This window comes from Geotrypetes seraphini, unplaced genomic scaffold, assembly GCF_902459505.1.
Source record: "Geotrypetes seraphini unplaced genomic scaffold, aGeoSer1.1, whole genome shotgun sequence".
In the NCBI taxonomy this organism is placed as follows: Eukaryota; Metazoa; Chordata; class Amphibia; order Gymnophiona; family Dermophiidae; genus Geotrypetes; species Geotrypetes seraphini.
The window spans coordinates 1-58,659 of NW_022985856.1; the positions used below are offsets into that span (position 1 = coordinate 1).

Sequence of the window (58,659 nt, forward strand, 5' to 3'; positions counted from 1 at the left end):
GGAAGGGGCAAGCCCGCTATTCCGAGGATGGCAGGCCTGCCGGAAGGCAAGAGGACCCGTCAAGCCGGCTAACTTTAAGGTTATTGGGGGGGGGGCGGAGTGAGGGGGGCATTCATGGGTTTGGGGGGGTTCACGCGGGGTGGGGTGCGCCTTCACTAGGAAGGCTTGGGATCCCTCCTGCTGGTATTCGAGGGGGGGGGGGGTGCGTGCCTTTGGCAGGAGGGCCTGGGCTTCCTCTTGCCAGTATTCGCAGGAGTGGGAGTGCCAGCATGAGAGATTGGGCATCTCTCTTGCCGGTTCATGGCAGTTCGGGGTTGGGATCGCTATCGCGGCAGGAGAGATTCGACATCTCTCCTGCTGTGATCGTTGTGGGGGGGGGGGAGGCAGGTTGCCTGGGCTAGAACTCATACCTGTTATAAGTTCCGTCTGGCAACCTGTCAACCCTTTTTGGTTATGGCTGCCAGATGACTAAGTCTAGGTCGGCTCACCTCCTGCCCACCTCCCACCCGTTCTCCTCCTCCAAAAATGCCTCTTTTCACTCTAGGCATTCAGATGCAGGATAAAGGCCTAAGCTGGTTTTAGATACATCTTTTTGATCGTCCAAGTACTGACTTAGCCCACTTTTTGAACTTTTAAAAAATTTTATTATGAGCCCCATAGTTATAATTAATAAAGTAACTATTAACTACCTAGTTAATTTTTATAGTAACTAGTAAAACAACTATTTACATTTAGCAAAGAGTAACTGAAATCAGTAACTAGTTACTTTTTATCCCATGTAACTAATAACAGTAACTAATTACTTTTTTTACAGCAACTATTACAAATACTTCTTGGTACTCAAACCTACTCACCAGATAGGCGAGGGACATGACATTGCCATCCAGACCTCAGGGAAGGAGGTTCATCAGGGGCTGGGGCTGGGGGGCAGAACAGAGCAGGGCCAGGTGTCCTCTTTTTTAAAGAGGAAATCTGGTCGTCCATAATTCTGCATTCAGGCTATTCCGTCATGCACAGGAGGGATCTCCCTCATAGCAATGGGTCAAAAGAGGGAGATGGAACCCATATCAAATTTGGTGGGCACGTAGGGGGCTTATAACATTTAGTGGGGGGGCTATTATTCATACCAGGTCCTTCCACCTATTACCACAAACCCTCCTCTTGTCCCTTTCTGACAAATGTAGGAAACAGCATGTTCATGGAGAAACTACAGAAGAACAGGCTCAAAGCTGTCTATTTGCTCAGTGATAGGGATCTAGATAAACTTACTGCTACAAAACACAGACAACCTTTTCCTATCGGTTGGCAAGACTATATAGGCCATCAATGGCATCACTAACTTTGAAGGAGCTGTGCACAGCATGGAGAATTCAGACAGCATAAATGGCTGGAATTCTCATGATATTTCATACAGAAGTCAGCCCGTTTGCTAAAGAACCAACTTAGCAATGGCTAAACAGACACAGAATTGAAATACTCTTATGTCTTAGAAGGTCTGAAGCACAGTTGTGCTTTTTCTTTTGTCAGATGTACACTTCATATACAGGCATCATGGATCACTTGCCAGGACCTCACAACAAGATATTTCAGTGTTTCCATGGACTGGTAGACTTTGTTACAGAAAAAATGAAGCAGAACCAAGAGACACTGGATCCGGACAATCCACGTGACTTCATTGACTGTTTCCTCATCAAAATGCAGCAGGTATTTATTACCCTTAGATGCTAGTAGAGATAAAAACTTCCCTGCTAACCTATGGTCAGAAAGACATTGTCTATGTGAGGCTTAATAGGGACACTTTTCAAATTTCTTGGGAATGTGCAAGCTATTTTTTATTTTTTATAAATCTTTATTAATTTTCATAACTAATACAAAGTGCCATGAATTATACAATCATTAATAAACAACATAAGCACTTAAATTCCATTAATAACATTACAGAAGAAAAATATCCCTCCCCTTCCTTTCAGGAATTCAACCAAGAAATAAACCAAAAAGATATTCCCCCACCCACCCACCCCATCCTAGATATATATAAAAATAAACAGAAAATTAAATAAAGACAATTATGTTGAATTAACAAAGGATGTCAACGGGCCCCACACCAATTTAAATACTTTGCTATGCCCCAAAATATCAGCATTCATCTTTTCGTATTTATAACCTAAACATAAACTGGCTGACCAAAATGAAAAAATAAATTTCCCACAAAGTGTCTGTTTGAAAAGTGGGGGCTAGCAGAAGTCGCAGGTATTTCTTTTATTTCCTAGGACTTTGCACCTGTCATCCTCCAACTGACCTCAATCCTTTTCAACTGCAAGTCAAAAGGTGGACTTGGAGAAAAGTGTCCCTATTTTTGACTACTGAAGGCAGAGAAATATTCAGTTCAGTGAATGAACCTGGCTAACTGATACGTTATGTGGAAAATGTCCTTTGAAAATTGTCCTCGGATTGTTTAAGAAAATTAGGAGACTCTCCTGGGAACTGGCATGCCCTACATAGACTTGTGAGCTGTGCTGTGTGTTTGTAGCTTCTTAACTACTTGCATTTTTTGTGACTTTTATGTTTTTATATTTAAGACAGCCAAGGACCCTATAAGACCCCTGAGGAAGATATTTTTATTTTGCCGAAACATGGCCCATATATTGTATACGTTATTTGGTTTCTATCCTGTGGGTCACTTGTGACTGTTTATATTTTTTGTGGATTTTTTTTAAGATTGCTTTTAAGTTATTTGGATGCTTTATTAAACTACAAACTGGTAGTTCCACAATCTTTTTTTTTGTTTTGTCATTACATGGAGTGCTCATTTTAATGTTAATGAGCTCCTTGTAATGCATTTGCATAGGATTCTCGGCTGCTACCATGGTCGGTAAAAGGTCCCTACCCCCCCCCCCCCCCCAAAGAACACTTTTGTGCATTGGAGGATGAGCTACCTTGAAAGTAAGATTGGTTACAACCAGTCTTACTTGCATGGCAAGCTTTTGAGCATTGGGCCCTTGATGTCTCAGCTGAATCTCTTCTAAATTAGCCAAGTGACCCTTCCAGAGCTAAATTTCCCTACCTTATACAGAATATAGGATCTTCCCTCTGGTGCGCCCCAGAGCAGCCTCCGGTGCACCTGTCTTAATTTTCAATGAAGCCCAATTTAAAATTGTGGTACAATCGCTAATATTAAGTCAGCCTGATCACTATAATATTGCCTATATGGGATAAACAAAACAATTGCGTAAAAAATTACAGACCATACAAAATACAAATTACAGAAAATGCAAAATTCTTTTGATATTTTCTCTAAAACAATATGATACTGTTTCCCCATTCTATGATAGATTACATTGGCTCCCTATGGAGGCAAGAATTTTGTTTAAGGCATCATGTTTCCTCTATAAAGTGCTTTATGATTTGGTACAGACTTACTTTCATGAACATTTTAAGTTAATAAAAAGGTGTTAAGAATTGTAGGAAAATGCACTGTAATATTTTCAGTTTCCTTTCCCCTACAGGCAAAAAAAGATTAAAACTATTTGAATACTCACCTGCCTTTCAAGCCACAAAATTAGGGAAGGAAATTTCTGTTATGTTTAGATCTTCCAACTCATATCAAAATTTTCAGCAACATATTAAAACACATATTTTCAGTTAAATATATGATAACTTCATAACATTATTTGGTTTTAAAAATTATGGATCCAATACTCAAATGGCGAGAATTAGGCAAGCTGATTCCTGTGGTCATCGCTGAGCCCAGATATTCAATGCGGGGCCATTTCCGGTGACCGCCATTGAATATAAGAACATAAGAATAGCCTTATTGGGTCAGACCAATGGTCCATCAAGCCCAGTAGCCTGTTCTCACAGTGGCCAATCCAGGTCCCTAGTACCTGGCCAAAACCCAAGGAGTAGCTACATTCCACGCTACCGATCCAGGGCAAGCAGTGGATTCCCCAATGTGTTTCTCAATAAGATATGGACTTTTCCTCCAGGAAAGTATCCAAACCTTTCTTAAAACCAGCTACGCAATCCGCTCTTACCACAACCTCTGGCAATGCGTTTCAAAGCTTAACTATTCTCTGAGTGAAAAAAAAATTTCCTCCTATTAGTTTTAAAAGTATTTCCCGGTAACTTCATCTAGTGTCTCCTAGTGTTTGTAATTTTTGACGGAGTGAAAAATCGATCCACTTGTACCTGTTCTACTCCACTCAGGATTTTATAGACTTCAATCATATCTCCCCTCAGCCATCTCTTTTCCAAGCTGAAGAGCCCTAACCTTTTTAGTCTTTCCTCATACAAGAAGAGTTCCATCCCCTTTATCATCTTGGTTGCTCTTCTTTGAACCTTTTCTAGCACCGCTATATCTTTCTTGAGATAAGGAGACCAGAATTGAATGCAATTCTCCAGATGAGGTCACACCATGGAGCGATACAGTGGCATTATAACATTCTTAGTCTTGTTAACCATCCCTTTTGAATAATTCCTAGCATCCTGTTTGCTTTCTTGGATGCTGCCACACATTGAGCAGAAGGTTTCATCGTATTGTCTACAATGACACCCATATCCTTTTCTTGGACGCTAACCCCCAAGGTAGACCCTAGCATTCAGTAATTGTGATTCCGTTTATTCTTCCCAATGTCCATCACTTTGTATTTGTCCACATTAAATTTCATCTGCCATTTGGACGCCCAATCTTCCAATTTTCTAGGTCCGCCTGCAATTTTTCACAATCCACATGTGTTTTAACAACTTTGAACAGTTAGTGTCATCTGCAAATTTAATCACCTCACTCGTTGTCCTAATTTCCAGATCATTTATAAATAAGTTAAATAGCACCGGTCCCAATACCGGTCCCAATCCCTGCAGAACTCCACTTTTTACTCTCTTCCACTGTCATGGTGCAGCAAGACTGTTTTGGACAACAATCCTCTTTTGCTGCAAATTGTAGGTTTAAGTTCATTTTGCAGCAATGCACAGAAATTTTCACTGTTAACTGTTTGCCCATGCGCTTGGAAATATGCCAGAATAAGCCTCTTCATGTCCCAAAAGGTTAACATGATTTTCTTGGAGGATGGCTGACGTTTGAATTTCTTCTTCAGTGGAGAAGATGGATGTCTCCACTCCATGCTTTATCTTTTGCTCTCCGGGTTGTAGTGATGCACCCATGTCTCGTCGCCGGTGACAGTTCTGTCCAGAATACTCGGATCTTCTTCATACCATCTCAGGAACGGGGTCACAACCTCCACACGCTATTGATTGTGCAGATCAGTAAGCTGTTTGGGAACCTATCGTGCACAAACTTTCCTGTATCCCAAGTCATCATGCATTATAGCAAATGCAGAGCCATAGCTCATATCCATATTTACAGCCAACTGACAGACCGTTATACATTGGTCTTCTCTAATCAAATCATCTGCCCTTTCAATGTGCTCTTGTATGCTCAATGTTGATGGGCGACCAGAACGATCTTTGTTGGTTACTTCTTCCCGCTTTAAACCTTTTTAACCATTCATAAACCTTTTGTTGATTCATGGTGCTATGTCCATACTGAGTCAATATTAGAGAATGACACGGTGGTGGTTTACCCGCGGCTACTGCGTTTAGCCGCGGGTAACCCACCAAAAACGGGGAATGAAAATTAGCAGCCTCTGCGGGGACGGGGACAAGGCCATCACTGCCCCGTGGAGTGGTGAATGGTCTTGTCACCGCAGTGAGGCATAAAGGATCGTGCGTTTCCCGCAGCCCCCACCCGTCCACCCGCACGCCGGCTCGATCGTTTAACCAGCTTCCTCTCTCCACCTCACCTTAGTTTGCCGGCTTTCTTTTTCGGCGACCGGAACGCTTTCAAAAGAGCCGCGCATGCGCGGCTGCTCAGTATTCAATCTTCTGCTCTGACCCAACCGGAAACAGAAAGTTGCAGCAGAGCAGAAGATTGAACTTTGAGCAGCCGCGCATGCGCGGCTCTTTGAAAGCGTGCCGGTTGCCGAAAAAGAAAACAGGCAAACTAAGGAGAGCTGGAGAGCAGTAGCGTACCAAGGGGGTGGGGCGGGGGGGGCGAAAAAGGTAATGGCGCCAGGCCTTGGAGCACCGAGGCAGACTGCTTCTCCCCCCTCCCAGCCGAACCCTCGCTGACCCTCCTATCTCTCCCCCCTCAAGTGAACCTTTCTGACCCTCCCAGCGAAAGCAGCAAACCTCCCTCCAGTAGCGTCGGCTTTCTCCTCCCTCTGCCGCATCAGTGACGTGGCAGAGGGAGGAGAAAGCCGCGAAGGAGGTTTGCTGCTCTCGCTGGGAGGGTCGGAAAGGTTCATGGAGGGGGGAGATAGGAGGGTCAGCGGGGGTTCGGCTGGGAGGGGGGAGAAGCGGTCTGCCTCGTGCTCCATTACCTTCTTCGGGCAGCAGCAGCAGCGTTTACAATTCGCTGCTGTTGCCGGCTTCAGGCCTTGTTCTCTGCCGGGTCCTGCCTACTTCCTGTTTTCATGAAGACAGGACCCGACAGAGAAGAAGGCCTGAAGCGGGCAACAGCAGTGAATTGTGAATGCTGCTGCTGCCCGATGAAGTTCAGGACATCAAGACATCGGGGAAGGAGCAGGGAGAAATCGGCTGCTGGCTTGGGGGTGAGGGTAGGGAAAGAATCGTGGAAGTGGAGAAATTTGCACGATGGCTTTGTGGGGGCTAGGGGGAGAGAGAAAGAAAGGAAAAATAAAGAGGGGGCCAGGGGGAGAGAGAAAGAAAGGCAGAAATAAAGAGGGGTCAGGGGGAGAGAGAAAGAAAGGCAGAAATAAAGAGGGGGTCAAGAGGGAGAGAAAGAAAGGCAGAAAGAAAGAGGAGGGCCATGGGGAGAGAGAAAGAAAGGCAGAAATAAAGAGGGGAGCCAGGGGGAGAGAGAATGAAAGAGGGGGGGGGGGGGCAGGAGAAGAAAGAAGGACCAGAGACTCATGAAATCACCAGACAAAAAGGTAGGAAAAATGATTTTATTTTCAACTTAGTGATCAAAATGTGTCCGTTTTGAGAATTTATATCTGCTGTCTATATTTTGCACTATGGCCCCCTTTTACTAAAATGCAATAGCGGTTTTTAGCGCAGGGAGCCTATGAGCGTCGAGAGCAGCATGGGGCATTCAGCGCAGCTCCCTGTGCTAAAAACCGCTATCGCAGTTTAGTAAAAAGGGAGGGGGAATATTTGTCTATTTTTGTATAGTTGTTACTGAGGTGACATTGCATAAAGTCATCTGCCTTGACCTCTTTGAAAACCCAAGGAATATAAATGATAATTAACATTTTCTCTGCGTACAGCGTGCTTTGTGTTTTTAAAATTTTATTGTTGGTAGATCATTTTGACTTGGCCACAAAGGTAAGGGGGAGGGAGGGAAGGGAGCTGCTGAAAGACATCTAGTAATCCTTGCAGGCTTGACTGTGCAGGGAATTATTTTTGTAAAATCATGTTTTGTTATGTGACTGGCATTATCTAGACTTTAATTTCTATGAATGAATAGAATGAAAATGATATAAAATTACTTGCTTGCGGGGACCGCGTGTTCCGGCTCACACAAGGAAGGAGGGGGTGAAAGGGAAAAAGTTTCTCTTCCTTGGAAATAGATTCTGAAGTGACCTCATCAAAGAAGACCAGCACCAAATGTACAAGAAATCCCTTAAACAATGTCAAAAGAGCCCAAAATAGAAAACTGCTACTGCCTTGAGACTCCATTATTGAAGGAATCTACTTGAAATCACAGAAGAGACAGGAAAAGGTTAAATGCCTCATGGAATCCTCAGGTACAAAACAAATTGTGAATGAAATCAGAGCAGACAGTAAGAATTATAAAATTGATGTCATTATCCATCTGGAAAAAAAGGCGTACTAGAAATAATACCTCAGCAATACAATTTTCAGAAGTTCTATTTGCTCATGGTAAGGGAGAAGAGAGACTGCTAGTGATGGTGGGGGGACTGATAGAAGATATGAAAGAAGGGTGGTAGAAAGGAACAGATGGTAAAGGAGGGAGGGAAGGGTGGTGGTGGAAAGGAATAGAACAGACATTGAAAGAGGGTAGAGAGGAATAGACCCTGAAAGGAAATGTGGAAGGCAGAGTGGGGAGAAGACGCTGGAAGGGAAGAAGACAGATGCCAGACTATGGGGGAGCGGAGGGAAGAAGATGGGTGCTAGACGGGGACGGTGACGGGGCGGTGAATGGGATGGCAGTGGCGGTGAAAGGGATGGCGGTGACGGTGACGGGGCGGTGAAGGGAATGGCGGTGACGGGGCGGTGCAGAGGATGGTGGGCCGGGGACGGTGCAGTGACGGGGACAGATTTTTTTCCCCGTGTCATTCTCTAGTCAATATACAATGGTGAATTTCCACAGGTTTCCCTCCCTCTGCCCAAATGTTCTTCGATGTTGCAATCTTGCAATGGAGCTTCCAGGTTTTGACTTCGTGGCTGCCACACAATTAAAGGCCGAGCACTGCACTGTGTGTGGACGAGCTATCCAACAGGCAATGTACTCATACATTGCATTTCACTAGGAAGTGTCGAGCAGGGGGAGTGGCAGTGTTCTATACTCCTTCACAGTGCCTATAACCAACACACCTAAGACCATTATGAGAGAAACCTTCTCTGACCTATTAGTCAATCTAGGCACATGGGGGTGCTAAAGAGAGAGAAAGGCATTATCAGTCTCCTCTCTGTTTCCCTGCTGCTTGAATCTGCCAAGGGATTTTGTTTATGTAGCACAACTTTAAGCTTATATCATGCAAAGACTTTCACACATATCTTAGATGACAGCCAAAGTTGTTGAGACTCAGACACGGTGAAACTCAGATCCGGAAGTGTTTGAAAAGTGGATTACTGTCTACTGCTGTACTTCAAGTTAGTCACTATTTGATGTGTGTTCATTAACTAAAAGCTATTATTATTTCATTATTATTATTATTATCATTATTTCTTTAGCAAAGATATCAACCATTTTTATTTTGTGTCCTCTTATTTGTCACTGCAAATAATAGCAGCATAGCGAAAGGGGGGGGGATAGGGAGGGTGGACTGCCCTAGGTGCCATCTTGGTGGAGACTCAGATCCCTCTCCTCTTCGCACATCTACCTCTTCAATATCTTTGGACCAAGAAGTGACATCAGAGGGAGAGCTCAGGCTGGCACGAGCAGCAGCCGAAGATTTTGAAGAGATACACGAGGGGGGTGCAATGGGGGAAAAAGTACACGGGAGAGCACGTGCGATGAGAGTGCACGGGTGCACGATGCTGGGTGCCACCACCCCAGATGTCTCCTTCCCTTGCTACACCACTGTGGTAACCTTTTGTGACACCTCTTCTGGAGCCCCTCTTTTTAAAATCCTAGATCTACTCTTTTATGTCATATAGTTTAATAATGGGTGGCTAGATTGAAAAAAGAAGAAAAATGCGCAGCACAGTACAGTCTTGTCTCTGGAAAAATAGTCTTCTATGAAGCAGGACACCTGGCCATCTTGAATTTTGGCCATCTTGAAGGCCAGGAGTAGCAGAGATGATCCTCAAAGGCAGTGGCGTAGCGAGGGTGAGAGGCACCTGGGGCTGTGGCGCCCCCCCCCCCGCCCAAGTGTCCACCTCCCCGATCCCCCCTTGCCGCACGCGCCCCCCTTCCCTTCCCCCGTACCTCTAGTTGGTCACTGCCGTGAGCAGCAAGAACTTCAACGTGTTCCTCGCGACCCCGTCGTCTCTCCCGCTGATGTCACTTCCCATGCGCGGCACCCGGAAGTGACATCAGCGGGAGAGATGACGCGGTCACGAGGAACACGTTAAGGTTGTTGCTCGTGGCAGTGAACGACTAGAGGTATGGGGGAAAGGAAAGTGGGTGCACGCATGTGGCGAGGTAAGGAGTGGGAGGAGGAAAGGGCAGAGTGGAGGAGGGGTGCCCCCATGCCCCCCCTTTCTATGCTACTGGCAGCAGGGATGGAAAACAGATGCATGCGGAAACGTATTTAATCAGGTATTTCCATACTGTAGTTGAGGCTATGGTTTTGTCAAGACTCGATTACTGCAATGCCCTGTACCTTGGAATAACAAAAGCAAGATGCTGAGCATTACAGGTTATACAAAACGCAGCAACAAGATTGATAATGGGATTGTCTAAATATGATGACATATCTCCAAAAATTGCATTGGCTACCACTCGCCTTCAGAGGACAGTATAAAACAGTAATGATTTGTCATCAATTCTTGTATGGAAACATTCCAGAATTGTTTAAAAATAATATACTTAGCTATACGTACACCCAAAAGATCATTGTGCTCTGAGAATCTAGCTTTACTGAAAACAGCTGTGAATCCAAGGCTTGTTGAGACAGGTAAAATAATTTTTTGCTGTGCAGGAGTTAAGATATGGAACTCCTTGGTGGGTCAGATACGAAATTGCCATGAAAAGGGCATGTTTAGAAAATGACTTAAGACACAATTATTTGTAGATGCCTTTTTCTAGCCAATAATTTTCCTCTCTGGCAGAGTTGATGAATTATTCATGATCTTTACTATACAAGCTAAGGTATTATTTTGTAGACATGATTTCTGAGGATTGTTTGTGTGTGTGTTTTTTTTATCATGTTTTTGTTTTAAAATTATGTATGTAAATTATGTAAACATTTTAATTTTAAACGGTATGGAAATTTTTAAAATAAATAAATAATTTCTTTTTTTGGTAGTCTGACTTTTATTTTATTTAACTCCCTTCTTTTTTTTCTCCCAAGGAAAAACAAAATCCTGTTTCAGAATTTCACACATTAAACTTGGTTTTCACTGCACTCAGCCTGTTTTTTGGTGGAACAGAGACTACCAGCACGACTCTGAGATATGGCTTCCTGATTTTTTTAAAGTACCCAAAAATCACAGGTAATAATATACAACAATTAGCTTAGGTTTGCTTTCCTTTTAGATTAACATAAGTAGAATAATTTAACATTCAAGTTTAAAGCAGAGAAACACAAGGAGATGCACTGAGTGATCTTGTGGCTGATGCAGGCAGCACTGATTCTCAGCTACCTAAAGAGTGCCTCCTCTCGTGATAACAGAATTCTCTTGATTTCTTAATAGAAAAAATACAGAAAGAGATTGATTTTGTGATTGGCCAAGACCGTGGCCCATGCATGGAGGACCGGAGCAAGATGCCGTACACTGATGCTGCTATCCATGAGATTCAGCGGTTCTCCAACCTTTTTCCAATGGGAGTGCCACACTCAGTGGCACGAGATACTCAGTTCAGAGGATATATCATCCCCAAGGTATCATTCCTGGTATTTTTAGATAGGAACTGATTTCTTTGCACATCTGGACTCACTAATTAGGATTATCTAACAGTAAGAGCCAATGTTACTGACTACAGTGATTTCTGTTTCAAGGGGCTGCTATAGGTTTTTACTTTGAGATTCACATGCCAATTATCCACTGTGGTATGGAAGCTTGGAACCTGGCCAGTGGTGTAGCGAGGGAAGTTTGAGCCCTGGGCAGAGGTGCCTGTTATCACCACACTGTGCACCCCTCCCAGCAGTGGCAGGGTCCCTTAGATATACTCGTCCCTCTCCTTCCCTGGTGACATTTCAAATAAAGGTCCCATTTGGAAAAGCATCTTGTCCCTTTCCCACTTTTTTTTACTGTGCTGTTAGCCTTCGTGGGAATTTTGTGCTGCTTTTTGAGTTTGGAAGCCACTGCATGCCATGGGATTGGTAGCATGGAATCTTGCTACTCTTTGGGATTCCAGAATGTTGCTACTCTTTGGGTTTCTGCCAGGTACTTGTGACCTGGACTGGCCACTGTGGAAACAGGATACTGGGCTAGATGGGCCATTGGTCTGACATAATATGGCTATTCTTATATTTATAGAATCGTGCTTAGTGCCGCACTAGTCAGTGCCGATTTTTCAGGCAGCTTGATTCTATATAGGGTAACCAAAGTTGTACACACATCTAAAGGCTAGATTCACTTTGCAAACCGATCGTGTACCGATTGGTTTGCGAGCCCTTTGCAACCCGATTTCCCTCCGACCCGATTCACTAACCTCTGTCCCGATCATCCTCCGATCCTTGCATGCAAATGAGGGGGAACAGCATTCAAATGTAGGCAGGAAGTGATTCACTAAAATAAAAAAGCAACACCGACTGGGCTGGCCGATCCAAAATAAGCGAGTGCTGAGGACCAGTCGCTGAGGTCCTTTCCGATTGCCCTGCCTTCTGCCACCCTACTCTCTGCCCCGATCTCCTGCCTGCCCCAACCTCCTTCTATCTCCTGCCTGCCCCCATCTCATGCTCTCACCCCGAATCTCTCCTGCCACCCCGACTCTCTTGCCCTTCCCTGCAGTGCAAGCCCATGGTTTTAACCCGTGGGCTTAAACTGGGTTAAAACTAGGGGCTTGCATAAAAAAGTTAAAACCAGTCAAAAAAAAAAAGAAAAATTAGCTCTGCCGGGCTTGGAGGGCCAGCGCATGCACAGACCATCTACAGATGGGGATAAAAATATTCAGTTATGCTGATGACTTTACGATCATCATCCCATTTGCTAACTCTCTCTCGGAAGTTACTCCCAAAGCATCAGAAGCACTAAACTTGATGGAGCAATGGATGTCTGAATTCAAACTGAAACTTAATTCAGAAAAAACAAAACTTTTTGTAGCCTCGCCACATCCGTCTGACAACAAAACACCACTATGCATCAACAAAATTAGCTATCCTATTCAGACAACTATGAAGATATTGGGTGTTCCCTGATCCGTCGCGGAAACACGAGTGCGCATGCGCGTGTTTTACGTCACCACCTGCTCTCCACCACGCGCCGCTGCTTTCCACCTCGCGCCACTGTTCCTCCTGCACCATGGCACGCCAGGCATGTCCGTCGCCGGCCTCGAGCTCCTGGGGGCCGGCGGCGCGAGCCGCCCGGCCGGTGCTGAGGCCCCGCCTCCCGCTTCCGCCCTACACGGCGCCGCCAGACCCGGCCCTCCAAAACGCAGAGGCCCCGTCTTCCGAAGAAGCCACGGTCCGGCCCAGCCCGTTGAGAGGGAGAGCGGCGCTGGCACCAGGGAGGGGGGGGGGGGGACACACACGAGGGCTCTGTCGCTCACTCAGCTCGGCCGCTCCATCTCTGCCGGGGCTAACAGCAGCAGCCCCCGAAGCTCCTCACCAGCGTGTCCCGCCCCCTCAAGAAGGGTTTAAAAGCTGGCCTCGCGCACTCTGAAATCAACTGCCGCTCGCCTACCCGTGCCAGGGTGATGCGCAGGCGCGGGGGCTCCCGCAGTGTCCAGAAGCGGCGATGGCGGTGCTGCTGCTGGTGACGCTGCTCCCGCTGCTGTGCGCGAGCGATGCACCGGAGCTGGACCCAGCCTGTCGGCAGTGGCTCGATAGTAAGAATTGCTAGATAATCCAGAAGATCTATCCTATGAGCTTTGAATAGGAGCGAGAGTAACTTAAATCCTAAGCACTGATCAATAGGGAGCCAGTTGTAGTAGTGGAGAGACATGATCCTATGTAGGGGTGCGATTTAGCAATCTAAAGGCTGTTTTGGAGTTTGCGAAGCTTCTTGAAGTATGTATGGGAGCAGTCTAAGTACACGATGTTGCAATAATCTAATCTGGCTATTAACGGTGAAAGAACAAGAGAATGAAACGTGTCATGGTCAAAGTACCGTCCATTTGAATACAGCTCATGAAGAATCATAAACAGGCCTTGCTTACATTTGATATCTGAGGTACAAAGGTAAGGGCAGCGGCTGACAGGAAGAGACAGAGGGGAGATGCTTGATTGATGGGAGATAGAGAGAAGGGATATGTTGGACTGTTGGGGGGGATAGAGAAAGGGGAGATTCTGGTCTGGTGGGGGGGAGGAAGGGAGGCCTACTGCTGGACAGGGGGAGCAAGAAGAGGTGCTGATGAACTGGGGGGGAAAAAAAGGAAGGGAGGCCTACTGATGGACAGGGGGAGCAGGAAGAGGTGCTGATGGACATGGGGGGAAAGGAAGGCAGGCCTATTGCTGGACAGGGGGAGCAGGAAGAGGTGCTGATGGACAGGGGGGAAAAAAGGAAGGGAGGCCTACTGCTGGACAGGGGGAGCAGGAAGAGGTGCTGATGGACAGGGGAGAGGTAAAACAAAAGGAGAAGGACTGCTGCTGGATAAGGGGAGCAGTGAAGGAGTGACTGGGGAGCAGGGAAGAAGTGCTGCTGGACAGGGGGAGCAGGGAAGAGGAACAGGGGGAGCAGGTAAGGAGTGCTGCTGGACAGGGGGAGGTAAAAGGAAGGGAGAACGCCTACGGCTGGACAGGTGGAACAGGCAAGGGGTGATGGTTGACAGCCGAGGAAAGAGAGAGACAGAAAGCGACCAAGGGGAGAGAGAGAGAAAGAAAGAATGAAAGACAGACATACATATATTCTAGCACCCGTTAATGTAACGGGCTTAAAGACTAGTTAGAGCATATTTTGACATGTCAGCATTCAGAATTCTAGTACAATCCCTTGTACTGAGTCAACTTGATTACTGTAACATCGCCTATTTAGCAATCTCCCAAAATAATATGCGACAATTACAATTAATACAGAATGTAGCAGTCAAACTTATTTTTGGACTGAGGAAGTTTGACCACGTAGCACCTTACTACCGACAGTTACATTGGCTACCGATCGAGGCATACGTGAAGTTTAAGTTCGCCTGTTTCTGCTTTAAAGTACTATATGGCCTAGCCCCCAATTACATAACTGACCTTTTTTCCTTCTCAGCCAACAGACACAAGAGAAGCACACACCTGACCTTCGTTTCCCCCCGTTAGAGGATGTAAGCTCAAAAGACACCACCAATACCTTCTCTCCAACCAGTCAGCACTATGGGGTAAAGATCTAGAACAATTGCTCACGCCTTCCACTTATGGGGAATTTAGGACACTCCTGAAAACACATCTGTTCCTGACGTATCTAAACAACTGATCCGTACAGTTCTTTCTCTTCAATATCGGTTACCTTGATCTGTTAACTCGATCTCTCACCTCTGCTAAGTTCATTCAACCGGTACCATCTTTTAATCTTTGTACCATCTTTTAATCTTTGTAAACCGCATAGAACTTCACGGTCCTTCGGTATATAAGCTGTTATTATTATTATTATAGAGCGATCCAGACAGACAGTTGGGGGCATGATTCCAATCGCCCTCATTTGCATGAGGGCAATTTGTGAATCAGCCTCCCGGACATGGATCAGATCAGATCCCTCATGGATCGGATCCGTGCCCTTAGTGAATCTAGCCCTATGTGCGCAACTTAATTGTTTGACAAGCTAATCAGTGTCAATAATTGTCCATTAACACCTAATTATTTGGCACGAATTGGCACTAATTAGAAGTTACAAGTACAACTTTCTAAGCACATTCTATAAGTGATGCATGTAAATTCAAGTGTGTGAATCGCAAAAAGATGTGTGGTCAGGGGAGGAGCATGGACAGATTGTAGACATTCCTAAAAGTTAGGTGCACTGTTATAGAATATGCCTGATCTGTGCAAAAATTAGGCGCAGGTATTAAGGCCTGGTTTTCACTGATCTAAATGGGTGCCCCTATGTGTTTGTCACACACACAGTCACTAAGGGGGGGGGGGGTGAATTCTCTAAACGTTGCTGATTTTTAGGATCTGGTAGGCGCCCATATTCAGTAAAAAAAATGCCATTGAAACATTTTTAACTGAGTTTCAAGGCACCAACCAGCGCCTAAAAAAAATCGATGCTGGAATCGCGCCTCTGTAGGCACTTTAGGCCGCTTAATGCCACTAACACCAGAACCGTCGCTAGGTGGCCTAAAATGCCTAAGGAGGCATAATTCATATCATAGGTAGGTGCCGAAAATGTAGGCCTTCAGCAAAGGTAGGCAACAAAAATGTAGGCTAGAGTTTCCTGGCCTACATTTCCGGCACCTACCTATGATGTGAATTATGCCTCCTTAGGCATTTTAGGCCACCTAACGAAACCCTTGCCTACATTTCTGGTGCCTACCTTTGCTGAAGGCATGATTCTGTACCCGGTGCTGTCGCGTGATCGACACATGATCGGCAGTGGCTTTTGAGGCAGCAGCCAGCGGCACTGGTTACAAAATCCAGGCCTGAGCGTAATTCTATAAAATGCGCATAACTTCAGAGGTGTTTTATAGGACCATGCTAAGCGCCATCCTTTTTTGCCACCAATTTTTTAGGCATCATATATGGAATATGACCCTCAATGTCAAGCTGGGCATGTAAGTTTATAGAACAAGCGGGATGGAGTATCTTCCATTTCAGACCTGAGGAAAAGCATAATGCAAAGGCAGAGTGGAGCCTGGTTATGTTTCTAGGGATTCAAACCCCACTTTAGTCCTTACAGAGTGTAAATGACAGATGAAATCTTAAAATACCACCCAATGAATCTGTCAAGTTCTTAATTTTACCATTCCCTTCCACCCAAATCTCACTCTTTCTCTCAGAATACAGATGTATACATCATATTGACTTCAATATTAAAAGATCCAAAACATTTTAAAGACCCGGAGACCTTCAACCCAGAACACTTCCTGGATGAGAATGGAGCCTTTAAGAAAAATGAAGCATTCATGCCATTTTCCACAGGTATCTATCATCACAGAAAAAAGAGCTTCTTTTCATGCTGTAAAACTGAGGCCTTTCACCCATCCTTCTTTTTCCTTGTACCTAAACCACTAGTGTCTGGAGTGATATGCAAATACTAGGAGGGTCGATATTCCAACTGTGGGAGTTAGCCGGGCTGACACCTGCAATAAGCACCGACCCCGGATTTTCAATGCTGGGCCATTTCTGGGACCGGCATTGAATATCTGGTCTATTTTTGGCAACTAGAAATGTAGCCAGTCAAGTCATTGGCACTGGCCAGCGAAGATTATAACGACCAAAGATAGACCACTTATTTAAGCAGCCCGATTTGGCTGCCAAACTTAGCTGGCTAGTGGTCTGAATTTTTCAGGTAGACGACCAAGTCATGCAACTTAGCTGGCCCTCTTTTGCTGAATATTAGGGTTAAGCAGGCTTAGCATTATTTAACCAGCCAGGATCTATCCTGTCTGGGTAAATAGTGCTGAATATATTTATTTATTTATTCATTTTTATAGCCCGTCCTTCCCAGGAGCCCAGAACAGGTTACAAGGAAACATACACAAAGTTTTCAGGAACAGAGTTACGTACATTAAAGAGTAATATAGTAAGTGAATGCAGTTTACAGAATTATATGGCGCAGGACCTGCTTACATTGGAAAGTTGGTCCTCAACCTGGCAGCTAGGCTTCAATGCTAAGAAATGTAAGGTCATGCACCTCGGAAGCGGAAATCCATGCAGGACGTACTTCTTGAACGGAGAAACTTTAACTAGGACTTCAGCAGAACGAGATTTAGGAGTAATCATCAGTGCAGACATGAAAACTGCCAATCAAGTGGAGAAGGCTTCATCTAAGGCAAGGCAGATATTGGGTTGAATCAATAGAAGTTTCGTCAGCCGAAAGCCTGAAGTCATAATGCCGTTGTACAGGGCCATGGTGAGACCTCATCTGGAGTACTGTGTGCAATTTTGGAGGCCACATTACAGTAAAGATGTGCGCAGAATTGAATCGGTTCAACGGACGGCCACCAGGATGATCTCGGGGCTCAAGGGTCTCTCGTACGAAGAGAGACTGAACAAATTGCAGCTCTACACTCTTGAGGAACGTAGGGAGAGGGGAGACATGATCGAAACATTTAAGTACCTCATGGGACGTGTCGAACTGGAAGATGATATTTTCTTTCTCAAGGGACCCTCGGCCACAAGAGGGCACCCGCTCAAACTCAGGGGCGGAAAATTTCATGGCGACACCAGAAAGTATTTCTTCACAGAGAGAGTGGTTGATCATTGGAACAAGCTTCCAGTGCAGGTGATCGAGGCAGACAGCGTGCCAGTCTTTAAGAATAAATGGAATACCCATGTGGGATCCCTACGAGGGTCAAGATAAGGAAATTGGGTCATTAGGGCATAGACAGGGGGTGGGTAAGCAGAGTGGGCAGACTTGATGGGCTGTAGCCCTTTTCTGCCATCATCTTCTATGTTTCTATGTTTCTATGTAATAACATGCTACAGGATCAAAACACAAAGCTATAGAATTAATAACTTACAACTTATAGAGAATGTGACTAAGAACACATGCTTTGCAGAATCTAAGAAAATGAAACCATAAAGTCACGAATTGGTATTAACATATCTGCAGTGAATGCTAGAAGAGCAGGTTAGCAGGCACAGGTGTTCTGAGGTAAGGTACGTTGAAGCAAGGTCTGTCAAAGTTTGAGACCAGCATTGATCTGGTCCATGAAAAGAAGCGTCTTTACTGTTTTCTAGAAGGTCAGTAGGTTATCAATTGCCCTAATGGCCCTCAAGAGTGCAGGGTCGCATATTCCACATCACCAAGAACAGGCTGAGACAGTTGAGGGTTGTTCATTTATATCAATTATATAAAGTGTGCCTAAAGTTAGAAGCCAAAATGCTGGGCAAAGCATGACTTCTATAACAGGATCTGGGCACCCACATTCCATGACAGAATATTAACATAGTTGGCATTTGAATGCCAACATTTAGGTTGGCTCAATTAATTCATGGCTAAGGCAGGTGTGAATGCATGTGTCTACATGCTGCATTTTGGCATGGAATTGACACTGTTCTAGAACATGTGACCAGTGGTGTAGTAAGGGTGGTATGAAGGGGTGAGCAGTCTGCCCCAGACAAGGACTTCTTATGGGCGCTGGCAGCCCTACTCCTGTCCACCCCCCTTCCCACTCCTCCCCCTCCTCCTGCCATGGGCATGCCCCTTCCCTTCACCCAAACCTTTTTATCTTGGGGCAAGTAGTCATGAACTTGCTGCCCATATTGACTTCGGCGCACTCTCTGACGTCACTTCCGGAACCCATGCCTACCATTTTTTCCCGAAAATAAGACACTGTCTTATCAATTTGGGGCCCAAAAAAGGCACTAGGTATTATTTTTGGGTAGGTCTTATTTTCTTTTCATATACAATGATCGTCTCTCCCTTCCTCTCCTCCATCCCAATTCTTCAAGTTTTTCAAGTTTCAAGTTTTATTAAAAGTTTGGTGAATCGCTAAATCGTAATGCAAAGCGATGTACAAGTTTAAAAACATATAAAAACATTTTGCAATTCAGGGGGGCAACCTGATTGATATACACTGAACAATAAACATGAACAGACCCAGAGGGGAAAATGGGGAAAGAAATACAATATGTGATAGGAAAGAAAGATGAAAAAGGAAAGAACGATAAGAAGGGTAATGCCAACACTAACAGTCTAACTCAGCGTTCTCAAACACGCGGCCCACGGGCCGCATGTGGCTCTCCAGATTTTATTTGCGGCCCGTGGTCTGGATTGGATCATTATTTTCCTTTTGGAGCAGCAGCGTGTCTGACCGGCTTGTTCCGTTCAAAGCCGCGGGTTGGCGGCTCCTTGCGCTATCCACGGAAGAGCCGGCCAGACACGCTGCTGCTCCAGTGGCATACCAAGGGGGGGGAGGTCCACTGTTCTCCCTAGAGTGCGGCTCGTCTAGAGCAGTGGTGCCCAACCTGCTTCCCTTCCCTTCTCAGGCCAGCACCGTGTTATTTGATCTCCCTGCTTCTCTTCGGGGCCGACCAACTCTCCCTGCCCGACGTCAATTCTGACGTCGATAGGACGTTCTGGCTAGCCAATCGCTGCCTGACTGCCCGGAACGTCCTTTCCGACGTTAGAATTGACGTCGGGCGGCGAGAGTTGGTCGGCCCTGTGGAGAAGAGAAAGAGGGAGATCTCGGCCTGTTCCCTATGGCGGCAGCGGCAGCAGCCTATTCCACAGCCGCGTGGGAGAGGGCAGAAAGGAAGGAAGAAAGAAAGAAAGAAGGGGGGACAGGGAGCCAGAAACAAAGAAAAAAATGGGACACGGAATCAAAGAAAGACAAACATAGAGAAAGAAAGAAAAAGTTGGGGGAGGGAAAGAGGTCTGGAGGAGAGGAAGCATACAGGAGGCTGAAAGAAGAAAATAAATATTGGATGCATAGTCAGAGACTGATGAAATTACCAAACAAAGGTAGGAAAATGATTTTATTTTCAATTTAGTGATTGAAATGTGCCAGTTTTGAGAAAGAAAAGATATTAAACTTTAAATGTGAGGGCTGCAGAAAAAATAGAGCACTTGGAGGGCCACAAAAAAAATAGTTAATGTCTTATTAAAGAAATGACAATTTTGCATGAGGTAAAACTCTTTATAGTTTATATATCTTTCCTTTTAACTGTTAAAGGAAAGTTTTATAAACTATAAAGAGTTTAACCTCATGCAAAATTGTCATTTCTTTAATGTCATTTCTTTAATAGTTTTTCTGCGGCCCTCCAAGTACCTACAAATCTAAAATGTGGCCTCGCAAAGGGTTTGAGTTTCAGACCACTGGTCTAGCTGATATTAACAAGATACCAATGTCCTTTCTCTCCCCCACATGTGCAGCATCTTTCCACTCCTCTCACCCATCCCCTTGTGCAGTATCTTTCTATCCCTCCCTCCCTCCCATCCCCCTGTGCAGCATCTTTCTATCCCTCCCATTTCCCCTCTGCTGCAGCCGGCAACTAGGGCTTATTTTCGTGGGTAGGGCTTATATTAAGACTTACCCTGAAAATCATGCTAGGGCTTATTTTTGGGGTAGGTCTTATTTTTGGGGAAACACAGCAGGAAATGACTTCAGAGAGAGCACCAAAGCCGACACAGGCAGCAAATTCATGGCTGCATGCACCAAAGTTAAAAAGGCAAGGGGAAGGGGCATGTGCGCAAGGCAGGGGGGGGAGGGGAAGAGGGCAGGAGAGGGGTGCCACCGCTCCAAATACCACTCACTCTCGTTATGCCACTGCATGTGGCCCCCTTGAATTTGCACACTATGCAGCATAGCTTAGGCCCGGATTCTCTAAACGGTGCTGTTTTTTAGACACCAGTAAGCGCCCAAGCTCAGTAAAAAAAAAAAAAAAGCTGTTTAAATTATGGTTTTAACTGCGTTTCAGTGCACCTACCGGGGCCTAAAATATTGGCATTGGAATTGTGCCTCCAAAGGCACTTTAAGCCACTTAATGTCACCTTGGGTGTGGCTAATGCTGGAAGTGGGCTTAGGCGGCCTAAAATGCCTATGGAGGCATGAGTCACATCAAAAGTAGGCGCCAGAAATGTTGGCCTGAAAAACCCTGGCCTACATTTCCGGTGCCTACCTTTGCCGGAGGCACGATTCTATAACCGGCGTCATCACATGATTTACCCGCGATCGGCAGCCGCTTTTAAGGCGGCGGCTGACAACAGCGCCGGTTAGAAAATCTGGGCCGTAATGTCCAACTAGCACTTATGTGCAAATGCATGATTGTGGGGACCTGTGACCAGGTTTGGAATTCTCAGAAATACAGTCAAACACAAGGGTTGCAAGTAAAACAATAACATAGTAACATAGTAGATGACGGTAGATAAAGACCTGAATGGTCCATCCAATCTGTCCAACCTGATTCAATCTAAAAATTTGTTGGGGTTTTTTTTTTCCTTCTTCTTCTTAGCTATTTCTGGGCAAGAATCCAAAGCTTTACCCAGTACTGTTTTAGGTTCCAGCTACTGAAGTTTCTGTCAAAGCTCACTCCAGTCCATCTACACCCCCCCCCCCAGCCATTGAAGCCCTTCCCAGCCCATCCTCCCCCAAACAGCCATATACAGACACAGACCGTGCAAGTCTGCCCAGTACTGGCCTTAGTTCTTCACTATTTACTATTATTTTCTGATTCTAGATCCTCTGTGTTCATCCCACGCTTTTTTGAACTCCACTTTATTAAAGTTCAAAATAAGGATTTTCTAAGTCTTTTCTCTCAACAAGTTTGATACTATAGAATCTGGCCCTAAGTGTTATTCTATAAAGAGCACTCAACTTGGAGCACCATTATAGAATAACACTCTGTGCTAATTTTGTACAGCACTTGAATTTGGGAGCCGTTTAATGAATCCTATCCTAGCCGATTAGTTGAACCAGGCCCATTCTCTACCACTGATATGCCTTCTGTGGTTACAAAAAAAAAAATAAAAACAGAGAAGTTTCTCTTTTATATACCACATTGAATCTTGTGGATCAGCTGTCTGTTGTTTTTTTTTTTTACCTGGTATGCCTTCTTTAAACCCCCTCCCCCAAAAAAGAAAAGAAAAAGACATAGCACACACTTACCTCTAATTCTATAAAAAGCAATGAAAACTGCGTGTGCAAATTTGGGCATATACCCGATTTGCATGTATGATTTAATTGAATAACAAGCTAATTAGCACAAATAACTGGCATTTTAACAAGTAATTCGTGGTGCTGGTTAATCAATTAGAAGTTATGTGCATAAATTTAGATGCAGGATCCTACACCTTGAGGGGCATAATAATAAAAAACGTCTAAGTCCCCTTTTGGCCTAAGTCCTTAAACGTTCAAAGCAGAAGCAGGGAAAGTGTCCATAACCAAAACAAATGTCCTTGTTTTGATTATGGCCTGCCTCTACTAAACGCCCAGATCACCACTACGTCTAAAAGTACACCCCCACGATGTCTACACATTTTGCCCATAATGAACCAAAAAAACACCTAAGCCCCAAACGTCCAACAGAAGGGCTTTTAGGCGAAGGAGGAGCCAGTCCTTCGCCTAAAAGCTGGATTCTGTAACCGGTGTGAGTCCAACTTTTTCTTCTCTCCCTGCCCTCTCCCTTTCTTTCTTTCTGTCTCCCTGCCCCTTTCTTTCTTTCTTTCTCTCTCTATCTTTCTTTCTGTCTCCCTGCCCCCCTTTCTTTCCTTCTGCCTCCCTGTCTTTTCTGTCTCCCTGTTCTGCATCCCTGTCTTTTCTGTCTCCCTTCGAGATCTACCGGTCGATCGAGATCGACATATTGGGCACCCCTGGTCTAGACACTTTCAGCTGAAACTGAAAACTAAAGTTTGGTTATGTGAATGCAAACCAATTAGGCCCATTGTGGATGGTTAGAGCTTGCAGTCAGCAACCCTCTGAAAAACCCATAGGAGATTACTCATCTCCCTTCATATTCGTGGGTTTGGAGCTCTCAACCAGCTATTTGCAGGTTTCATTTGGCTGACTCACTCCTGCTTCCCTCCCGCCTACTGGATCTCTCCACTATACTTACTTTTTAAAACCTGGTGGGCTAGTGGTAAAGCAGGGTAGGAGCTATTTTCCTACACTCCTGCCCCATGCATAACTGGGAACAAAAATGGCTGCCATATATTTTTATGTTGGTCTGCTGGGGGGGTTTATGAGGTAGATTCTTACTAAAATAAAGTAAGAGTCCAGCCACTGGTCTACATTGCAGACATTATATCAGCCTGGTAAACAATCCGGAATAAAACAGCAAATTGATGTTATTGAATGCAAGGACTACTTGCTCTGAAAAATTACAATCAAGAGCAATACATTTCTCAGATTATTTTCTAATAATGCCCTCTCGGGGCAGAACAGGGCGTGACTCAGGTAGAACGGGGTGGGCCTGGGGGCAGGGCCATTGGTCCGGATTTTCGTTACAGAAAATCTGGTAATCCTAATCATACCTAATGGAGCCTGGAAATTCTTTACAATTACCCAAATAATATCCAAGCCAAAATGTGTATAATAAATTAAATAATGAAAGCCCATATTTTACGTTCAAGCAAAATACGATCCTCTGCACACATGGACCTCAGCTAATGAAAACTGAAACTAAAAGCTGTAGTGCTTTTACAGTGCCTGACTTTGTGCTATATTTGGAGTGACAACAACTGTCATATCGCCACAGAGAGGCTAATTCCTGAGGAGCTTATCATCCCAAATTTACAGATTTAAATTACTGCTAAACTTTTGTTTCAAAAGCATTTATTTAGAGCAGTGTTCTTCAACTGCCGGTCCGTGGACCAGTGCGGGTCCACAGAAATTTTCTGCCGGTACACAGGCCAGTGGGCAGAAGACAGTGTTCTTCAGCCGCCGGTCCATGATGCGATCAATGCGGCATCTTCAGGCCGGCTCCCTGAGTGCTGCAGTGTATAAAGCCGTGGGAAAAGGTTCCTACATGCTTCCTGCACCTGAATCGGAAACCTTCTCTCTGACGTCGCAACGTCAGAGGGAAGGCTTCGAGATGAGAGGTGGGACGTGCGCGAAGAGCCGCTGCCCACAGCTTTGTGCAATGCAGCACTCAGGGAGCCAGCCCGAAGAAGCCGCGTTGATCGCACGGTGGACCAGCCCAAAGATAACACTGGGGGCAGGCCAGAAGGCAAGGTACAGCATGGAGGAAGAGAGACAACAACGGTAGGGGGGAATGCTTTTATTTTTTTAATGTAGTGATTGATTTACATCTGCTGTCTGTTCAGGAAGAAATGCATTTGTTTCTTTACCTCTGGGGTTGTACTGCTTGAAGAGTCTTGCATCTTAGGGTTTGTTTGTAAATATTAGTACTTTTAGTTTTTGGTCCTGCATTTGCATGGGGTTATCTGTTTTCTGGTAGGAATGAATGTTGTAAAGCATACATTACATTACATTACATTAGGGATTTCTATTCCGCCTGTGCCTTGCGGTTCTAGGCGGATTACAATATAGAAGATGTCTGGGCAATTCCAGTAGAATTACATTACAGGATAAGAGTAGATTACAGGAACAGTAGAATTATGATACAACAATTTAACAGAATGGTACATAACACAGAGGATAATACATGTCACAGAAGATAATACATATCACAGGAGATAATATATATCGATTGAATCAAGTTAAATCAGGTGTAGTGTAGAAGGGTTACAGTACCTTCTAAATCACAGACAAGGAGATACTATAGGTGGGTGTTTCTGAAGGTGTTGATTGGGAACTCGTTGGGAGGAGGTTAGAGTGATGGGAGATATTTTTTGAACAATAGTGTTTTTATTTCTTTACGGAAATCTTTTATGTCTGTTGTTTTGATCAGTAATTCTAAGATGTCAGAGTCGATTTTAGCTGCCTGTGTCCCTAGAAGGTTGTCGTAAAGTTTCTTACGACGAGTTCCGTTGAGAGGTGGGAAGGTGAAGATGTTCTGCGTTCTCCTTCTTCTGGGTGAGAGGTAGTAGTGGAAGCGGTTGTTTAGGTAACTAGGTGCCGTGCCGTGGGTTACTTTGAAAATGAGACAGTAGAGTTTGAATTGTATTCTTGCTCTTATTGGTAGCCAGTGAGATTCTAAGTATGCATTAGTAATGTGGTCATGTTTGCTGAGTGAGTATATGAGTCTGAGGGCTGTGTTCTGGATGGTCTGCAGCTTTTTTATTGTGTTGATAGGGCAAGGTAAGTAAAGGCTGTTGCAGTAGTCTACAATGCTCAGCACAAGAGATTGGACAATGATCCGGAATTGGTCTTTATTAAAAAATTTTCTGATTTTTCTTAGATTTCGCATTGTGAAGAATGCTTTTTGGGTGATTTTATGAATTTGTGTTTGCATTGTGCAGCATCTGTCTAGATGTATACCCAGGATTTTGAGGGAGCTTTGTATTGGGTACTTGATTGAGTTTACTTCCAGTTCTGTTAGGGATGGTTTTTTGTCCTTCTCTAGCATTAGGAATTTAGTTTTGTCTGGGTTCAGCTTCAACTTATGATTTGTCATCCATTTTTCTACTGTTTCTAGTGTTGTTTTCAGGCGTCCTGTGGAGGTTGGATTGTGGATGTCGAAAGGAAGGAGGATGGTTATGTCGTCCGCATAGCTGAAGGAAGTAATATTTAGGGTGTCCAGGGTGGTGCCTAGGGAAGCTATGAATAGGTTGAAGAGTGTGGGAGAGAGGGGAGAGCCTTGTGGCACTCCGCATGGATTGGTCCATGGTTCTGATAGAATGTCTTTTGATTTGACTCTATATGTTCTAGTTTTAAGGAAGCCTTGGAACCAATTGTGAACTTTTCCTGAAATTCCAATTGCGTCTAGTATCTGGAGAAGTGTGGAATGGTCCACCAGATCGAATGCAGCCGAGAGATCAAATTGGATGATTAGCAGTCTGTGTCCTTGGCTGAGGTGTCTTCGAGCTATGTCTAGTAAAGATACCAGAAGAGTTTCTGTACTGTGGTTGGTTCTGAATCCGGATTGGGATGGATGTAGGATGTTGTGGGCATCTAGGTACATGGACAGTTGTTGTGCTACTAGCCCTTCTATTATTTTGACGTATGTTGGAATTGAAGCGATTGGTCTGTAGTTCGATGGGCTGTCTATTAGACCTTTGGGGTCTTTCAGTATAGGCGTAACTATGATTTCACCAAGGTCAGGTGGGAACTGGCCTTCCCTGAGTGTGGTTTGCAGCCATAATATGTAGCTAGCTCTGAAGTTGGTGGAAGCTGTTGCTAGTAGGTATGGTGGGCAGTTGTTCAGATCACATGAGGATTTGCAGTATTTTCTGTATAGCCTGTCCAGATCAGACCACTGGATTGTGGGGAAGTCGGTCCAGGATCTGTCTGCTGATATGGACTCATCTGTTATGGGTTTTATTAGAATCTCGTCTATGTTGTTTTGTGAGTTATTGAATGTTGTTCTGATTGAGATGATTTTATTTTTGAAGTGGTCTGCTAGTTGGGAGGCTGTAGGTGTTAGGTTTCCCTGGGTGGCTAGACATGGTTTGGTGTCGGTAAGGGTTTTTACTAGGTTGAAAAGTTTTTTTGTGTCTGGATTGTCGGTGCCTATGAGGTTGGAGTAATAGTCTTTACGTTTTTCCTTCAGTTTGATTTTGTATTGCTTGATTTGGATTTTCCATTCTGTTTTAGTGTTATCTTGTTTCTGTTTTAACCATGCCCTTTCTAGTTGTCTACATTTCCTTTTTAGTTGTAGGAGTTCGATGTCAAACCATTTGTCTGATTGTCTACATATTTTATTTTTTGCTTTTAGTGGTGCTAGTTTATTCAAGGTCGATTCGCTGAGAGACCGCCAGGTGTTTATGTGTGCTTTGTGCATTTTAATTGTGTGGTTAACCATTATGTATTGTTAATATGATTATATTGTGTGTGTATATATATATGAAAAATGAATGGAAAAAATAGTGTTACAATTAGTACTATTATGGGGTGTCTGGGGTGAAGATTTGGCGGAGATCGGCAGGGTCTAGCCCACGACTTAGCCCAGTGTTCTTCAACTGTCGGTTCGCAAAATAATTATTTTATTTCCGCCAGTCCATAGGTGTCAAAAGGTTGAAGAACACTGATTTAGAGCACTCTGTTTTCCATACAAACTATAATATAAGAACACACATGCAAAGAATAGCTCCCTCTCCCCCCTCCCTCCCACAAGGAATAGCTCCCTCTCTCAGACTACAATCTCTTGTGGTCTAGTAAAATAGTCAAAACAGGAATGATCCCCATTCCATGTTAGCGCTACTCTCAAATTGGCTGCCGTGACCTCTTGTGACAGTCTTGCAAGATTAATACTAGAGGTCGTAGCAACCATTTTGAGAGCAGAGCCAGCATGGGCAGGAGTGATTGGGGATCATTCTGCCCTGACTACACCACTAGATCATCAAGAATTGTAAGATAGGTCCGAGGAGGGCACTTATAGGTGGTCAGAGTGGGAAACAAACAGGAAAAAGCACAAATTTTCAGTGTCTACCGAAAACACATAGTGAGTTTATGCCGAAACTGAAACCATGGCCATAGTCTTTTGGCTGAAACTGAAACCAGACAGAAAAAGGATTTGGGGCTAGTTTTGGCAGCATAACAAAACCAAAATTTGGCCAGTCTCTACTTTAAACTGAATTTTCAGTGGTTGCACATTGAGAAATATGTAACTTTAAATGGATTCTTCTTAGCTATACAGCTGCTATTAACCTTATTAAATTCATGTGAATGTTCCTTCCTCCTCCCCCCAGGGAAACGGACCTGCTTGGGAGAGAGTCTGGCCCGCACTGAGCTCTTCCTATTCTTCACTACCATCTTACAGAACTTCACTCTCAAGCCTACCAAAGAAGCAAAGAACATCGACATCAGCCCTCTATTTGGTGCCTTAGGATACTTTCCTAGATCTTATGATCTCTGCCTTGTCCCTCGTTCAAGAGGATTATAAATCTCCAAGGTCCATGCTGAACTTACCACATATAATCAAGCACCAAAAGGAGACATAAGTCTCCTATGAAAAAATAGAAAAGAAAATACCAGTAGGGGAGGACCAACAACAAAGTGAGAAAAAGAAATCTTGGGGTCATAGAATGACAAATGCCAAGTTTATTGTTTGAACTTACTATAGCTTCTATATACAGTACTCCCCCAAAATTCATGGGGGTTCCATTCCAGGAACACCCGCAAATTTTGAAAAACTGTGAATATGGTTTTTAGGCAGGGGAGACAGGAGAGGGCAGCTGGAGAGGCAGGATAGGGTAGCCAGAGTGCTGGCAAGTGAAAGAAATCACTCGCTGTATGCTCCGACTGCCTTTTCCTGTACTAAAGTCGGGCCTCACCAATCAGGAGCTGCTTTGACATGCAACTCCTGATTGGAAAGGCCCGACTTTAGTACAGGAAGAGGTGGTTGGAGCATACAGTGAGTGATTTCCTTCACTTGCCGGTGCTCCAGTTGCCTTCTCCTGCCTCCCCTTCGTGGTTGGAAAATACCACAAATGACTGGGACCGCAGACCACGAATTCATGGGGGAGCACTGTATATAAAATCGGATGTATCTGTGTATGTGTGTGTATGTATGTTCCAGCATAACTCTGAAACACATGGAAAGATTTCAACCATACTTGGTATACATATCACTTACTATCTGGGAAAAAATACTGTGGGGGTGGGAAGGGGTGACATTTAAAAATTATCGAAAACAACAGATATTAGTGTCTACCCCATAGTTTTCAGGCTCACTGAGTTGAATACTGACACTCCCAATGCTGTTTAAGTCCAAGTTCAGCCCCATAGTGAGCAGAGTTATGTTTCTAACCCTGTTCTTAGATGCACTGGAATAATTATAATTTTACAAATATTTCCAATCAAATATTGTTTATTAAAAATTATCAGAAATCTTGTTTCAAATGGCATTTGTACAATGCAGGCACATTACAGTCAGATAGTGTAAATGCAGCTTCTCTGACTGATGGCCTCAAAAAAACTATTCCGCTGCGTTTACTTATATACCTAATATATGATGACACTCCTCTACCTGCATATCATTGGTCAAAAATATTTGATACCATATAAGGCTTTTGCATGCATACTGGGGGAGTGTCTTCCCACTCACACAAGGATTTCTAAAAGTTACATTCTAATACTAGCTTACATCATTTATAAAAATACAGAAGAAATAAAGAAAAAGTATTTAACAGCGGGATATGTATTGGCCCGCGCTCTCTCCCCCGCCCCACCCACACCTAAACTCCCCTCCAATAACCACACCACTCACGTATATGGATAAATAGCCGCAGCTCTGTTTATTAACAAACCATTAATTTAACACTTACATAACAAAAACAGTTTCCCGAGCTACACCTTAAACCAATACCAATAATATTCGGCCCCCGATCCTGCCATGCCAGCAAGGGTCTGGGAGGTGGCATGTCCCAACATGCCCCTTTAACCAGAGTACCAGAACCCGGGCACGGCTCCCTGCGACCCCCCCCCCCCGCTCATCTCCTGATGAGCTCTACCATACTGTAGCTCGGGATAACCGCCACAAGGCCTGCAAAAACAGGCCTCCACCCAAAAACAGGAGCTGCGACTACACACCCGCGGCAGCTAGGTGAGACTCACAACAGGTGGCAAAATCATCCAGCAGCAAGTCCCACCCACCGCCAACAAATGAACCTGATCCCGTGCATACAAACCCTTACAAGTTACATCTACCCAAGAATGTTGGATCTGCAACCCACCCATACCAACTACCCATTTAGCCACCTGTCTATTAATTTTAATCAACCCTCGAGTCTATCTGCGTGACTCCAATCTGCGCGGGCGTGGTATGATATCCGACCATACCAGCTGCAAATGGGGAAACCAGTCCAGCACACAGCGAAGGTCATCTTTAATACGGTCAATGAGCTGCTTGACCGTCATGTTGTCCACATCATTGCTGCCCAGATGAACCAACAGGAGATCCAGCTGACGGGGATTAGGACGCTGGCGAGCCATCAGGGGAAGGAGCTGATGCCAGCGCAACCCCCGCTGCCCCCACCAGGAAACACGTACTCCCAAGTTCTCCAAGCCCAAATGCAGGCCACCTGGGCGGATAAGTGCCCGCTCCCCAGCCCGATGTATAAATGAGTGGCCCACGATCCACACAGAACAGGCCCGGGATACATAGGCTGCAAAACAAAGAACACACTGAACCCAGTCCCGACAAAACCAGGTAGCTGTTAGTGAAATAAGGTGCCCCTGCCCGTGTACTAACCCCAAAATTGCTCCACCCCATACACCAAGGAACTCAGTCCCTAGCCGGCCACCTAAGACCCCCTGGCCTTATATATCCCCTGTAAGCCCCAGAAGACCAACGCCCTAAGCGTCGTATACCCTCAGCAGACAATCCCGCAGCATGGGCACTGGTCGCAGCCCCAATACGGAAGGAGTGAGTCCCATAACGAGTAGGCAGTTCCCCACAGCAACCAAGAGCCAATTGGAGAACTGCCAAAAACTGGTAGCGCGTGAGCGAAGAGCCATCCTCATGTAGGAATAAGGGAGCTCCCCCCTGAACCCGCACCTGAAGGAAGTTACGCATCAAAGTAACCGGACAGGACAAACTGCCAGGGATAGGATGTAGGACCAGAGAATGGCCTCTACCAGTTTGATCCATCTTGGAGCGCGCCAGAAAGACCCGCAAGGTGGGACCCGAAAAACAAACATGCCTACGCAGCAACCCCTGCTCCGTGCCCCCAGCAGACGGACTCCCCAGCAACTCTCCTACCCATAGCGCTCCGAAAAACGCCACAGAGAAAGCTGCCTGAAAAAGCCGCCCTTCAAAGGGGGAGCGAGTTATCACCGGCAGCACTGCCAGGAGACGGACCAACAAGTCATGTGTGATGGGCAAGCGGCTATCCGGAGGACGCGGCACCAAGCGCCCCATGGCGGCCAGCATGCGACGCACTAAGAACCCCGACGTAGGGCAGGCCCAACTGAAGGCTCTGCATAAAAAGGCAAAGCCCGCAAAGGAGCCCTGAAACAGAACCCCGGGAATCACCGGATCGGAAAACGTGTAACACATATTCTACCAACAACATCGCCGAAACGGAACCCGGGACCCAGCCTCTCGACTCTAGAAAAGCGGCCACCAAGCGGAAGCCGGCACAGTAATGAGTCCATGTCGACGCAGCTACTGACATGCGGAGCATCTCCCAGATTTCATCTTGACCAGGTCCCATAAACATTCGGGCATCGGTGTACCTTCTAGTCGAGCTTCCGGAGCAAGGAGCTGAAACTGTGAAAAATGAAAGCGAGACAATGCATCAGCTATCAAATTCTGTGTCCCTGGGACATGACGCGCGCGAATATAGAGATTTAATTGCAGGCAACGCAACACCAATTCACGAACCAACGCATTGACCTCTAAACAACGCGCACTCAGCTTGTTCACCACCTCCACCACACCCTGATTATCACACCAAAAAACTATCCGCCTGTCTCGTAACCACGCAGGCCAAAGTTCGCACGCAACCACCAAAGGAAACAGTTCCAACAGCATAATGTTACATGTAACACCCTGAGCACTCCAAATCTCCGGCCAACGCGCCGCACACCACTCGCCCTGACAATACAGTCCAAATCCAAGATCTCCGGCAGCGTCAGAAAACAGCTCAAAATCGAAATTAACCTCTTCAAGGGCCTGAATTCGAAGAGTGCCGTTGAACCCACGCAAAAAGGTATCCCACATACCCAAATCAGCACGCACGCCAGCAGACAGCCTGATAAAATGCCTTTTATCATGAATGCCCGAAGTAGCAACCGCCAATCATCGCATAAAAGCTCTACCCATGGGAAGCACCCGGCAAGCAAAATTGAGGGACCCCAACAGAGACTGCACACTCTTCAGGATCACCGACCGCGATCGGAGAACTTGTTGAATCAAAGCTAGCATCTGACCGATTTTACCCATGGGAAGCCGAGTAACCATTTCCTCTGTATCAATTTCAATGCCCAAGAATGTAAGTACATGCACTGGCCCCTCTGATTTGTCCACCACCAAGGGAACACCGAACTCCGCTGCCATGTGCTCAAAAACACGCTTAAAATGAGCACAATCATCGGATGCCAGAGAACCCACGAAAAGGAAATCGTCTAAATAATGTACCACTCAGTCCAAGCGGGACCGCAAAACCGTAACCCAGTGGAGAAACGAACTGAAACGCTCAAAGTAGGCACATGAAATGGAGCAACCCATAGGCAAGCACCGATCAAAATAGTAAAACCTCTCAAAGCGGAAGCCCAACAAAGGGTACGAATCAGGATGGACCGGCAATAGGCGAAAAGCCGCCTCTATGTCCACCTTCGCCAGCAATGCCCCCCTACTGGCACGCAACACCAGTCTCACTGCACTATCAAAAGAAGCGTACCGCACCGAGCAAAGATCCGCCGGGATGCCCTCATTAACCGCTGCTCCGACCGGGCGAGACAATTTGTGAATTAGCCAAAACTTCCCTGGCTCCTTCTTGGGAATCATGGCTAAGGGTGAGATAATCATAGAAGGAAAGGGGCGAACCCGAAACAGCCCTGCAATCCTTCCCAATGCGATTTTCCCATCCAATTTTGCCTGCACCACCTCCTTTAAGTGGCACACAGAAGACGCATTTTGCACCCGACATTCCCGCAATTCACCAGAAAAGGAATAGGGAAACCCTCTGTAAACCCCCCGTTCAAGCTGTTCAGCAGCCGCGCGATCCCCGTAGCGCTGTAACCAAGGACGAAGGGCCGCCACCCGCACTGGCGTGGGCAATGTGCCCACCACCCTACGCTTTACTGGGTCCAGATGGAGCTCCACCCCCTTTTTTGGGGCATTTGAGGGCAGAATGCGCTTGACCACAGACTGAACAGGCATGCCGGAATCTACAATTGGTGAAGGCGCAAGTAGCCTGGTTGAAGCGCCAACACACTCCCGTACCCCCTCCTGCAAACCCCCCAACTGTGGGCCGAAAGGACCGTCCACTAACCCCTCCCATGGGGGACCTACCGGAACCCTGAACCGCGGGACTGGACCGGCACGCCATGTGGGTTAACCACAAGTTAACATCCTGCATGCCCCAGGACATGAACCCGTTCTCCATTTTGTCACGGAAGGCCTCGTCGTAATTGAGCCACGACCAGCCTCCAAAACGTTGGTAGGCATCCAACACCGAGTCGGCATAGGACAGTAAAAGACCGTAATCCTGCGGCCGCGCCCTTCCCCAAACACTTGCCAAACGCAAGAAGGATCTAATCCAATTAACAATGTTCCGCGACACCGGCACCGCTTTGGACAACCCGCCCTCCTTCCTATCTTTCTTTTTACTCTTACAGCGAGACCTGCCTTCCATCAAGTGGAAGATATCTACGCAAGCGCGCTTCCTAATCCTGTGACGCAACCTTTTAGGAACCCTCTCTCAGAGTTCTGACAATGCCACTAACGCCGGAGCACCTCTCGCCTGAGACCCGAACGGCCCCACATCTCCGCCTTCCGTTCCCGCTCCCATCGGGCATGCATGTGAGGACGCAGAAGAACTAGTAGTAGAAGAAGACGATGACGAAGAAGACGAGGATACACGCCCGCGCCTACCCCGACTCTTACATTTTGACTTAACCCTCTTACCCCCAGCAGCAGCCACAGGCGCCGTATTACCCTGAAGCGATGGGTCCAGCACTCCAGCCAGATGATCCACGGTGCCGTCCGCCGGTGGCTCCCGAGCATATAAGGCTTTTGCATGCATACTGGGGGAGTGTCTTCCCCCTCACACAAGGATTTCTAAAAGTTACATTCTAATACTAGCTTACATCATTTATAAAAATACAGAAGAAATAAAGAAAAAGTATTGGAATATACTTACAAAGAAAATTTATCCATGCACACAGCTTAAAATCATTTCTGCTTCTTCCTTGCTACTGAATCATTTAATAGCGTGCACTGAAGATCCTTTGTCTCAGTGTAAGAGAAGGGGAATGGCCAATCCATTCCTAAAAAATCTACTTTTTCCTATATAAATCCTCCAGTACATTTTTGAGGTAATTATATTCTAATCTAAGACCTTTAAATGAAAGTTCCTACATTTGTATTTTAATAGTTTACTAAAATTTAATTCATCATATAAGCATCTGCAAAAAAATGAGAGGAAGGCCCTCCCCTGGAATGTAATCTCTGTAGTAAGAAATAGAAGTTGCTTACCTGTAACGGTAGTTCTCCTTGGACAGATGGATCTTACAGCCATACAAGTAGGTGACGTCCCCTTGACGGAGCCGACCCAGCAGTCTAAAAGCTGCAAAGCTAAAGAGCTTTGCGCATGTGCTAGCCCTCCCCCCCTCAAGTAGCCCACCTGGCCCCTATATAAGACCACCCCCAACCGGCACACCCAGTTAGGTATAAAGCTGGAAAAACAATAGGGGAGGCTGGGCGGGATTGTGTGGCTGTAAGATCCATCTGTCCAAGGAGAACTACCGTTACAGGTAAGCAACTTCTATTTCTCCCTGGACAGGGATCTTACAGCCACACAAGTAGGTGCCTCCCGAGCTGAAGGTAACAGAGTAACACCTGGTATTATAATAATAATAAATATCTGTTACCTGAGACGGAAAGGAGGAGGGAAATTGACGCCTCATACAGCCGCTTGCAGGACCGTAGAATCCAGTGATGCATCTGTTCTGGATTCCACATCAAGGCAGTAGTGCTTGGCAACTGTATGAATCCTGGACCAGGTAGCCGCTCGGCATATCTCTTGTAGAGGAGCGAGGCGAAGGTTAGCCCAGGTGGTAGACATAGCTCTGAGGTCATGAGCCGTGACATGCGGAGGGATTTCCTGAAGGGCAGGACTGGAGGCAGAGGCGAAACAGTACGCAACGAGCTGGGTAATCCAAGAGGACAATGTCAACTTCGAAACTGGTCTAGGAGATGAAGATGGTCGTATTGAGAGGAACAACTGAGACGGGCGTTGGGGAGTCGCAGTTCTGTCCAAATAGATTCGGAGCGCTCTGGCACAGTCCAGAGTGTGGAATCGTGCATCCTCCGGTGAAGAGTGAGGGGGTGGATGAAAAGTAGGCAGTACGATGGATTGGTTTAAATGGAAGGCCGAGACCACCTTGGGCAGGAATTTGGGATGTGTGCGTAACAGCACTTTGTCATGAAGAAATTGGGTATAGGGACTATAGAATACCCAGTCATGGAGCTCTCCAATGCGGCGAGCCGAGGTAATCGCTACCAGGAATAGAGTCTTCCAGGTAAGAAATTTGAGTGGTGTAACTGAGAGAGGTTCGAATGGGGGAGCCATGAGAACCTGCAGCACAAGGTTTAGATCCCTGACCGGCATAGGAGGTCGGAGGGGAGGATGAAGACGAAGAAGTCCTTTGAAGTAGCGCTTGACCACTGGATGGCTTACCAGAGAGATCGTGTCCACTGGATCATGATACACTGAGATGGCCACCAGATGCAGGCGAATGGAGTTGTAAGATAGCCCGCAGACCTGCAGAGAGGTAAGGTATCGGAGGACCTGAGCCAAGGTAGAGGTGCTGGGGTGCACCCGATGGGTGGCGCACCAACTCTGGAACCGGGTCCATTTGGCGGTGTAGGATCGTTGAGTCGCTGGAGCTCTGGAGGCAAGAAGGATGTGTAGAACCTCCGGAGGGAAGGCAGAGTCCCCAGTCAGCGTGGGAGCAGTAGCCAGGCTGTCAATCTGAGAGACGTAAGATTGGGGTGTAGCAGTTGACCGTCGTGTTGTGTGAGAAGATCCGGGAACTGCGGAAGAATCCAAGGAGCCTGAGACGCCCGGTTTAGGAGGACGGGGAACCAGGCTTGTCGCGGCCAATACGGCGTGATGAGGATCAGGGAAGCATTGTCTGCGATGGCCTTTTGAAGGGCTTTTCCAATCAGAGGAATCGGAGGAAACGCATAGAGGAGATGCTGAGACCAGTGGAGGAGGAACGCGTCGTCTGCCAGACAGGGTGTTTCTCCGTACCTGGAGCAAATTTTTGGGACATTTGGCGTTCGTCTGGGATGTAAAGAGATCGACGTGCGGAGTGCCCCATTTTGCAAAACTTTTTCGCGTAACTGTGTTCTGAAGTGACCATTCGTGAGGACTGAGTTGCCTGCTGAGTCTGTCTGCGAGCTGGTTGTCCGTGCCCGGAAGGTAGACCTCCTGCAGGGTGGAGTGGAGCTGGAGAGCGAGGTTCCAAATGGAGACTACGTCGCGGGATAAGCGAGAGGAGCTCATCCCCCCTGTTTGATCACATAGCACATGTCAACCTGGTTTTCGGTGCGGATACGGATGATCTGATTGTGCAAGTGGTGATGGAACACTTGCAGAGCAAGATGGGTGGTATGCCGTTCCAGGAAGTTGACGCTGCAGCGGCTAAGGCGGGGGACCAGGTGCCCTGCGTGGACCAAGAGAGGAGATGAGTGCCCCCGCCTTTCTTGGAGGCATCTGTGATGATGGTGACAGTGGGCTGAGGAGGATGAAGCGGAAGCCCGTGAGAGAGGGGATCCACGTGAAACCACCGTTGCAAGTCCTGAAGCACCTGGGGCGTTAATAGTAGTTGCGTGGAAAGAGGGTGAAGGAACTGGTTCCAATGGGTTTTGAGAACCCAATGGATAGGTCTCCTCTTTAAGCGAGCAAACCGCAGCACTTGCACTGTGACCGCCATGTGTCCTAGAAAGGTGAGAACGTCCCAGGCTGTGGCCCAGAGCCCTGGGTACCAGGAGGACATCAGTTGTTGGATGACTTGTGCTCGCAGTGGCGGGAGGAAAACCATAGCCTGCTGAGTCTGAAAAGTCACCCCGATGAATTGAAGGGATTGAGATAGGAGGAGATGAGACTTTGGAAAATTGAGAAGAAAACCCAACTGTAGAAGGAGGGTGATGGTTTGGCTCAAAGCCTGGCGTGTGAGGCAGGGCGTCATAGCTAAAAGAGCCTTGTTTGCGCAGGTGCTCCACAATGGGGATGACGCGTTTGGAAAAGACCCTTGGCGCTGACCAGGCCAACAGGGAGAACTGTGTATTGGTAGGGAAGGTTCTGGAACCCAAACCGGAGATACATTCTGTGAGGGATGAATTGGAGATAGGCATCCTGAAGGTTGATGGACGTGAGCCCAGCGTCGACCTGGAGCAGCGGAGCAATGGCGGTGATCGAGAGCATGAGGAACCCCTCCTTCATGAAGGTGTTTAGGTTCCGCAGGTCCAAATCGGACAGACGCCTCCCGTCTCCTTCGGAATGAGGAAGTATCGGGAACAGAAACCCTGGCCCCGCTGGTGTTCGGGAACCGGCTTTACGGCCCGAATATCCAGCAACCGAGACAGCTCCTGTTGCAAAGGAAGCAGGTGAGATGGTCAAAGACTGTTGGGAAGGGGGGCACTAAAGTGGAGGAGCCAAGAAACAAAGGCGGTATCCATGTTGAATGATGTGCAAGACCCAGGTGTCTGTGGTTATAGTTCGCCAGGTCTGGAGAAAAAGCCTCAACCGACCCCCCCCACCGGAACAGCGGGAAGGGGAGGGTTGTCAAAAAGAGGGTTGGGGCTTCTGGGCCGCAGTTGAGCGGGTTTAGGAGAGCGATGGTCTCGCGGGGCTCTGTTGGAGGATCGGTGCCGAAAGGGCCGAAACAGCTTCTGTGGATATGGAGCAAACTGTCTGTTTTGCGGTGACTTCCTTCAGAGCATTCAGTGTGCAATCCTCTTTAAGCCCCTCATTCAGATCCGAAACCTTGTCTCCGAACAAGCTGTCTCCGAGACAAGGAGCATCCGCCACCTTCGCATGAATGTCCACCCCCAGTTCAGAGCATTGCAATCCTGCCAGACTGCGGGTGGAAATACCTGTAGCCTGTTCCCCGCATGGCGGTATCGAAGGCATCGTCGGCTGCTCGGATAAAGTTCTTGGAGCATTCTTCGAAGTTGGAGAGGACGGCATTAAAAACCTCCTGCGTGGGCACCGGTAAGGTCTCAACCAGGTTTCTCATACCCTCCATGTTAGAATAGAGGCATTGGGTGTAGAAGGTCTGATGGATGGTAATTCGCCCAGACAGCATGGAGTTTTGGTAAGCTCGTTAACCCATGGAGTCCGTGATGCACAGCTCGCGGACCGGTTGAGTCGGTGCAAGGTATTTATAGGATTTGAATATCCGCAAGGCAGAGCGGACCACCAGGGATTGGTGAGTGAGTTGAGATGCCCAACCCCGTCACATCCTGGACTATGTAGTTATGTTCCAAACTGCGTGTCGTGACCTGGGACGAGTAGGGATTGTTCCAGATTGCTGTCTGAGAATCAGCCAGAGTAGCATGAAGGGCAAAGAGACCACTTCTTTAGGGATATGAAGATACTTAAGGACCTGAAGTCTCTGTTCCCGGGGGTCCGGCAGGGCCATGTAGTCAATTGTAAAGAAGACGCCAGCTTGTGGGTAGGAGGTGTCTTCCGGATGGTGTGTCCACATGAGCCAGAGAAGAGAGCAGGGGGTCCGTCTTGTCACCAACCCTCCGTAGTGTAGGGCTGCCGGGTGACAAACACAGGGATTCTGGCGTGTCCCCTACAACCAGGGGTACCTTCAGGACTTTTTCAGGTGGCCCTAGGCAATTGCCTGGGCCTAAGAGATGCAAGGTAAGTAACAAGATTTCACCATATCACCAGCCAACACAAGTTCTTTAGGAAAGAATAAGTTGTTTATTCTGACCCACAGGTCAAAAGTATGCAACAGAAAACAAACATCACTTTTGCAGGTCATTCACCAAAAATAGTAGATTTGCAAAAATAAAGCTTTACTGCAAATTCAAAATAAATCAAAACTCCTTAGGCAAACATAGCCACCGCAAACTCTGGTAACAGTTCAGCTTTTCTCTCAGCTCCCACATGCAGGCAAAATCACACAGCTGAGACAGATAATCTAATTAGCTTCAAGAACGGGAGTCACAGCAGGATTTCTAAAGTTCCAAAAACCAAACTTAACTATGTCAGTTTGAGCTTCAGGTTCATAAACTTGCTTTTAAATCCATTCCTCAGTTTGAAGCAAGTATTATTCTTACTCTCAAAATACTTATAAAGTTCAAACATATCCTAACTTCTGCAGGCATAGTTTGCACAGCAGAAACAAACCAAACATCAGCAAAAGAAAGAAAGAAACACAAACCACTAATGGTTTCTCAGTTGCTGCATTCTTTCATGCAACTTCCATACCTTCCGTCTGGCTTTCTAACATAGGGCCAGCCAGTTCTATCTCCATGCCTTCCACACGATCTAGAACCTGGTAGTTTGAAGTAGGCAGGATTTCCTCCAAATCCTGCATGGGATAATCCAGCACGTTTTCCTCCCCTGCTCTGTTCCACAGCTCTTCACCTGCCTTGAGCTGTGGGAGTGACTCGCCCTGGTCACTCGCTCCTCCTCTCCCTCCTTGACTCAACCTGCTTTTAAACAGATCAGAGCCAATCCCCTTCAGCCTGTAGCGGGGGATGGGTTTTGGCTCTACAGCAGTTTTTCTCTGCCTAGGTTTTTCTACTGCAGCTACCTTCCTCGTGGCTTCTCTAGCTGCTCTAGAGACAGGAGGCTGATGTTGCCAATCTGCCTGCCTCTGTTCCAGTTCACTATCTCTTTGGTTATGGGGGCAAGGGAGGTCAGCCTCAAGGTGAGTGCCAGAATCGATCTGGTCTGCTCTTCTGCATCCGATCCTATCAGGGACCGGACTAGTGCTGGTGCTGGGTTTGTCACATTCTGCGGATCAGGCGAGGGAGAGCGCAAGGAGGAAGCATAGGAGGATTCCAGCTCCGCCGCAATAGAAGAGGTAGTTGTTGCAAGAGCTGGACCTGCTGGAAAAGTTGGGGAGGAAGCACATCCTGGGCTGGAGCCGTAGCAGCAGACCAGGCAGGAGGAGAGCCCGAGGAGGAGGAGGAACTGTAGGAAATAAGGCTGGGATTTGATCTCATAACCCCTAAGCGCAGAGACAGCAGCTTAAAACAGGGAGCCACAGCTCTTCCTTGCTTATATTTCCTCTGCAGTTTGGGTGGGCTGGCTGAAGCAGATAGCCTATGCCGGTCTGGGGAGGCAGAAGGCTGTGCTGCAGGCTCTTTAGCTCGGTGCCGACGGCTGGCTTCATTCGGTGCCGAGGGCAGGACCAAGAGGGAGCGAGCCGGCTGGGATTGGTCAGTGGGAGCAGCCACTGAGCCAATAGGCAGCGGGGGAGGAAGAGAGCCAATAGGCAGCGTCCCTGCGTGTGACGTCATTGGGCTCGACGTGACACACGCAGGAGGCGTCGGTGCCTGAGCTGGTGTGTGACTCCCAGCTTCGGCACCGTGGGAGGCAGTCCCCTGCGGCTCCGATACCCCTTGCAAGCAGGCGGAGGGGAGAGCGGAGGCCGCGGTAGGGTGTGAGGCAGTCCCTGCGGCTCCGATGCCCCTTGCAAGCAGGCGGAGGGGAGAACGGAGGCCGCGGGAGTTTTCCTTCCTTTGGTTGAGGCGCTCGAATTTCGATCGAGCGCTTGTGTAACTTCGCGCAGGGAGCGCAGGAAAACCTCCGGTGGAGGGGACCCAGGCAACGGACACCCAGGAGGCATGCGGGTCCGTCGCCGACATCTTCAAGGCGCACGTGGAGCAACGCTTAAAGCCCGTTCAGGCATGTTAGCAAATTGAAAGTAAAAGAATTGTTTAAATAAAAGTTGAAGCGATAAGGAAAACGGGTTGTCCCGTTACGACTACCGAATCGGAGAGTATCGCGGAAACTTTAAAAACTGGATGTGCCGGTTGGGGGTGGTCTTATATAGGGGCCAGGTGGGCTACTTGAGGGGGGGAGGGCTAGCACATGCGCAAAGCTCTTTAGCTTTGCAGCTTTTAGACTGCCGGGTCGGCTCCGTCAAGGGGACGTCACCTACTTGTGTGGCTGTAAGATCCCTGTCCAGGGAGAAGAAAAGTCTATCTCTATAAGAACCAGGTCAAAGGCCAAACCTTATCTGCCACAGGTCTTTCGAGTAATACCCCCGAGACCAGACTGGGCACATATTGAAGCAATGGAACTCCATAAAACTAAGCTACAGCACCTGGTATATCTTCTCTGGCCTTCAACAGAGCTTATCAATCAATTCTTTTTTTTTTTTTTTTTCTAATGCCCTGAGAGAATGCCTGCGCTTCTCCTGTTTCCAGTGGCCACAGCACAAAGCATATGTTTTTTCAGATCAATATGTTATCCCGTCTTTGTCTACCTGGTTTTGCATTCTGGTTTATCCAATTGTGGTTTTATATAGCCACTCATAAAACTTGCTCACCTGCTCTTGGATTAAGTCCTTATCTTCTCAATCAATCCCTAATTAATAAAATCCTGAACCATGGTAAGAAAGTTTAGTGGCTATTTTTTTATTTATTTCATTCACGCCCATTCCATCACATACTTGTCCATTTTTAATAGGCTGCCACTCCCAGGCTCATTTGAGCCAACGGGCCACATCAATAGAGAGAAACATTCCTGTGGAACATGTGGGAGGTGAGGGGTGGGACATGTGGGGGTGGGTGGGACATTTTGAGATAAATAAATATTTGGGCAATGCTGGTAATCAGCTAGTATAACATAAAATGTCCCATCATAGTTTGATACTGTATATTTTGGAGGCATTTTTCTTAATTTCCATTTCACAGCACTCATTAAGAAACCCAGACTGACTTGCTTTTGGCTCAGCCAACTATCATGTGCTTTTTTGACATCGTTTTTACATTCACACTGATTAGAGTGGTCACGCTCAGATGGACTATATGATGTATGGGGCAACTTTCATTTGGACTTACATCAGTGCTAGTCACCCATGAAGTACAGCCTGAGCCTATACTCTCTTGTTCATCCACGAAAGGCTCATACTAATGTCCACTATCTATCATTCAAGTGATTAGTTTCCAGCCTTTACATTCCCTTTAAGGGACAAGGACCGTTTAGCCAATTCTTTATTTATATTGTTTTGGACATTATTGGCTATACTAGTCCTTAGGGTTTTTGTTTTTGAGCTTTTTTGAAACATACACGATAGAGATTAGGGTCTTGCCTGCATCCAACACCAGAATAAATTGAACTGGGTTAATTTTGCAAAGGAAAGGAAAAGCAAAGGAAACAGTTAAATGTTTCACAGTTGCAGAAAGGTGACTGAGTTCAATTAGCAAACACTTGCAGACTTCTGTGATGATAGAGTTAAGTTTGCCTACAGTATATGTATTAGTCCTCTGTGGCTAATGTCCTAGAATATATCGGTAATATACTAACCCAGATTTAAAATGTGTATACCCATAATCAACTGGGAGGAGAGAGCTTACTCAGAAATAATAAGGGGAAGATATCTTCCCTTCCTTCTCTAGATCATCTAAATGCTTGTCTTCTTTACTGATCAAGTTTCAAGTTTATGATTAAATAATTTTTATTGAGCAAAATAAACGATCCTGTAATTCTTACAATAAACAAAGCTCAGTTATACATTACATCCCTCCCCTTCCTACCTCACCCCCCACCCCCCCTGTCCGGAGTCCCAAGAGACTAACTCAAATATACACATAACTAAACAAATATCAATAATTCAGTATACGACTTCTAGACACAGATGTCATAGTATTCCAAAATGGCTCCCATATAGTTGTAAAGTGGAGACCATCTGTTGAGGAGAGGTCACGAATGCTTCGACGTTCCCAGGCTAACAAGATGATCATCTGAGACCTCCACAAGGAAAGCGTTGGAACAGTTGGTTCTAACCACAGCAATAAAATACATTTTAAAGCAGTCAAGATTGACCATCTCAAGAAGATCCTAGCTCCAGGTAATCTAGGGTGATAAGAAGGTAATACTCCAAAAAGTAGTTCTGGTGTAAAACGTACTTTCATCTTCCAAATATGTTCAATGAAGGCAAATAGACTAGTTCAAAAAGATTGAACGGCCGGGCATGACCAAAACATATGGCCAAGAGTAGCTTCCTGGAATCCGCATGTCATACAGCATGGAGAAAAACATAATTTAGCTTGATATGCCCATTTAGGTGAAACATATAGTCGAAATAACAGTTTATATTGCATTTCAAAAAAGTATATATATTTTCTTAAAGAAGGTAATCTAGTTACAGCGGTAAGAATAGTATCATCAGGCAGTATAATATTAAGGTCCTGAGCCCAAGCGATCTGGTATTTTGCATAGTCAAGGGATGAAGTCTCATCTTTTAGGTAACGATGGTGGAACTTAAGAGGCACCACCATTTGAGAGTCTAGTGTATAAGCCGTAGACAATAATTCTCATTTGGTGGTATCCAAATTTAATCGATTAAGGGAATTCAAATAATGATGAATCTGCAAATATGCAAACCAATCCCTTTCAGTCAAATTATATTCTCTCCGTAGTTGAGCAAAGGATTTAATGGTACCATCCCGGTGGACTAGATGAAACAAATATACCAGACCTTTAGATTCCCAATAAGTAAATCGTGAGACCCCCATTCCAGGTAGAAATTGTCTGTTAGAACAAATAGGTAGAAAGGGGGATTCGCGATGACTTATTCCATGAAATCTACATATCCATGTCCAAACCCGTCTCAAAGGCATACCAAATAGTTTTAATCCAGGATGAGAGGGAAGGGTTGAAGGAATAGAATGTAGGTATGCACTAAAATGATCTCCTGAAAAACAGGTAAGTTCTGTAATAGTATTAGAGAAAGTAGATGTTCCCCTGAAATAATCATTTATATGGCGCATACCACAACTGATAGTTAAATAACGAAGGTTAAGTAATCCAAGGCCCCCTTTAGAAAGTGGTCATGCTATCTGTTGGTAAGATAATCGTGCCCGGCGGCCCCTCCATATAAAATATTGGAGAGAACAGGTATACTTGGTCTCGTCTCGAGTCAAAAGATATAAAGGAAGAGTTTGAAATATATATATCCAGGAAGGAATCACAATCATATTAAGTAATGCGATTCTTCCCATGATGGAAAGAGGAAATTTATGCCACATTCGTAACTTCACTGACAAAGAGCGGAACAAGGGTTCTATATTAATGGCATATAAAGTGGGAAGATCTATAGGGATCAAAACTCCTAAGTATTTAATGTGAGTGTCAGCCCATTGCACTGGAAAAACACCCTTCCATTGATGACGCATAAAAGCATGAGAGGGCATAGCCACAGATTTGTCAAGATTAATAACCAAACCTGAATAGAACCCGTATTCCACTATTAAATCTAAAGCCATTGATAAAGAATGTGTTGGGTTTGTTAATATAAGCAATAAGTCATCTGCAAATGCTAATATTTTAAGATTTTGATTGGCTATCTCGAGCCCTTGTACTTCTGTAAAGTTACGCAATGTGCACAACAATGGTTCTAATGTGAGGATAAAGAGTAGTGGAGATAAGGGACAACCCTGACGGGTTCCTCGACATATAGGAAATTTATCAGATGAAATTCCATTGACCAACAAAGAAGCCATAGGATTATTATATAAAGAGGAGAGAGCTTGACGGTAAAGTCCAGAGATTCCAATATAATCTAACATTTGATACATATATGCCCAAGAGACATTATCAAATGCTTTAGCCGCGTCCAAACTCACAAATAGCGTTGGAAGCGCTTTATGTTGAGTGTGGGCTAAAGCAAGTAAAATCTTACGTATATTTAACACTGATTGCCTTCCTGGAACAAAACCAGCTTGGTCTTTATGGATTAATAGCGAGATATAAGGAAGCAATCTATTTGCTAGTATACGAGAAAAAAGCTTAAGATCCACATTGAGTAGAGAGATAGGCCGATATGAACCTGGGAGATCCGCAGCTTTATCAGGTTTAAGTAATAGCACTATAGATGCCTCATTGGCGAATCTAGGAAATGCTCCACTTCGTATAACCTCATTAAAATAAGACAATAAAGGGCCACAAAGCGATGTTTCTAGAATTCGATAGAATTCGCCTGAGAAACCATCAGGGCCAGGAGCAGTGCCGGGCTTAATAGCCCTGATAGCTTTCTGTATCTCTAAAGCCTGTGATGGACAGTTAAGTTGCTTTACTGCTTCTCTCGAAAGGCGCGGCATACCTGAGGATTCTAAGTAATCTTTAGTCATTTCAGAAGGTGAAAGAGGGCCTGCCACATATTGAGATTCAAAGTATTCTTTTAACACCTGAATTATTTCTACGGTGCGAGATATAATCATGCCCCTAGGAGAGCGTATCGCTAAAATAGGTTTCCTGCTTTTATGCTGATCCACCATTCTAGCTAACAATTTACCTGGTTTATTACCATATCTTTGAAAATGGTATTTACGATAGGAAGCCCATCGTTGCATCTTAGAATGAAGTAGAGTGTTAAGAGTGGCTTGTGCAGTCAAATACTTTTCTTTAGAAGCTTCTGAAGGTTTTGCCTTATATATACGTTTTGATAAATAATATATGAACTGACTTCGCATTCAACACAAACCTGTCTATGAAGTGTAATCAATATGTTTTAAGTTGCTCAGAAATGTGAAACTCAACAAGGGGGGAACGCACCCCCCTAGAATGGGAACAGAGTTTACCTCCCAGTCATTGCAACTGTTTCTGTAAAGATCACACTTCAAGCAAGGATGTTAGTTAATAAAAAATTGTTACAATCCTTGAAATGATATAAAGTATAGGATTTTCTCCTTTCTTCTTATGCTTGTTTTATACTTGTCAGAACATCACTTAAGCATGATTAATAGAATCATAACTTAGCTCAAATGAGGGGTTTGGGGTCTCGACGCGGCCCCGTTTCGTGTCCTTCGTCAGGAGACTCACTCACGATTGCTGGAAAACTGGCTGTAGTCTTTTAAACTTCAGTTATGTTAAAGTTAGTGGTACGACAACATTTCAACACTGAAAAGCTCTCACACCACAAAGTGTATTCAAACTGCCAGTTTGAATACACTTTGTGGTGTGAGAGCTTTTCAGTGTTGAAATGTTATCAAAACGTATATATAAGGCAAACCCCTCATTTGAGCTAAGTTATGATTCTATTAATCATGCTTAAGTGATGTTCTGACAAGTATAAAACAAGCATAAGAAGAAAGGAGAAAATCCTATACTTTATATCATTTCAAGGATTGTAACAATTTTTTATTAACTAACATCCTGGCTTGAAATGTGATCTCTACAGAAACAGTTGCAATGACTGGGAGGTAAACTCTGTTCCCATTCTAGGGGGGTGCGTTCCCCCCTTGTTGAGTTTCACATTTCTGAGCAACTTAAAACATATTGATTACACTTCATAGACAGGTTTGTGTTGAATGCGAAGTCAGTTCATATATTATTTATCAAAGCAATTTCTGACTTCTTCTAGTTTTCACTAGTAACATCCCCGCCATCTCATAAGGAAAATTATATATACGTTTAGCAGCTTGTAATGCTCGTTCCATTACGATGATAGATTTATTTATTCTGTGCAATTTTGTACTAGTATATGCTATAATGTGACCTCGCAAGACCGATTTGGCGGCATCCCATAATAAAAGAGGATTATCTAAGTGCTGTGCATTATTGAAAATATAATCTTCCCATTGATCTGATAAAAATTTTTGAAACTCAGGATCTTGGACCAAAAAAGCAGGAAACCTCCAATGTCTCAAACTAACTGGGAGCGCCTCTAATTGGATGTCGATCCAAACTGGAGCGTGATCAGAGATATGTATATGACCAATTCTCGCCTCCCTAACCTGGGAAAATAATGAAGAAGACATCAAAGTATAATCGAGACGAGACCAAGAACCATGGGCACGAGATAGATGGGTGTAATCTCGTACTTCCAGGTGGAGGAGCCGCCATGGATCGACTAAATCTATATTAGAGCAAAAATTTCTAAGAAGTGAACCCTGTGTGCCTATGGAAGTGGCAGAGTGAGAAGATCTATCCAGTTCAGGGTCCGTCACTAGATTAACATCTCCTACCAAAAATAAGGGAACGCCAGGATAGCGAGAGCACAACACTGAGAGATGTTGGAAAAAAGGAGATGGTAAAGAGTTTGGCCCATATACTACTAATAATAAATAATAGTTATCCCCCACCTGAAGACATATCAGTAAATATCTTCCTTCTTTGTCTTTATCTAAGATCTGGACTCCCAAGGGAGAAGACCTACGAAGTAAAACTGCCACACCTCTGTGACGTCCAGTGGAAGAAGAAAAAAATACCTCTCCTACCCATAATCTTTTTAATTTGAGATGTTCCTCATCTGTCAGTCTGGTCTCCTGGAGACAGGCTATGTCTGCTTTAGTACGTTGTAGGGAGGCGAGAATTTTTTGTCGCTTTATCGGTGTAGTTATGCCCCCTACGTTCCAGGAGACCAGTCTAAGAGGTGAATACATAAAATAAACATAAATATGTTTTCCAATTGTTACTAACACAAGTAAACCCCAGGGACCCAGCCTCCCCCAGGGTTATACAACACATAAAAAGATCTTTCCTTAGTCTTATCCTATCAAATGATTTTAAAATCAGAAGAATACAATTTTGAAAATATATTTTTTGGGACTCCGGAACAGCCCTCAATCCCCTGCTCCACCCCCACCCTCTATCACCCAAGCCCCACTCCCCCCCCTATACTACCTTCCCCATAACCCTCCTCCATCCCCCCTTGCCCTCTTCCACACCCTCTTCTAGGACCCACTACTCGTGCTCGATGGATCCCAGGTGAGCACAAATGCATGAGCCCCCTCCAACATCCTGATGTGTTTTATATAAATTTCAATACCAAATTCCATAGATTGGCGATGTCTGATAACACCATAAACGAAAAGGATCTATTACAGCTTTTAATAACTGATGAAAGTTATTAGGCACTCTTATTTATAACTTAGTGTCTATAAATTCCTGAGACGTTTCCACTGAGTCAAAGGATTTCCAGACTCCATTTAGATATATCTTAAGAATAGCAGGATATAAAAACAAAAACCTGGTCTTTTTCTCCGCCAAAATTCCACATAAGGGCTGGAATTTACGCCTACACTCCTGTAAAGCAGCAGAATAGTCTTGAAAGATTTGAATCTTTGTGTCTTCATATTTAAAGGATTCACGGCGTAATCTGTATTGCTTCAAGATTTCTACTTTGTGGAGGTAATTATGTACTTTGGCCACTACTACCCAGGGTCTTTGACGATCTGCTGTTGCACGGCCTACCCGATGTATTCTCTCAAAACGTAGTGGGCCAAGACCAGGTGAAAATGTGAATTCAGTAGCCAGCCAATCTTTAAAAGTAGATCCCAATTGTTGGTCTGTGATAGATTCTGGAACTCCGATAAATCGAAGGTTGTCTCTCCTTGCTCTATTCTCGAGGTCGTCCATTTTCTCCTCGTTTTCCACCAATCGTTTCTCCAATTTGACAAGTTTTGCAGTGAGAGCCAGGGTAGAGTCTTCTGTCCCAGCTACTCGAGTTTCTAGTTCTGTGGTTCGTGCCACTGTTTCCCCCAGTAAAGTTTCCATGCGAGCAAGCTGGGTGGATAATTTATCCAGTGGGGAGGCTAATGCTGCTGTAACTACCGCTGAGAGCTGGCGCATTTGACCCTCGGTAAATTCAGAAGCTTGTGCTACGCCTAGTTCCGCCATTTTCTCTTCAGCCTGCCGCGTTTTGTCTCGTGTCTTAGCCACCGTGCGGCTCGTCATACCTCCTCCAGATCGTGAGACAAACTGATCCATATGCTGCCGTGTAACGGAAACAGCATTCGGTGCACCGTAGTCCGCTTACAAAGATAAGTAGAACAGGATATTGGAGCGGGGCCCGGGAGCTGAGGAGCGTGCGACCTCGCTCCTCACTGCATCACGTGATTATCCCTAAAGTTTCAAGTTTATTTAAAATTTCTTATACCACCCAATCAAGCCTTCTAGGCAGTGTACAAAAATGTCAAAACAATGTGCCAAATAAAATACATTTTAAACAGAAACAGACCAGGGGAAAGACAATTTTTAAAGATATTGACATACAGGAACAAAAGGGAAGAAGGGTTAGAACTAGATAGAGAGAAAGAGAACACACAAGGGGAAGAATGAGAAAGGGAGGAGAAACTGAAGGTAAGAACCTTTCTTGAATCTAAGTCACCCTTAAAAGAACAGTTTAAGTTACAAAAGCATCGAGAAAGAAAAATGTCTTTAACGTCACCTTAAAATTGGCAAGAGTTGTTTTTTCACGTAAGTAATTTGGGATATTGTTCCAAAGAGAGGGGGCGCTAACAGAGAAAATTGTAGTCCTCATTGTGCTTATATGTTTCAATGAGGGGATGGTAAGAAGGTTGTAAGCTGTAGATCTTAAAGTCCTAGTTTGATTATATGGGATAAATAAGTTATTAATAAATTCTGGCTGGTTATTTACTCTGGTTTTAAAAGTTAGTAGAAGAATTATATAGGTGATCCTATGTTCTATTGGTAACCAATGAGCTTTATGTAAAAGAGGGGTAACATGGTCATATTTTTTTGCATTAAATATAATTTTTACTGCAGTGTTTTGTACTATTTGGAGTCTTTTTATTTCCTTTTTTTGTAATGCCTTTGAGGAGGGCATTACAGTAATATCTATGCATGAAATAACAAGGGAATGGATTAAAAGGTTCAGGGAAGGGATCTCAACCGCATATCCTTAAAAATATTTATTGACATTTATTGACAGCTGAGGTTTCAGATTTCATGTGTGCAGGTCCATGTTTTAGCCCCTCATTCCACCGCTGTATCTGACCCCACGGATCTGTGCCGACAGTCTTTTATTAATAATAATTAATTTGAGGAAATACTTCAGCTAAGGGAGGTCTGCATTTTACCCCAGAGCTGTGGCAGGAAAATGTATTTCAGTTTGGTTCAAGCTGGTCTTGAACCCAGATTAGAAGGACCCACGTCAACTGCCCTAACCTCTAGGCTACTTTCATAGCTTGTGAAATAGAAAGTTTTGCCACTTTTAGTCTCGGCATAGGTCATGGCTCTGACAGACCTCCATGCCACTTTAGCTCTGATGGACCCTAATGCTTCTCCCTCCCTATGCCGAGACTAAAAGTGGTGCAGACCTCAGGGCAAAAATTTTTCCACTTTTAGTCTCGGCATAGGGAGGGATAAGCATTAGGGTCCATCAGAGCTAAAGTGGCATGGAGGCTCTCAGAGCCATGACCTATGCTGAGACTAAAAGTGGCAGGAGCATAAAGGGATCGCTTCTGCCCTGCCTCACTTTTGGTCCACTGGGGACCTAAGGTAGACCTGCAGGGGGACCAGGAGGGAAGAGGAGGGGCAGGCTAGTTGCACAAAGTCACTGGGAGGGAGGGATTGATGGCAGCTCTGGCTCCACACACCACTGGATCACCTGGGCAGTACTGGAGGCCCACAGTGGGTGTGGGATGGGGTTAGTTCATATATAAACTGAGACCCCCATTTTTGGACCATTTTTTTGACCCCCAAATCTCAGTTTATATTAGAGTATATACGGTAATTGAGTGTTAAATGACTGGATAGCCCAAAACAGAAGATTTAACAGGCAAAAGCCTGAGAAAATAGAAGTGTATTTGAATCAGTCTCAAAGCATAAATGATTCACCTCAGATCATAGTGGAAATGGAAAGGCATTCCATTCATTTGACCCAAAGCAAGAGACAGCAATGTTTTTATAGCACTGAGGTGAACATGGCAGGTGATGTTATGGTTAATTAATTAAGGTACGGATTCTGGATTGGGAAGGGAAAATGGTAGGGAAAGAACAAATTAGTTAAGAAAACAGAAACACCAGTGCAAATGGCACATGAGGATGGGTACCTGCGGTTAAACGTGGGGTTGAGATGGGAACAGAGCACCTGGGGCGGGGACCGGGACAGAGCTTGTGGGGATAAGGACAGAGCCCAGGGGATGGGGCACAGTTGGGGACAGGAACAGAGCCCACGAGGACAGGGACAAACTTTGTTCCCCATGTCGTTCTCTAAAAACTTGAAACAGTAAAATATTCACATCTTAGACAACTGACAACTGAATTCAATGATTATAAAAAAAACCTGCAGAAGCTGCTTTTGGATTTCAGTGAACTACTGTTAAATGATATCATTTGTGTCTTGTCTGCTATCTGCAATGTCCTTCCATCATGTGCCCAGCTTCTCAAGCATGTTACTATTATGCAATAGATTCATCCATCGCTGGAACACTTCTAACATTTAATAGACACTTATTTTCCTGTTCATCCATTACACAGTTTAGGTTCTCTTCTCTATCCATGTCTGAAAGACAATCCAATTACCTTCCCAGATGATGGACTGTAAAAACATAGACAACTGAAACTTTGGGAAAGCTGTACTAAAACCAGCTCGAAATGGAAGGCTCTATTTGTGATTTATAAACAGCTGTACAAATTATTGTCCTTTTTTATACTTTAATAAAAAGATTTAAGTGTAAAATCATAAGTGTTTTTGGTATGTGCAAATGAGGACAGAGTCCATGGGGACAGGGAAAGAGCTCGCAGGGACGAAGGGGTAGGGACAAAGACAAAGCCCATGGAGATGGGGTGGGAATAGGGGCAGAGCCCACGAGGATGGGGCAGAGCCCACGAGGACCCCTTACTTCAGTTTTGGAATTTACAACTGCTCCTTCATACGTATACATTTTGCAAAAGTGCTCATTTTGCTCAGCCTTTTACAAGAGGGATCAAGGGAGTTCCTTTCACCTCAATCCCTAGTTGCTATTTTCCCCTTTCACATTATATTTATTTATTCAATTTTCTATACCGTTCTCCCAGGGGAGCTCAGAACGGTTTACATGAGTTTATTCAGGTAATCAAGCATTTTTGACTGTTTGTACCGATGGGCTCTCAATCTATCTAATGTACTTGGGGCAACGGAGGGATTAAGTGACATGCCCAGAGTCACAAGGAGTAGCATGGGTTTGAGCCCATAACCTCAGGGTGCTGAGGCTGTAGCGTTAACTACTGTGGCTTCTGTCGTTGATTAATGGCAATCCATCTTGCAGTGGTTCTCAACCCTGTTCTGGGGGACCCCCAGCCAGTTGGGTTTTCAAGATATCTCTCATGAATATGCATGAGAGATATTTGCATATAATGGTAGTGACAGGTATGCAAATCTCTCTCATGCATATTCATGAGGGATATCTTGAAAACCCGACTGGCTGGGAGTCCCCCAGGACAGGGTTGAGAACCACTGATCTATAGATTTATAAAATAGCAGGCCACCACATTCATGTTCCAACATATCAAGTGGTACGTGTAAATGTTAGCAGTTACTGAGTTTCCTCTGTTCAAAATGTCAGCACCTATCTTTGTAAAATAGCTACTCCTGCTGCACATACTGGTAAATACACATGCACTCCCGCATGTTTCTCAGAAAAGACAACTTAAAAAGACCAGTTTGCACTCAACAGTTAGTTACAGGCTGTTAGGAACTCCTTTCTTTTTTTTTTTTAAATTTCTTTATTGTATTTTCACATAATTCACAAGATATCCTTGTTTAAGCTTTACTAGTACCTATGAGGGTATAAAAATCCTGTTATATATGATGTTATATTAGGGTATAAAGATCCTGTATATATGATGTTATATGAGGGTATAAAGATCCTGTTATATATGATGTTATATGAGGGTATAAAGATCCTGTTATATATGATGTTATATGAGGGTATAAAGATCCTTTATATATGAGGGTATAAAGATCCTTTATATATGAGGGTATAAAGATCCTTTATATATGATGTTATATGAGGGTATAAAGATCCTGTTATATATGACAGCATCTTTATACCCTCATATAACACCATCTATAACAGCATCTTTATACCCTCATATAACACCATCTATAACAGCATCTATATACCCTCATATAACACCATCTATATACCCTCATATAACACCATCTATATACCCTCATATAACACCATCTATATACCCTCATATATCACCATCTATATACCCTCATATAACACCATCTATATACCCTCATATAACAGCATCTATATACCCTCATATAACACCATCTATAACAGCATCTTTATACCCTCATATAACACCATCTATAACAGCATCTTTATACCCTCATATAACACCATCTTTATACCCTCATATAACACCATCTTTATACCCTCATATAACACCATCTATAACAGCATCTTTATACCCTCATATAACACCATCTATAACAGCATCTTTATACCCTCATATAACATCATCTATAACAGCATCTATATACCCTCATATAAAACCATCTATATACCCTCATATAACACCATCTATATACCCTCATATAACACCATCTATATACCCTCATATAACAGCATCTATATACCCTCATATAACACCATCTATATACCCTCATATAACACCATCTATATACCCTCATATAACACCATCTATAACAGCATCTTTATACCCTCATATAACACCATCTTTATACCCTCATAAAACACCATCTATATACCCTCATATAACACCATCTATATACCCTCATATAACACCATCTATAACACCATCTTTATACCCTCATATAACACCATCTATAACACCATCTTTATACCCTCATATAACACCATCTATAACAGCATCTTTATACCCTCATATAACACCATCTTTATACCCTCATATAACACAATCTTTATACCCTCATATAACACCATCTATAACAGCATCTTTATACCCTCATATAACACCATCTATAACAGCATCTTTATACCCTCATATAACACCATCTATAACAGCATCTTTATACCCTCATATAACACCATCTATAACAGCATCTTTATACCCTCATATAACACCATCTTTATACCCTCATATAACACCATCTTTATACCCTCATATAACACCATCTATAACAGCATCTTTATACCCTCATATAACACCATCTATAACACCATCTTTATACCCTCATATAACACCATCTATAACACCATCTTTATACCCTCATATAACACCATCTATAACAGCATCTTTATACCCTCATATAACACCATCTATAACACCATCTATATACCCTCATATAACACCATCTATATACCCTCATATAACACCATCTATATACCCTCATATAACACCATCTATAACAGCATCTTTATACCCTCATATAACACCATCTATAACAGCATCTTTATACCCTCATATAACACCATCTATAACACCATCTTTATACCCTCATATAACACCATCTATATACCCTCATATAACACCATCTATATACCCTCATATAACACCATCTATATACCCTCATATAACACCATCTTTATACCCTCATATAACACCATCTATAACAGCATCTTTATACCCTCATATAACACCATCTATAACAGCATCTTTATACCCTCATATTGTTATATGAGGGTATAAAGATGCTGTTATAGATGGTGTTATATGAGGGTATAAAGATGCTGTTATAGATGGTGTTATATGAGGGTATAAAGATGGTGTTATATGAGGGTATTTAGATGGTGTTATATGAGGGTATATAGATGGTGTTATATGAGGGTATATAGATGGTGTTATATGAGGGTATAAAGATGGTGTTATAGATGGTGTTATATCTATAACAGCATCTTTATACCCTCATATAACACCATCTATAACAGCATCTTTATACCCTCATATAACACCATCTATATACCCTCATATAACACCATCTATATACCCTCATATAACACCATCTATATACCCTCATATAACAGCATCTTTATACCCTCATATAACACCATCTTTATACCCTCATATAACACCATCTTTATACCCTCATATAACACCATCTATAACAGCATCTATATACCCTCATATAACACCATCTTTATACCCTCATATAACACCATCTTTATACCCTCATATAACACCATCTATATACCCTCATATAACACCATCTTTATACCCTCATATAACAGCATCTTTATACCCTCATATAACACCATCTATAACAGCATCTTTATACCCTCATATAACACCATCTATAACACCATCTTTATACCCTCATATAACACCATCTATAACAGCATCTTTATACCCTCATATAACACCATCTATAACAGCCTCTTTATACCCTCATATAACACCATCTATAACAGCATCTTTATACCCTCATATAACACCATCTTTATACCCTCATATAACACCATCTTTATACCCTCATATAACACCATCTTTATACCCTCATATAACACCATCTATAACAGCATCTTTATACCCTCATATAACACCATCTATATACCCTCATATAACACCATCTATATACCCTCATATACCACCATCTATAACAGCATCTTTATACCCTCATATAACACCATCTATAACAGCATCTTTATACCCTCATATAACACCATCTATATACCCTCATATAACACCATCTATATACCCTCATATAACACCATCTTTATACCCTCATATAACACCATCTATAACAGCATCTTTATACCCTCATATAACACCATCTATATACCCTCATATAACACCATCTATATACCCTCATATAACACCATCTATATACCCTCATATAACACCATCTTTATACCCTCATATAACACCATCTATAACAGCATCTATATACCCTCATATAACACCATCTATATACCCTCATATAACAGCATCTTTATACCCTCATATAACACCATCTTTATACCCTCATATAACACCATCTTTATACCCTCATATAACACCATCTATAACAGCATCTTTATACCCTCATATAACACAATCTATATACCCTCATATAACAGCATCTTTATACCCTCATATAACACCATCTATAACAGCATTTTTATACCCTCATATAACACCATCTATAACAGCATCTTTATACCCTCATATAACACCATCTATATACCCTCATATAACAGCATCTTTATACCCTCATATAACACCATCTTTATACCCTCATATAACACCATCTTTATACCCTCATATAACACCATCTTTATACCCTCATATAACACCATTTATAACAGCATCTTTATACCCTCATATAACACCATCTATAACAGCATCTTTATACCCTCATATAACACCATCTATAACAGCATCTTTATACCCTCATATAACAGCATCTTTATACCCTCATATAACACCATCTTTATACCCTCATATAACACCATCTTTATACCCTCATATAACACCATCTTTATACCCTCATATAACACCATCTATAACACCATCTTTATACCCTCATATAACACCATCTATAACAGCATCTTTATACCCTCATATAACACCATCTATAACAGCATCTTTATACCCTCATATAACAGCATCTTTATACCCTCATATAACACCATCTTTATACCCTCATATAACACCATCTTTATACCCTCATATAACACCATCTATAACAGCATCTTTATACCCTCATATAACACCATCTATATACCCTCATATAACACCATCTATATACCCTCATATACCACCATCTATAACAGCATCTTTATACCCTCATATAACACCATCTATAACAGCATCTTTATACCCTCATATAACACCATCTATATACCCTCATATAACACCATCTATATACCCTCATATAACACCATCTATAACAGCATCTTTATACCCTCATATAACACCATCTTTATACCCTCATATAACACCATCTTTATACCCTCATATAACACCATCTATATACCCTCATATAACACCATCTTTATACCCTCATATAACAGCATCTATATACTCTCATATAACACCATCTATATACCCTCATATAACACCATCTATATACCCTCATATAACACCATCTATATAACCTCATATAACACCATCTTTATACCCTCATATAACACCATCTATAACAGCATCTTTATACCCTCATATAACACCATCTATAACACCATCTTTATACCCTCATATAACACCATCTATAACACCATCTTTATACCCTCATATAACACCATCTATAACACCATCTATATACCCTCATATAACACCATCTATATACCCTCATATAACACCATCTATATACCCTCATATAACACCATCTTTATACCCTCATATAACACCATCTTTATACCCTCATATAACACCATCTTTATACCCTCATATAACACCATCTATAACAGCATCTTTATACCCTCATATAACACCATCTATATACCCTCATATAACACCATCTATATACCCTCATATAACACCATCTATATACCCTCATATAACACCATCTATAACAGCATCTTTATACCCTCATATAACACCATCTTTATACCCTCATATAACACCATCTTTATACCCTCATATAACACCATCTATATACCCTCATATAACACCATCTTTATACCCTCATATAACACCATCTTTATACCCTCATATAACACCATCTATAACAGCATCTTTATACCCTCATATAACACCATCTGTATACCCTCATATAACACCATCTATAACAGCATCTTTATACCCTCATATAACACCATCTATAACACCATCTTTATACCCTCATATAACACCATCTATAACACCATCTATATACCCTACCCTCATATAACACCATCTTTATACCCTCATATAACACCATCTATAACACCATCTTTATACCCTCATATAACACCATCTATAACAGCATCTTTATACCCTCATATAACACCATCTATAACAGCCTCTTTATACCCTCATATAACACCATCTATAACAGCATCTTTATACCCTCATATAACACCATCTTTATACCCTCATATAACACCATCTTTATACCTTATATAACACCATCTATAACAGCATCTTTAATAATAATAATAATAATAATAATAACTTTATTTTTGTATACCGCAATACCACAAAACAGTTCAGAGCGGTTTACAGGATAAGAGACTGTACATTAACAGCGAAGTTACATCAAGGTTACAGCGAAGTTAACATCGAGGTTACAGCATATCAAGAAGACAGTTCAGGGCGATTTATACAATGTAGGTGTAGAGAGTTAGTTAGCAATTATATGGTAAAGTGATAATTACAAAAAAAGATCTAGTAACTGTTGCATGGGGGAGGGGAAGGGAAAGGGAGATAGGCAAGGGATAATTAGTTCTGTAGGGGAGGAGCGGGGGTTAGAGGAATTTGTCAAAGAGGTATGTTTTGAGCGATTTCCTGAACGATTGATAAGTAGGGGCAAGAGAGATGAGAGTGGACAGGCAGTCATTCCATTTGCCAGCCTGGAAGGAGAGGGTCCTGTCGAAGAATCTTTTGTGGATGCATCCTTTTGGGGAGGGGTAGGCAAACAGGTGTGCATTACGTGTACGGTTAGAACCTGGGAAGGTGAAGTGGCGTGACAGATATATCGGGGCTGAGCCAGTTAGGGTTTTGAAGCAGAGGCAAGCGAATTTGAAGATGATCCTTGCTTCGAACGGTAGCCAGTGAAGTTTCCTGTAGAAAGGGCTGATGTGGTCTGATTTTTTGAGCCCGTAGATGAGGCGGACGGCGGTGTTCTGGATAAGTCGTAGTCGTTTAGTGGTTTTCTTGTAGGAGCCCAGGTATATGATATTGCAGTAATCCAGGGAATTTAGAATTAAGGATTGGACCAGTAACCTGAAGGTGGGGAAATCAAAGTAATGTTTGATGGAGCGGAGTTTCCAAAGGGTGGAAAAGCATTTTTGACCTGGGTGTTAGTGTGATCTTCTAGGGTGAGACATCGGT

The 58,659-nt window shown here is 44.1% G+C and overlaps 1 protein-coding gene across 1 annotated transcript; it reads left to right on the top strand.

Annotated features, from left to right (window-relative positions):
* The first annotated feature begins 1,516 nt into the window (after positions 1 to 1,516).
* On the top strand, positions 1,517 to 28,363 carry LOC117352435 (putative inactive cytochrome P450 2G1). The gene is made up of 5 exons (XM_033928935.1): positions 1,517 to 1,704; positions 10,722 to 10,863; positions 11,065 to 11,252; positions 16,445 to 16,586; positions 27,862 to 28,363. Exons 1-5 carry the CDS (start codon positions 1,528 to 1,530, stop codon positions 28,053 to 28,055), a joined length of 843 nt encoding a protein of 280 aa, XP_033784826.1. The 5' UTR covers positions 1,517 to 1,527; the 3' UTR covers positions 28,056 to 28,363.
* The last annotated feature ends 30,296 nt before the right edge of the window (positions 28,364 to 58,659 follow it).

Bases quoted from the DNA above. Each gene is read 5' to 3' on its own strand.
- LOC117352435 (XM_033928935.1), top strand. From the start codon at position 1,528: ATGTACACTTCATATACAGGCATCATGGATCACTTGCCAGGACCTCAC. The intron at 1,705-10,721 runs GTATTTATTACC...TTTTCTCCCAAG, and splicing joins TCCTCATCAAAATGCAGCAG to GAAAAACAAAATCCTGTTTC. The intron at 16,587-27,861 runs GTATCTATCATC...TCCTCCCCCCAG, and splicing joins ATTCATGCCATTTTCCACAG to GGAAACGGACCTGCTTGGGA.